This window comes from Bombina bombina, chromosome 2 (genome assembly GCF_027579735.1).
Source record: "Bombina bombina isolate aBomBom1 chromosome 2, aBomBom1.pri, whole genome shotgun sequence".
In the NCBI taxonomy this organism is placed as follows: domain Eukaryota; kingdom Metazoa; phylum Chordata; class Amphibia; order Anura; family Bombinatoridae; genus Bombina; species Bombina bombina.
The window spans coordinates 170,866,929-170,939,017 of NC_069500.1; positions in this window are offsets into that span (position 1 = coordinate 170,866,929).

Genomic DNA, 72,089 nt, shown 5'->3' on the forward strand with positions numbered 1-72,089 from the left:
TTATTATTGAGGGGGGGGGCTTGCTATGGTTCTTGTAATAGTACATTATGCCATGGCAGTATAGAAATTACTCTCCCCATATTAATGTATTCTAGACACTGTTAGCAGTTATTTGTAGTCACCTTAAAATCATTGGTATGCAGATATTGCATATGACTACTCTGTATGAATGATGTTTTTGATGCCATGATAGACTTCATCTCTCTTCTGTATTTAGTGATACAATATGCCAGGGAGATCTCCAGAGGATTAATCAGAACACAGATTTTTATTCCTAGATCAAAGTAATTGTCGTACAGTTTACATATACTACTCACATACATACATTCACAGACTACAAACATGCACACACATGTACAATGTACAGATAGACAGACACACACACATACACCCACTCAAACATGCATACACATATGCACAGTCACACACTACAAACATACACGCATACACTCTCACACACCCTTACACACACTCACACATGCATGTACCCACAAACTTACATTCACACACATACCCATACAGGCATACATGCACACACACACAAATACATACACACACTAATCACACACTGACACACACACAAACACCCAAATGGTGAAGTATTTTCTCTTTAATTATAGATGAAATAGTTATCTGTAGGTTTTGTTAGCACATCTCTGTAATAGTTTGTCAAAGACTAGCAATGGAATGGTATGTAATCTGGAGGGCGGGGCGCGTCAAAATGTATCCTCGCTTGTGTGACCAAAAATCCTAGCACCGGCCCTGATAACAGGCTTGATACGGACCAAAGCCTGAACAAAACAGTGAATATCCGGAAATTTAGCAATCTTTCTATGAAATAAAACAGAAAGACCAGAGATTTGTCCCTTCAAAGTACTTGCAGACAAACCTTTATCCAAACCGTCCTGAAGAAATTGTAAAATTCTAGGAATTCTAAAAGAATGCCAAGAGAATTTATGAAAACATCATAAAATATAGGTTTTCCACACCCAATAACAAATCTTCCTTGAAACAGACTTACTAGCCTCCAACATAGTTTGATCACTGAGTCAGAGAAACCTCTATGACTAAGTACTAAACGTTCAATTTCCATACCTTCAAATTTAGAGATCCTTATGGAAAAATGGCCCTTGAGACAGAAGGTCTGGCCTTAAAGGAAGTGACCAAGGTTGGCAACTGGACATCTGGTCAAGATCTGCATACCAAAACTTGTGAGGCCATGCTGGTGCTATCAGAAACACATGCGATTGTTCCATTATGATCTTGGAGATCACCCTTGAAAGAAGAACTAGAGGCAGAAAAATATAAGAGAGTTGGTAAGACCAAGGAACTGCTAATGCATCCACCATCTCCGCCTGAGGATCCCTGGACCTGGAAAGGTATCTTGGAAGTTTCCTGTTTAGATGGGAAGCCATAAGATCTATTTCTGGAAGACCCCCACATCTGTACAATCTGTAAAAACACATCTGGATGGAGAGACCACTTCCCAGATGCAAAGTCTGACGGCTGAGATAATCCGCTTCCCAATTGTCTACACCTGGGATATGAATCGCAGAAATTAGACAAGAGTTGGATTCCGCCCAAGAAAGTATCCGTGATACCTCTTTCATTGCTAAAGGACTGCGAGTCCCTCCCTGATGATTGACATATGCCACAGTTATGATATTGTCTGTCTGAAAGCGGATGAAAAGCTCTCTCTTTAATAGAGGCCAAGCCTGAAGAGCCCTGAAAATAGCAGGGAGTTCTAAGATATTGATTGGAAACCTCGCCTCTAGAGGATTCCAAACCACCTTGTGCTGTCAGAGACCCCCAGACAGCTCACCAACCTGAAAGACTTGCATCTGTTGAGACTACAGTCCAGGAAGGACGAACAAAAGAGGCCCCTTGAACAATATGATGATGGTCTAACCACCAAGTCAGAGAGAGTAGATTTCTTGGATTTAAGAATATCAATTGTGATATCCGAGTATAATCCCTGCACCATTGATTCAGCATGCAAAGCTGCAGAGGTCTCATATGAAAACAAGCAAAGGGGATCGTGTCTGATGCTGCAGTCATGAGACCTAAAACTTCCATGCACATAGCCACTGAAGGGAATGATTAAGACAGAAGGTTTCGACAGGCGGAAACCAATTTCATTCTTCTCTTGTCTGTTAAAGACAGAGTCATGGACACTGAATCTATCTGGAAACCTAAAAAAGTGACCCTTGTCTGAGGAATCAAGAAACTCTTTGGTAAATTGATGCTCCAACCATGTCTTTGAAGAAACAACACTAGTTGATTTGTGTGAGATTCTGCTAAATAAAGAGATTGAGCCAGTACCAAGATATCGTCCAAATAAAGAAACACCACAATACCCTGCTCTCTGATTACAGATAGAAGGGCACCAAGAACCTTCGAAAAAAATATTGGAGCTGTCGCTAGGCCAAATGGAAGAGTGACAAATTGGTAATGCTTGTCTAGAAAAGAGAATCTAATAAACCTATAGTGATCTGGATGAATCATAATGTGAAGATAAGCGTCCTGTAAGTCTATTGTGGACATGCAATGACCTTGCTGAACAAAAAGCAGAATAGTCCTTATAGTCACCATCTTGAAAGTTGGGACTTTTACAAAATGATTCAAAAATTTCAGATCCAGGACTGGTCTGGATGAATTTTCTTTCTTTGGGACAATGAATAGATTTGAATAAAAACCCAGACCCTGTTTCTGAAGTGGAACTGGTATAATCACCCCTGAAAGCTCCAGATCTGAAACACACTTCAGAAAAGTCTGAGTTTTCACAGGATTTGTTGGAACGTGAGAGAGAGAGAGAGAGAGAGAGAGAGAGAGAGAGAGAGAGAGAGAGAGAGAGAATCTTCTCACAAGAGGTCTTACTCTGAAACCTATTTGATACCCTTGAGAAACAAGAATTTGCCCAAATGTTTTGAAATAATTTCAATCTCCCCCTATCAATTGAACTGGATTGAGGGCCGCTCCTTCATGCAGTCTTGGGGGCTGGTTTTGGTTTCCTATAAGGCTTGGATTTATTCCAAATTGAAGATGGCTTCCATTTGGAACCAGAGTCCTTAGGGGAAGGAGTGGTTTTCTATTCTCTATTCTGACAAAAGAAATGAAAACCGATTAGAAGCATTAGATTTACTTTTTATCTTGGGGCAAAAAATCTCCCTCCCCCCAGTGATAGTGGAAATAATAGTCCAACTGAGAACCAAATAAATTATTACTCTGGAAAAATATAGATAGTAATCTAGAATTTGATACCATGTCAGAATTCCATGATTTAAGCCTTAAGCTCTTCTAGCCAGAAAAGCTAAAGACATAGATTTAACATTAATCTTGATGATATCAAAAATAGCATCACAGATAAAATGATTAGCATGTTTAAGCAAACTAACAATGCTAGACAGATTAGGATCTGTTTTCTGATGTGCTAAGCCATCCAACCAAAAAGTTGATGCAGCCGCAACCTTAACCCTTAGAAATGGCAGGCCTGAGAATATAGCCAGAATTTAAATAAGCTTTTCTTAGATAAGATTCAATCTTCCTATCTAAAGGATCCTTAAAAAAAGTACTATCTTCCATAGGAATAGTAGTACGTTTGGCAAGAGTAGAAATAGCCCCATCAACCTTAGGGACTTTTTCCCAAAACTTCAAATTAGCCACTGGTAAAGGATATAACGTCTTAAACCTAGAATAAGGATTAAAAGAATCTCCAGGCTTAGACCATTCTTTAGCAATTACATCAGAAACCACATCTGGAACAGGGAAAAACCTCAGGAGTAATCACAGAAGGTTTAAAAACCGAATTTAAACGTTTACTGGTTTTGTTATCAAGAGGATCAGACTCCTCAATACCCAAAGTAACCAATACTTCTTTCAACAAAGACAGAATATATGCAATCTCAAAAAGATAAGAAAGTTATCAATTTCAATGTATGAAGTAGGATCTTCTGAAGCAGAGAGATCCTCTTCAGAGGAGGATATTTCAGTATGTTGTCGGTCATCACAAATTTCATCAGTTTTATGAGAAGTTTTAAAAGACCTTTTACTTTTATTAGAAGGAGGAATAGCAGACATAGGCTTCTGTATTGCAATATAATTTTTCATATCAATAGGGATATCATGTGCATTAGATGTTCAGGGAACAACAGGTGCTGAACTAGTGCTAATAGAAACATTATTGGCATGTAAAATCTTATCATGACAACTGTTACAAAATATAGCCGGAGATATAATCTCAGCTTGCTTACAACAGATACACTTAGCTTTGGTAGAACGGTGTTCAGGCAGCATGGTTCCTACAGTAGCTTCTGAGACCAGATCAGACTGAGACATCTTGCAAAATGAAAAAGAAAAAATAACATTTAAACTAAATATCCAATTTCCTCATATAGCAGTTTCAGGAATGGGAAAAAATGCTTATGCTAAATAAGCAGAAAAGCAAACAGCCTAGCCCTCTAGAATATAAAGAAAGCAGGGAGCATAAAGGAAGTGGGGTAATATAAACAAAAAAATATTTGCCGCCAAGTATGACGCACAATGCAAAGTGAAAATTTTTGGCGCCAAACAACATCCGGAAATGACGCAACTTTGCGCCAAACAAACTAACGTCAATAAAGAAGCTGTAAATGATAAAACTTGTGACACTATAGACGCAAATTTGCACCAAAAAATTTTGTGCCAAAAATAACGCAATAAATAACAGCATTTTGCGCCCTCGCGAGCCTAGATTTGCCCGCAGTAAAAAACAAGTCAAATTGGAAAAAAATACTGAACCACAGGTAAGAATTTTTTTTTTTAAATAACTTCCTTAAACATGATTCTCATACTGAAACTGTCAGACTGCAAAGGGAAATACACATAGACCTGACTCATGGCAAATATAAGTAAATACATATATTTAAAATTTTATATTAATTTATAAAGCGCCAAACATAGCTGAGAATGTCTTAAATAATTATACATACTTACCAAAGACACCCATCCACATATAGCAGATAGTATATCGTCAATCTGAAAAGGGAGGTAGGAGATAAATCCCTACGATCGATAACAGAGAACCTTTGAAAAGATTTCCCATGAGTGAAACCATAAAAATCAACAGGCAATACTCTCTTCACGTCCCTCTGACAAACACTGTACTCTGAGAGGAATTGGGCTTCAGAATGCTTAGAAACGCTTATCATAGAAGAAATCATAAAAATCAAGCACAAACTTACTTCACCACCTCTATAGGAGGCAAAGTTTGTAAAAACTGAAGTATATGTGTGGTGGGAATTGTATTTATAGGCATTTGAGGTTTGGGAAACTTTGCCCCCTCCTGGTAGGAATGTATATCCCATACGTCACTAGCTCATGGACTCTTGCCATTTACATGAAAGAAATATCAAGTCTCTGTCCTTGTAATAAAATCATAAACACAGCGGATAGTGTAAAACAATATAAATTGTATTGATGCATCATATAAACAACTAACACGTTTCGGCTAATGTCGTTATCTTAGTGGACATACTTCACCATTACACTGATCTTTTTAAAATGCTAAACTCTTCCTCATTGGGTAAAAACAAAATGATGTTTAGAGTATACTTTGTTTCTCAAAGTGATACATTTACTGCACAGATTAAACCACCTTATCTATTACACTGAGCTAAAAAACAGGGGTGATATATTAGAAGGCAAATAACAAATGCATGTATCCTACAGAATATGCACTCATTATGAGCATAAATGTTATAAATATAAACCTGTAACAATAAATTCCTGTTATTTGTCCTTACTTGAATATAAATACTATAACAATTATGTAGTGCTTGTTCAATTTATATTATGTGTGTTCACACTGTACTGGAATAGTAAATATTGGCCTAAATGGCCTGATACATTTTTCCTTATTAGCTAATGTAAACAAAACCACTTAATTGTGTCCTTTGGCTTTTCTTGTGCCTTAACTGGTCCTAATGCTTTTTTGGACTAATAGTTATGTGAGTGATCTTACGCACCACCTAACTAAGGCCTCTATTTATCAAGCCGCCAACCGCAAATACGCTGGAATTCCGCAGCGTATTTATGGCGAGCCTGATTCTCCTTAGTTATCAAAGCCTACAGACAGGAAAAAGTTGAAATTTGTGACGTAACATACGATCCGCCGGTCTCAGTCCGACACAGATCGTTGCTTATGTCACTACAGATGTTTCAAATGCAAGTTCAGCACTATCTGACTACTTTTGCTAGTTATGAAATTTCTACCAGGTATGCTCGGCACTATTCTGGCCCAGCGTACCTGCTTTTCAATACGCTGCCCTGGAGGCGGCGGATACCACAGGAATCAATGGGAGTCTGAAAGCAGTGAAAGCTCATGTTCGCTGCTGCCCGATATCCCATTGATTCCTATGGTAACGTTTACACCTAACACCCTAACATGTACCCCGAGTCTAAACACCACTGCCGCCACCAACATTATACTTATTAACCCCTAAACCGCCACTCCCGGAGCCCACCGCAACTAAAATTATTAACCCCTAAACTGCCGCTCCCAGAGCCCACCGCCACTCTAATAAACTTATTAACCCCTAAACTGCCGCTCCCGGAGCCCACTGCCACCTACTTTATACTTATTAACCCCTAATCTCCCATCCCCAACGTCGCCTCACTATATTAAATTATTAAATTTATTAACCCCTAAACCTAAGTCTAACCCTAACCATAACAACCTCTAACTTAAATATAATTTAAATAAATCTAAATAAAATTACTACCTAAATAATTCCTATTTAAAACTAAATACTTACCTATAAAATAAACCCAAAGCTAGCTACAATATAACTAATAGTTACATTCTATCTAGCTTAGGTTTTATTTTTATTTTACAGGCAAGTTTGCATTTATTTTAACTAGGGAGAATAGTTACTAAATAGTTATTAAAAGTACCTGTAAAATAAAACCTAACCTAAGTTACAATAACACCTAACACTACACTATAATTAAATAAATTAACTAAATTAAATAAATTAAATTAGCTAAAGTGCAAAAACAAACACTAAATTACAGAAAATAAAAAACAAATTACAGATCTTTAAAGCCCTATAAAAATAAAAAAATGTCCCCCCCAAAATAAAACAAAAACCCTAGCCTAAACTAAACTATCAATAGCCAATAGGATTGAACTTCAATCCTATTGGCTGATCCAATCAGCCAATTGGATTGAGCTGGCATTCTATTGGCTGATTGCATCAGCGAATAGGATTTTTTCTACCTTAATTCCGATTGGCTGATAGAATTCCATCAGCCAATCGGAATCTAAGGGACGCCATCTTGGATGACGTCACTTAAAGGAACCTTCATTCGTCGGATGAAGAGGATGCTCCGCGTCGGATGTCTTGAAGATGGACCCGCTCCGCGTCGGATGGATGAAGATAGAAGATACCGTCTGGATTAAGACTTCTGCCCGTCTGAAGAACCACTTCGCCCGGCTTGGATGAAGACTTCTCCCGGCTTCGTTGAGGACTTCGACCCAGCTTGAATGAAGACTTCTCCTGGTAAGTCGATCTTCAGGGGGTTAGTGTTAGGTTTTTTAAGGGTGTATTGGGTGGGTTTTATTTTTAGGTTAGGGCTTTGGGCCGCAAAAGAGCTAACTGCTTAGTTTTTTTAGTTAGGTTTTTATTTGGGGGGTTGATTACTTTGGGGCAATGCACCGCAAAAGACCCTTTTAAGGGCTATTGATAGTTTAGTTTAGGCTAGGTTTTTTTTATTTTGGGGGGGGGGGCATTTTTTTATTTTGATAAGGCTCTTAGATTAGGTGTAATTAGTTTAAAGATCTGTAATTTGTTTTTTATTTTCTGTAATTTAGTGTTTGTTTGTTATTTAAAGGGATAGTCTAGTCCAAAAAAACCTTTCATGATTCAGATAGGGCATGTAATTTTAAAAAAATTTCCAATTTACTTTTATCACCAATGTTTCTTTGTTCTCTTGGTATTCTTAGTTAAAAGCTTAACCTAGGAGGTTCATATGCTAATTTCTTAGACCTTGAAGGCCGCCTCTTAAGAATGCATTTTAACACGTTTTTCACCACTAGAGGGTGTTAGTTCATGTTTTTCATATAGATAACACTGTGCTCATGCACGTGAAGTTACCTGGGAGCCATCACCAATTGGCTAAACTGCAAGTCTGTCAAAAGAACTGAAATAAAGGGGCAGTTTGCAGAGGCTTAGATACAAGATAATTAAAGAGGTAAAAAATATATAAATATAACTGTGTTGGTTATGCAAAACTGGGGAATGGGTAAAAAAGGGATTATCTATATTTTAAACCAATAACAATTCTAGTGTAGACTGTCCCTTTAATTTAATTAATTTTATTTTATTTCGTTAATTTATTTAATTATAGTGTAGTGTTAGGTGTTAGTGTAACTTAGGTTAGGTTTTATTTTACAGGTACTTTTGTATTTATTTTAGCTAGGTAGTTATTAAATACTTAATAACTATTTAGTAACTATTCTACCTAGTTAAAATAAATACAAACTTGCCTGTGAAATAAAAATAAAACCTAAGCTAGCAATGTAACTATTAGTTATATTGTAGCAAGCTTAGGGTTTATTTTATAGGTAAGTATTTAGTTTTAAATAGGAATTATTTAGTTATTAATAGTAGGTTTTATTTAGATTTATTTAAGTAAGGGGGTGTTAGGGTTAGACTTAGGTTTAGAGGTTAATAAATGTAATATAGTGGCGGCGACATTGGGGATGGCAGATTAGGGGTTAATAAGTATAATGTAGGTGGCGGCAGTGTGGGGGGGCAGATTAGGGGTTAATAAGTATAATGTAGGTGGCGGCGGTGTAGGGGGCAGATTTGGGGTTAATAAGTATAATGTAGGTGGCGGTGGACTCCGGGAGCGGCGGTTTAGGGGTTAATAGGTTTATTAGAGTGGCGGTGGGTTCCGGGAGCAGCAGTTTAGGGGTTAATAACTTTAATTAGTTGCGGTGGGCTCCGGGAGCGGCGGTTTAGGGGTAAACTGTTTAGTATAGTGGCAGTGTTTAGTGACAGTATACCAATAAAGCTGGGAAAAAGCCAAAGAGCAGCGAGATCGATGACTGTTAGTTAACAACAGTCCGCTGTTCATCGCCCCGTACTTGGTGCGCGGCTTTTGACAGCTTTTTTTCGTAACTTTGGAGAGCGTATTCAGGTCTGCGGCAGCGTTGTTAGACTATCTTAGGCGAGCGTATTGGTGCCGGCGAATGCAGCACAGTTGACGGCTTGATAAGTAGGGGCCTAAGCCTCTTCAGGTTTGTAATATATAATTTACCGTTTTTTTGTTTTATTCTGCATCTAAATGCCTGTAAATGCTGTAAGTGTATCTACATTCATATTTTATTTAAGTTAAAGGATACTGAGATTGCCATTCTTCCTGCTCTGCATGGCATGAAACTTATATATGACATGTAGGATGCAGTCAGAACATTGAGGAGCTAAATACACAACTTTTTTTTAGTAAAGAGGAACTTAGTATTATGAGCTGTGGCTATGCAATTTGTAAAACCCTGCAATAACACACTGTACCTGGCGCAGATGGTTCCTGTATAGCAGTAGCAGACCGGCATTGATCACTACTGTGAAGATCATAAAGTACTAGAGACTGTCCCAGCTCTGTTACCCTCCTGGTCAGTAAAAGAAAGGTTCACAGTAAACAGTGGACTAGACTCATTCTATCCCCCTCCACGAGAAGGTACAAAGCAAGTTAACTACCACTTCCTACTTTCACTGGTAATGTAATCTGTGATATGCAACACTGACCCCTGCTAAATTGCAGAAATGACTGCATCTGATTTTGTGACCCCTGCTAAATTGCAGAAATTACTGCATTTGATTTTGTGGAAAGTGACGTTGGTTCTTATCCTTTACACACTTAAACAAGGAACAAAAAACCCATTTGGGCAAATTCACAGCAATCTAGGACATCATGGCTTAGCCCTTTAATAAATTAGGGACAGATTGACCAAATTCAGGACTGTCCCAAACAAACAAGACAAATAGGGACCTCTGGTCACCTTAATAGAAATTAATAATTCTCAGATCCTTTAGACTAAGGCCTACAATCAGTTTTAGTTGGACTGATGAGCAAGAAACTTTGTACAAAAAAACAAAAACATTTAGTTCAGACCTATGAAAAACGTATTTCACTAACATCCTCCTTGGGCCCATCACAATCCACCCTATTCTTTACTCACTGTGACAAACAAACTCTATTGGCCTTGTATTTTCCTACCTCTGCTCTATATCTGCCTTCACATGTCACCCCTTTCCAATTTCAGACCACCACCTGCTCACCTATAACCTTAATGTATCAGCAAAACCCACTTCTCCTTCTCACCCCCGCACCTGTAGAAATCTTAACACTGTTGTTCCGTTTCAATTTTCCAAACATATTCAACATCTCCACCCTCAGACTTCCTTGATCTTGCTACAGTCCACTATAACAGAACTTTCTCCTCTGCACTAGAAACTCTTGTTCCTGCCCAACTGCACAAAATCCCACATGGCAGTTAAAGCCTTGGTACTCTCAGCAAACACGTTATTTGCAAAAATGCTCTTGCACTGCTGAGTGTGTCTGGAAGAAATCTCCCTCTGAACCTGATTTTATCCACTATAAGTTTGTTTCTCATACACTTAGTCAACAAAAATTACTTCACTTCTCTTATATCTACTCTTTCTTCAAACCCTAAACAACTCTTCTCTACTTTCAACTCTCTCCTCTCCCCACCTGCACCACCACCTCCGTCTGTCTTTAATGCTCAAGACCTGTCAGACTACGTTTTAAACAAGACACATACTATACAAAGTACCATTCCGACAATAACCTGCAATCTTTCAAATCCATTCCCTTTAATCCCCTCTGCCACTTTGTGCATCTTCCCTCCAGCCACGAGAATTAAGTTTGTTCCTTACTATCTTCCTCACACCTCACTACCTGCTCATACAACCCTATCACTTCCCAGCTAATATCTTTGTCTGCCACCTTCACTCCTGCTGTTACTCACATCTTCAACCTATCCCTCTCTACTGGTTCATTCCCAACTTCTTTCAAAAATGCAAAGGTCGCACCCATACTCAAAAAACACTCCCTATCACTGCTTTCACTAACAGCAAAACTCCAGATAAACTAGTTTACATCCACATAACCCTCTTCCTATCCTCCAACTCCTTGCTTGACTCCCTGAAATCTGGCTTTCACCCGTAATACTCAACTGAAACTGCCCTCACAAAGGTTACTAACAATCGTCTTTCTGCTAAAATTAACAGTCACCACTTAATATTTATCTTACTTGACCTCCAGCTGCCTTCAACACAGTTCACCACCCCCTCCTCCTACATACTCTCAGCTCTTTTGGTCTCTATGATGCTGCTCACTCTTGGATCCACTTTTTTCTTGCTCACAGGTCCTTTTCTGTGTCATTTGTTGGTGACTCGTCCTCTTCAATGCCTCTTTCTGTTGGAGTACCCCAAGGCTCTGTCATGGGTTTTCTACTCTTCACCATTTATACTCTTCACTGGTTAAACTTATCAACAGCTATGGCTTTAAATACCACCACTATGCTGATGACACCCAGATCTACCTCTCCACCCCTGTTCTCTCTCCCTCTGTCCTTTCGCACGTCCGCAACTGCTTATCTAGCATTCCTGGATGGCCTCTCACCACTTAAAGATTAACATGTCCAAGCCTGAGCTCCTACTTATCCCCCCTCTATCTCTACTCTGATTTCTATCACTGTCAATGGCATCACCCCAAGTCTGCAGCCTCTGTGTTACCATTGATTTCAACCTGTTCTTCATCCCCCACATCCAATCTCTCTATATCCTCCCGCAACCACCTAAGTAATATTTCCAAACTTTGCAAATTTTTGAGCACCGACACTACAAAGCTAATAATACACTTCCTTGTAATTTCCCAACTTGACTACTGCAATAATCTACTCACTGGCTTTCCTCTATCTTGCCTCTCCCCCTTCAATCCATCTTTAATGCCTCTGCCAGGTTAATCCACCTTTCCCGTTGCTCTGTATCTTCTGCATCTCTCTGCGAGTCCCTTCACTGGTTCCCCCTTCACAACAGAATTAAATTCAAAATTCTTACCTTGACCAAACCCGCTGTTCCCCACTACTTATCCACACTAATCAACAAATATACTCCAGCTGGTCCACTAAGATCCAGCAATGTCCTGCTCCTTGCATCTTCGATCATCGTCTCGTCCCATAATAGACTGCAGGACTTCTCTTGTGCGGTACTTACCCTCTGGAATGCTCTCCCTCATGCTGTCAGACTTTCCCCTAATCTGCCATCTTTTAAATCCTCTCTAAATACATTTTTGTTCAGGGAAGCCTACCACCCAACTCAGTAACAAATTAATTCCACTTACCTAATAATTGCCCTAATCTACCTCTGTATTAACATCATTCTCACCCTTGCAGTCCTCACCTCGGCTGTTTCTCACCCTCCTACCCTTTTAGATTGTAAGTTCCCACAGGAATACGGCCCTCAATTAATTCTGTATTTGTTTGTCAAATTTTGTCTGGTCTCTTACAACTTTTGTATCATTGTTTTATTTAAACAAATTGTACCCTTGGAAAGTGCTGTGGAATATGATGGTGCTTTATAAATAGACTATAATAATTATATAATTATAACATGTCAATGAAACCATTTGTTTAGCCCATTCAATGCAACTTGAAAACCTGACATTGCAAAGCATGCAAATTTATATTATAGTCAATTTGTATTCCAACATATACTGCTATACAGAAGCAAACAATATAAAGTTTACAATGAACACAACTCATTTTATCAAATATAATAAAATAGTTCAAGCATTTTTATTTACTTTAAACTTCATATTTAATGTTTTGTATCTCTGTGCTTGCAGGTATAATGTCAATTTGTAACATACAAAATACTAGGTGCAGAATAATGACATTTTGCATTCTTGGAGTAATATATTACACTGTCATTCTTTTGTTTTGTTGTGCAGAAGTGTGTAGAAAACACCCTTAAGCAAGCTACAGAACTTTCACTGTCCCCAATCCAATATATAAAATGTCATATATACAGTATATATATATATATATATATATATATATATATATATATATATATATATATATATATATATATATATATATATATATATATATATATATATATATAGCATTCACTCCTTCCCAAAACATTCACATTAAAGTTTTGCTGTGTGCTCTTCAAAATAGTATAGACAATATTCAAGCAATGGGAAGGCACTCACCGTTTTTTAAAAATATAATTCTCTAATGTAGTTAACATTTTCGGGGTTGCCCCCGTCCTCAGACCAACCTAACAAACAAAAAACTCACCCATTTAAAGAGGACCCATCACCGTTTAATCACCAACAGCTGTGCCCCTGCACGTCCGACAAGCACCTCTGCGCAAGTGCAGACCTACTACGGAACACAGCTGTGGACAAAACAGTGTAGAAAGAAAACAAACATTACAGGATAACAAAACTTTAACAGTGCTAACCATTATGAGAGCAAACAACTAATAATCAAAAATTACACATTACATATGTAGAGGCAAACACAGGAAATGTTCGGGAACACAGTGCATACTTGAATTCATTCATAATCCTAACTAATTATATCTCCGATCGTCTTACAAAATATCAGCTTCTGTGGTTGCCTAGCAACAAAAACACAATAATGCCCAGCCACTTACCGCAGCAGTTAAAAACCGACAAAAGGGAGATCGAAGTCTCAACAATCACACCCACACTCTGCCTCATAAACACCAAACATACACCAAACAGCTAAAATGCAGTAATTCGTCAGACAAACCCATACACACAAAACCACAACACCAAGACTCTCGCCGATGTTGTAAAATACCTATATCTCACTTAACAACTAACACACACCCACTCAGGATTCAGTTAAGAAACACAACACCCAACGATTCGTGCTCATCCCTCCTGGCAGACCTAACTAATTAAAGTCACAGCACAGCGCCATCGGACCTTGAATATATATCTCTAAACACCGCATCTAAAGACCAACACCACCTTTTTGCATAATAGTGAGAAACCCATCATTTCATGCATCACTATATTGTTCGGCAGCAGACCATAAACTCAAACCCTGTATACTTAGGTATGCCTATGCATTGTACGGTCATTTATCAGTGCCATCACTACAGCAGTGATCATCTAACATACACACATACACCTTGGATTATCCACATTGAGATCGAACGATCACAGACATCACGCAGTGAACATAAAACTGGCAAAATCATTCATACACTATGGATAACGACCATAAATGAAGTCAAACAATACCCAAACAGTCCCATCACAATACACGCACCATAAACACACTCCAAACCTATATAGTCATTCAGCCACTCAGGCCACCATTAAACCAGACTAATGGGACTAAAGATATGACCACATCCATATAGGGAGGGTGCCCTGGTACTCCAGGGCACAACTCTCGGATGAGAGCACATACCGGAGATTGCCCAGGGACCCCACAAAAATCTTCAAAGAGGAGATTGACTTGTATGTGAACCAGTTGCTTCAAACAGAGATCATCGACAAGCAGTTGAGAGATTACCTGTGTACTGAGTTTCCGGTTATACCAGTGATTTACACTCTCCCGAAGGTCCATAAAGATCCGTTGCATCCCCCTGGCAGACCTATTGTCTCGGCCAGGAGTTCAGTTTTGCAACCACTGGCCACATATGTGGATTCTCTTTTACAGCCACTGGTCCGCAATGTTGCTTCTTTTTTGTTGGATTCCATTGAATTAATCAAGATTTTGCAGCACTGGAGTTGGTTCAGCTCATCCGATGTGCTGGTCACCCTGGATGTGACCAGCCTTTATACGATCATTCCGCATGAATTAGACATGGCAGCTGTTGGGAAACATTTGCTTCAGAGTCTGTATGTTGGACCTCCTGTGGATGTAATTTTGCAGCTATTAGATTTCTGTTTGAAATATAATTATTTTAAATTTGAAAAGGACTTATTTTTACAAATTTCAGGCACGGCGATGGGGTCAAATGAGGCCCCATTCTTGAATTTGTTCATGGCTGATTTTGAGTTAGAGCAAATGGATCTGTTTACAGACTGTAGGATCAAATTGTTTTATAGGTACATTGATTACCTTTTCATCATCTGGGGTGGCACCAATGATGATCTTCTTCTTTGGTTCAATAACCTCAACAAGGTAAATGCAAATGTCCAATTCAAGTTGACGGCCAGCAAACAAACTGTGGACTTTCTTGATTTGAGAATATCAAAAGGCACTGGGAGATTCTGTACTACCTTGTTTAAAAAGATGACTGATAGAAATTCACTGTTAGAAGTAACGAGTTGTCATCCCCCCAGCCTGAAAATTGCACTTCCTCAGTCCCAGTTTAAACGGGTGGTAAGGAACAACACTGATGATCAACAGAAGCGTGTACAGTTGGAGGAAATGCATCATCGCTTCAAAGAAAGGGGATATGGAAATGCCTATACCCAAAGGGTATACAAGATAAGGGTAAACGGATGGTGTTTAGCACTACCTTAACACCCTAACAACTCCATGTTTCTACTCCATTGAGGGAGCATTGGGACATTGTGGCTAGTGACACAACACTTCCTTTTCGCCGTATGGAAAGCCTAATAGTTGGTTACAGACATGGCCAATCATTGAAAGATCTTTTAATACGACCGGACAACAGGGAAAGCTACAATCAACACACCTGGCTGAATCTGAAAAAGATGGTTTGTTATAGATGCAGTGGTTGCCGTACGTGCAGGGGTCTTATCCAAAGTTCAAACTTTACCCATCCATGGACCAATAAGAAGTTCTACATACGGCACAGGGTAACTTGCACCACCACCCATGTAGTATATCTGCTACATTGTCCTTGTGGCACATTCTATGTGGGTAAAACCCAGGATGATCTTCGCACGAGGATGGCGAACCATCGGTCTTCCATCCGGAATGCCATAAAAAATGGGGACACTGAGCAACCTGTGGCCAGGCATTTTGTACAGAATGGTCATGGTATCCAGGATTTATGATATATCATTATCGATCATGTTCCGATGATTCCGCGAGGGGGGGATAGAGCAAGACGCCTACTCCAAAGAGAGTTGCAATGGATCTACAACTTGGACACGATGCATCCCAAGGGTCTCAATATGGCCATGGACTATCAATGTTTTCTATAGTCTGTTTTGTTTCTATTTATGATGCTATTGTGCTGTTCTTCTTTCTTTCTTTCTCCATAGGTATTGAAGATCCTGACTAGTAATGTTCCAGAGCATGTGTTCCAGACTAGCTGCTTCTATTGGACTATTACTGCTTAGGAATGGGCCCTAATATTGTTATGCTTCTGATATCCTTGGTTTGGTTCAATAGTTGTCCGAGAAACTGATTAATTGTCTATTTTCTTAAGGAGTTGGTTATGCGTTAGTATGGATGTGATTAGCTTAGGGATGTTTGTGTGAGAACAGCTATATTTGGGTTTATGAGTGTTGAGGTATGTATCGGTTTATTTGAGGCTGGTATGGTTGGCGTATGTCTTTTGTTGGTTGTTTGAGGGGCACCTGTGTGGCGTTGGGTCTGTTACGGCAACATTTAATGGCCTTATAACACATGGACATTTTTTAATCTGCATGGGAGTGTTTCATTGCTACCTGGCTTTTGCATTGGTTGATGTATGAAGCCATTTTTGATACCAACATGTGATATCATAGATCTGACATTTTGTTTAGGTTGGAGTCAAGGTAACTTTATGGATGGCTTGCATGGATGGAGGTGTTGATTGTGTTAGTTGGTATGTATGGGTTTATTTGATTTTCACTGATTTTTAGCTGTGTGACGTGTGCTCTGACACAATTTACTATTTTTTTATATGGCATATTGCTTGTGTGGAGTGTTGGGACATTATTTTCCCTATATGGATGTGGTCATATCTTTAGTCCCATTAGTCTGGTTTAATGGTGGCCTGAGTGGCTGAATGACTATATAGGTTTGGAGTGTGTTTATGGTACGTGTATTGTGATGGGACTGTTTGGGTATTGTTTGACTTAATTTATGGTCGTTATCCCTAGTGTATGAATGATTTTGCCGGTTTTATGTTCACTGCGTGATATCTTTGATCGTTCAATCTCAATGTGGATAACCCAAAGTGTATGTGTGTATGTTAGATGATCACTGGTGTAGTGATGGCACTGATAATGGGTAATGACCGTACAATGCATAGGCATACCTAAGTATACATGGGTTTGAGTTTATGGTCTGCTGCTGAACAATATAGTGATGCATGAAATTATGGGTTTCTCACTATTATGCGATACGGTGGTGTTGGTCTTTAGAGGTGGAGTTTAGAGATATATATTCATGAACCGATGGTGCTGTGCTATGACTTTAATTAGTTAGGTCTGCAAGGAGGGATGGTGTGGCTGAGCACGGATCGTTGGGTGTTGTGTTTCTTATCTAAATCCTGAGTGGGTGTGTGTTAGTTGTTAAGTGACACATAGGTATTTTATGACATTGGCGAGAGTCTTGGTGTTCTGGTTTTGTGTGTATGGGTTTGTCTGAAGAATTACTGCATTTCAGCTGTTTGGCGTATGTTTGGTGTTTATGAGGCAGAGTGTGGGTGTGATTGTTGAGACTTCGATCTCCCTTCTGTCGGTTTTTAACTGCTGTGGTAAGTGGCTGGGCATTATTGTGTTTTGGTTGCTAGGCAACCACAGAAGCTGATATTTTGTAAGACGATCGGAGATAAGATTAGTTAGGATTATGAATGAATTCAAGTATGCACTGTGTTCCCGAACATTTCCTGTGTTTGCCTCTACATATGTAATGTGTAATTTTTGATTATTGGTTGTTTGCTCTCATAATGGTTAGCACGGTTAAATTTTTGTTATCCTGTCATGTTTGTTTTCTTTCTACACTGTTTTGTCCACAGCTGTGTTCCGTAGTAGGTCTGCACTTGCGCAGAGGTGCTTGTCGGACGTGCAGGGGCACAGCTGTTGGTGATTAAACGGTGATGGGCTCTCTTTAATTGGGTGAGTTTTTTGTTTGTTAGGTTGGTCTGAGGATGGGGGCAACCCCGAAAATGTTAACTACATTAAAGAATTATATTTTTAAAAAACAGTGAGTGCCTTCCCATTGCTTGAATATTGTATATATATATATATATATATATATATATATATATATATACACAACCAGTTGGAGAACTGAGTCCCCCACTGATAATAGCTGTGCACACACACAATAAAAAGAATAAAATAATTAATAAATTCTTATAAAGTCAATGTGATAAGATAATTAACTTATCTGAAATAATAATCAAATCCAATATCATAGAGTCTTTTCCTCTTGTTTAAAATTGATGGTCCACGAGAAGTGCTGGCTGCTTGACAAAGAACCCCTCAGGTATTAAATCCAAGTCCAGTAGTAATTGTAATCTAAAAAATCAAGCGCACAAAAACACTTCTCATAGTGCAATAAATGTTATTAGAAAAAAATATATATATATACAATAAAATTTAATTTCCCATACAGGTGGGTACTCACAAAGGAACCCTCAATCAAATGAGGTAAGGTGCAGGCATGGTTGTACAAATTAAAGATGCAAATCCCTCAGGCTTGTTGTTGACCACAATTTTTCTCCCTCAGGCTTGCGAGATACTGAAATCACTGCTCTATCGTAATGGCCGTATATTAAGTGGTAGAATACCTAGGCTTTACCAGATTCACCACACTTTCGTTGGTAGTATAGTGGTTCTCCAGTTCCTGCCTAATCTGTATATTTACCCAGTCGCTGTATGCACAGCTGTTTGAGAAAACCGCCAGACAAGCGTCAACGTTACGTGACGTAAGGTGGGCGTGGCCTAACGCATTTCACGGAGGATCCGCTTCGTCAGAGGCTTTTGACAGCCCACCTTACTGCTTATATATATTTACATAGGTCAGATCACGCCCATCCTTACGTCACATTCCAATTAGACCAGTTCAATTTGACCGGTATTTGTTATATACTGCTTACACTATGCTACTACAGGGGAGAGCATACTTTATACGGAAATATTACATCTCTTTCTTCTACTAATGTACTATTAATGTAAAGTTACATCTGCAACATCTATTAAAGCAATATTATACAATTGCTAAACATTCTCATTCCCCAATTATTGCAAATAAAATGTGCAAGTATTGCCTTGATAATTCATTAATACATTAATATACCCCTAATCGACTGGATATAATATGCTGTGTAAATACAAAAAGACACATGGGACAGAATTACTGATGGACTCCCATGTGGCTGCATGTTATAAACAAATGTGTATATATTTACACAATTTAAAAACCAGATCTAAAAGGCTTAAGAATATAAAAGACCAGTGAAACCAATGGCTACACTAATAAATATTATAATGAATATAATTCCAAGTCTCTAAAATTAATTTAAATTAAAAACTTTTTTATATATTATTATTCCAATTGGCCCATATATGATAAATATATATTGAATTGTACTATTAATTTTGTTGATTTATTATTATATAAATGGCCCTGTAATAAAAAGCTCTATGGCTAAGTTGTGTGTAAAAACACTCCAAAATTCATCTTGCTACACATTAGATGGGAAGGATTTTTTTATAAATATGGCTAAAATAATACTACTAATACTTCATTTTATAGACCCCATCCCAAAATTAATTTCTCTATACATTTGATAGGGAGATACCTAATATATTAGTTCATAATTTTATATATATTCCAATATATTCCAATAATGTATTCCCAAAAATCCACAATAGAATGGGAGGCCACACTTTCACACTAAAAAAGCTTGAATGTCTACCTCCCTATTCCTTCCTAGAGATTCTTGGGTTTGTAGCTGGTGGATCCAGAAGGTTTCTCTTTGTCTCAACAAGAGTAAAAAATTTCTTCTTCCCTCATCTAGGACCACCTGCTCTATTGCTACAAACTTCAGGCCAGAATTAGCATTGTTATGAAATTCCCTAAAATGGTCAGTAACGCCATGTACCACATTCCCCTTTTCAATATTTTTAAGATGTTCCATCACGCTACTTTTGATAGTTCTTTTTGTTCTTCCTATATACTGTTTTTTACATGGACATTCTAACAAATATACTACATACTTCATAGTATGTTTGATCTCTATTGTGTGTCCATTGGAACTAGAGGTAATGTGTTTATTATTATGATGGATTATAGGACAAGTATTACACCCTTCCTATTACACTTGAAGAAACCTTTGGTCGATTTGTTTAACCAATTACCCTTTCCATTTTTATCCCTTAATTTGCTACGTGCTAGGATTTCTTTCAGGTTTATGTTCTTTCTGGAAACTACTCTTTTTAGACATTTTATCAAGATACAGAGATATGAAATACACTAAAATTACAGATGAAATAGATAAAATCAGAGAGGGATTAGAGAAACACAAGGGGGATGTCTTAAATGAACAATTAAATGAGGACACAAGACAAAGGGTATCTATATATGAGTAGGAAATTAAGAACAGAAAGAACAGAAAATTAAAAAGAGATTGGCTGGAATATTTGGAAGAAACAAATCAGGAGAACGTTAAAGAGTTAAGTAATGTGATAGACATAGAAATCCCATACAGGGAATCTGTAGATATAGATCAAGTTGTTGAGGCACAAACAGCAAAAGCACCCTTTATTAGAAAAATAGAATATAATTCACAAAATTCAATACTTATGGTCATAACACTTATGGTCACAACACTAGAACATATATCAATGGACAACCAAAAGGAAGACAGACATACAAAGAGAAATTACAACAGAAAAATAAGGGATACACTACGAATCAGAATGAACAAATGGGTCATCAGGGAAAACAAAGCAATGTGTCTCAGTATTTCCAGAATAAAACAAACCGACAACAATATAACAGTAATGGGAGTACACACTTTTTTTTACTAAAAAGGGGAAAGATGTCCCTAATTATGACAAAAGTAGAGATAGAAATTTGGAATGCAATATGACTGTACAATCCTCATCTGCTTCCTCATCTTTTTTAGACAAGCGGGAAAAACCCACCGGACCAACAATAGAAAGAACTTGGGGGGATACACAGTCAATAAACCATTATATGTACAAGAAAGTAGGACAAAAAAGAACTATAGAGTCTAACGAGGACAGCAGGGAGAAAGAATAATACGAAACAAAAAGGAGAAAATAGAATTAAAACAAGAGTGCACAAAAATATTTAATTTATCTAAAAAGGAATTAAATCCCGCAGAATTGAGTCTTCTGAGGAAGGGTCTCAGTTTTGCTCCCACAGGAAAAAATAGAAAACCAAATAAATGAAAATGATATGGACACCCTACAAGGGCTAATCTCCTTAGAAACAGAAAGCATAGGTCAGAATTGTTGGAAAGATGGTCTAGATGATTACACTTTAGACATTTTACAAAGTTTAGAACTTGGGGGAAACAAAGAAGGACAAAATAACTTGTTCAAACCAAAGTCAGTGTTCTTCCCAGTTCAATCACAGGGGAATTGTATCCCTATTTTCTATAAATGTATGGAAAAAGAACTCACCAACATATGTGAATCATTTGAGAGTAAAGAGAAACAACAAAAAAACAATATGAATAAATTTAAAAAACAAGCGCTATTAAACTTAATGAATGACCCCATAGTAGTGATAAGGGAGGCTGACAAGGGGGCAGTATAGTTATACAAGATAAACAGGACTATATTGCAGAAGCAATCAATATCTTAAGTGATAGTAACTTATAAGAAATTGAAACAAGATCCTACAAATTAATTTGTAAAAGAAATGGAATAATTTCTAGATGAATATTTGGCAGGAGGAACAATCACCAAGGATGAGTACAGTTTTCTTCTCCAAGATAAATGCAGGATGGCAATTTTTTACCACCTGCCAAAGATCCATAAGAATCAGGATAAACCGCCAGGAAGACCCATCATATCGGGCATTGATTCTCTAACCTACAATCTGTCACAATTTGTGGACAGTTTTCTCAAACCAATGGTCTTGTCTTTAAAATGTTATTTAAGGGACACACCACACATTTTGAAGGTGGTGGAAAAAATTGTGTGGAAACCAGGTTACAGGTGGATAACTTTAGATGTTACATCTTTATACACCTGCATCCCCCACAATCAAGGAATAGAAAGTATAGCCTTCTTTCTCCAAAAACATGATCATCTACCAAGAGACAAGAGACATTTTTTATTAGACTCTATCAACTTTATTCTAAAGAAAAAAAATTTTTTTATTTGAACATCAATTCTTTTTGCAAATTGGGGGCATGGCGATGGGGACTCGCTTCGCCCCCAATTATGCAAATCTATACATGGGATTTTGGGAAGAACACTTCATTTGGAACAATAATCCCCACCTAAACAATATCATTCTATGGAAACATTTTATAGATGATATAATAATTGTTTGGAATGGGAATGATAACTCGGTAGACATCTTTTTCCAATATGTTAATAATAACGATTATAATTTAAAATTTACTCAAAAACACAATGAGAAACAAATAGAATTTTTAGACATAGTTTTATCTTCAGAACAGGAATGCATTACTACCAATTTGTACAGCAAGGATACGGATTCAAATAGCTATCTGCATGCCTCTATTGGACATCATAAAAAATGGATAAACAACATTCCATTTCGACAGTTCCAGAGAATCAGAAGGAACTGTTCTAGTATGGTTGCTTTCAAGCAAGAGACAAGCAAATTGAAAACCAAATTCAGAGCCAAAGGTTATAAAAATCTGCGGAATCCGTTGACGCTCTACAAATAACCGATAATAATAAAAATGAAATAATTGAAACAGGCTATGAAAAGGCGAGGAATCTAGATAAATCAATACTTCTAGATTACCAAAAAGGAAAAAGTCAAGAAAATATGCAATTAATATTTTCTTAACTAAATAAAATAGAGAATTAAATAAAATTAAGAAACCATCAGGAAACATTGGCATGTTCTTTTACAGGACCCCATCCTCAACAAAACACTGGATCCTATACCAAGAGTAGTTTTCAGAAAGAACAAAAACCTGAAAGAAATCCTAGCACCCAGCAAATTAAGGGATAAAAATGGACAGGGTAATTGGTTAAACAAATCGACTAAAGGTTTCTTCAAGTGTAATACTTGTCCTATAATCCATCATAATAATAAACACATTACCTCTAGTTCCAATGGACACACAATAGAGATCAAACATACTATGAATTGTCATTCTAAGTATGAAGTATATTTGTTAGAATGTCCATGTAAAAAAACAGTATATAGGAATAAGCATGGTTTGGAAATAGCAAAGTGCTACTTGTACTTATTGCCCTATAACTTGCATAAAAAAGCAAAGAACATGTAAACATTGGGTATTTCTAAACTCAGAACATAATTTAAAAAATATTTAGCATGGGTGTTTTATGGTGGTTGTAGATGTGTAACAGATTTTGGGGGTGAAAGTTAGAAAAAGTGTGATTTTTTATATTTTATAAATTTTTTATAGTAAATTATATGATATGATGAAAATAATGGTATAAGTCCATTTAATGGTGAGAGAAATGGTATATAATATATGTGGGTACAGTAAATGAGTAAGAGGAAAATTACAGCTAAAGAGAGAGAGAGAGAATAACTCATTGTGTGTTTTCCCCACAGAAAACTTCTGAAATACATTGAGGATTTCTGTGGGAAAAACAAGCCTTGTGGCCTGTCTAGATTTGTTAATGAACTACACAATGAGTTATTTTCTCTATATTTTGTGCATAGTGGAGAATTTTAAACTCACCTTTTACCTCACCCTAATCTTAAATGTTGTTGTATTTTGCCCGAAATCAACTTCATCCAGCAGTGATTCAAACCTTCTCCTAGCTGATGAGTAGCAATAACTACGAAACAGTCTGTCCTGGGATGGTTATGAATCACTGCACTAACCCTAGCTAACCTTATAAGCTGTGTGAACAGCGATGCTTTGGCGTTAAGGGAATCTGCTGAAAAGCAGACTTGAAGTAAAAAGGTGTGTCATTGTGAACCTAATTTGCATATCTTACCCAGAATCCTTTGCTGCATTGGCAACAATGTATTCCAGAGGTTTTCTATGGGAAAACAAGCCTTCTGGCCTGTTAATGAACTACACAATGAGTTATTTTCTCTATATTTTGTGCGTAGTGGAGGATTTCAAACTCACCTTTTACCCCCCCCCCCCTTATTTTAAATGTTTTTTATATATATATATATATATATATATATATATATATATATATATATATATATATATATATATATATCAGAAATAGAGAGGGAAAGAGCGCTATATGAAGATAGACTAGGAAAGTGTACCAATATGTATATTTCACATACTCTGTGTGGTGATATAGTGTATTATAGGAGTACAAAGAATAGATACTGCAGTATGATAATACAACATATATATCTAGATGTAGTCTGGCAATGGATCTGGATTCTGCCAGATCTCTACACCTCCATTGAATACATATAATATATATATATATATATATATACACACACACACACACAAGCGTGACTGGTATCTGACAGCAGGTGAATATAACTACTTGAATAGGCAGTCCTTAGGAGAGAGTGTCTATTAGGTATTCTTAGGTTCAGTTCCAAACAATCCCCACGAAGTGCAGCTTAGTCCAAGCAACAACAAAAAAAAGATTCACCTCTTCAGGAGAGGATCCTCCCAGGTATTCTATGGAATAGAGAAAAGACAAGCGCACGGGGGGTGCACCTAGTGCAATAAACGACAAACTGGGTGACTTCAAAATAAAAAGATGTACAGCACACTCACGTGACTCACTCAAATGTATGAGGTATGGTAAAGACACTTGTAATATAGTAGCAGATGCTCCTCCTCCGGCAAATTCCCTGCCTGGATCAGACTGCTCCTTAGAATACACTCCGACTGCAGGCAAGTACTCCTACACATGTACAGTTAGTCAGAAGTCCTATATATTTATTAAAAGAGGGTCAAGGCCAGGGACTACTATATACAAAGGAGTTTATTCAGACAGGTATTTATATGCAAGTGTTAGTAAAAAGTTCACAAAGTAGGAGGTCACAAACGGCCATAAAATATAAAACCACATGAAAACGTCAGAAATATATAAAAACAAAAAAATGTTCACATAAACTTGCTAACAGCACGAGTCTGATCAACAGCTGCTGCAGAAGATGAACCACATGCAGCTGATCAGCTATTTTGCCCTTTTGCAAGCAGAGAATGAATGCTGAATGGCGGTGCCGGAGCCTGACTAGTTTCTTGCGCTTTTGGCTACTTATTCAGAGGTCTATTGCGCTTGTCTTTTCTCTATTCCATATATATATATATATATATATATATATATATATATATATATATATATATATATATATATAATGTGATTATGTAAGAACTTACCTGATAAATTCATTTCTTTCATATTGGCAAGAGTCCATGAGCTAGTGACATATGGGATATACATTCCTACCAGAAGGGGGAAAAGTTTCCCAAACCTTAAAATGCCTATAAATACAGCCCTCACCACACCCACAATTCCGTTAAATGAATAGCCAAGTAGTGGGGTGATACAATAAGGAGTAAAAAAGCATACAAAAAGAGGAACTGGAAAAATAATTGTGCTTTTATACAAAAATCATAACCACCATAAAAAGTGTGGGTCTCATAGACTCTTGCCAATATGAAAGAAATTAATTTATCAGGTAAGTTCTTACATAAATTATATTTTCTTTCATGTAATTGACAAGAGTCCATGAGCTAGTGATGTATGGGATATAAATACCCAAGATGTGGAAGTCCACAGAGGAGTCACTAGAGCGGGAGGGATAAAATAACAACAGCTATTTCCACTGAGAAATTAAATCCACACAATAATTAAGTTTTTCTCAAAAAAATTAAATCAAAAGCATTAGAATCAAACTAAAACAGCAGCCTGAAGAACTTTTTCTACCAAAGACTGCTTCAGAAGAAGCAAATACTTTACATAAAAATGGTAAAAACAATAAAAGTATGCAAAGAAGACCAAATAACTGATTTGTAAATTTGACCTAAGCTTCATTCTGAAAAAGCCCAAGAAATTGCGACTGAAATTAATAGAATGAGCTGTAAATCTCTGAGGCGGAGCCTGCCCTGCCTCGAAATAAGCCTTGAAAAACAAAAGCTTTAATCGGGATGGCAAAGAAATGGCAGAGGCTTCCTAACCTTTTCTGGAACCAGAAAAATAGCAAATAGACTAGAAGTCTTCTGAAATCCTAGTAACCTTGATATAGAACTCTCAAATAATTCTTTAGGATTAGGACACAAAGAAGGAACAACAATTTCTCTGCTAATTTTGTTCAAAATCACAACCTTAGGAAAAAAAGAAATCCACAAAACAACTTATCTAGATGAAAAAATCAGATAAGGAGACACACAAGAGAAAGCTGATAATTCAGAAACTCTTGTAGCAGAAGAGATAGTCAAAAGAAACAACACTTTCCAAGAAAGTAGATAATCTTCAAAGAAAATATAGGCTCAAAAGAAAAGAGCCTGCAAAATCTTTAAACCAAATAAGACTCCAAAAAGTCTGAACAAAACAGTGCATCTCAGGAAGTTTAAACAAGCTTTCTAGAAAATAAAACAAAAAGAACAGAGATTTGTCCTTTCAAAAACTTTGCAGAAAAACTTATCCAAACCATCCTAAAAAACTGTAAAATCCTAGGAATTCTAAAAAATTTCCAAGAGAATTTATGGGAAGAACACTATAAAATATAGGTTTTCCAAACCTGATAATACATGTTCCTTGAAACAGACTTATAAGCCTGCAACATAGCGATAAAAACTGAGTCAGATAAACCTCTATGACTAAACACTAATCAATTTCCATACCCCGAAATTAGTAATTTGAGATCCCGATGGAAAAATAGCACCTAAAACAAGAGGGCTGGCCAAAGAGAAAGCAGCCAAGGATGGCAACTGGACATCCGAACAAGATCCATATACCAAACCTGTGAGGCCATGCTGATGCTAACAGAAACACATGCCACTGTTCCAATATGATCTTGGAACTCCCCTTTGGAAGAAAAAAACAGAGGCAGAAAGATGTAGTCAGGTTGTAAAACCAAGACACTGCTAATGCATCCAACATCTCCACCTGAGGATCCCTGAACCTGAAAAGGTACCTGGGAAATTGAAATAATCCACCTCCCAAATGTCTAAAATCGTAGAAAATAGACAGGAGATGAATTTCATCTAAGAAAGTATTCAAGATACTTCTTAATTGCTAAGGAACTACGAGACCCTATAGTTAATTGACATATGCCACAGTTGTGATATTGTCTGTCTGAAATCAAAAAATGAAAAAGTTCTCTCCTAAAAGAGGCCAAGCCTGAAATAGCTCTGAAAAAAATAGCACGGAGTTCTAAAATATCTATTGGAAACCTCGCCTCTTGAAGTTATCCAAACCCCTTGTGCTGTCAAAAAAAAACCAGACAGCTCCCCAACCTGTAAGACTTGCATCCAATAAGAATACAGTCCAGGAAGGACAAACAAAAGGAGGCCCCCTGAATAAAATGATGATAGACTAATCACCAAAACAGAGAGAGTAGAGTGTTAAAATGATCAACTGTGATATCTAAAAACAATCCCTGTATCATTGATTCAGTATGCAAAGCAAAAAGAGATCTCAGATGAAAAATGAGCAAAGGGAACCACGCCCGATGCTGCAGTTATGAGACCTAAAACTTACATGCACATAGCCACTGAAAGAAATGTTCTAGACTGTAAGTTGTACAGGCTAACACCACTTACATTTGACTTTTGTCCGACAAAGACAAAGACATGAACACAAAATCCATCTAGAAACCCAAAAAGAAGTGATCCTTGTCTAAGGAATCACAAAACTCAGAGGATTTAATTTACCTAAAACATGTCTTGAAGAAACAAGTTGATTTATGAGGGATTCCACAAAAAGTCCATATATATGAATACTGCTCTTTCATATGTATGTAGTATTGGATACCAGTAAAGCGCGTCTTATCACCCGTAAGGGACTCAAGACGCTGCTCATTTAATCAATCTCGGAAGGATGAAAGACTGAATGGACCTCGCCGGGAATCGAACCTGCAATCCTCAGGTTGCTACAGTGCTCAGTCACAGTGCATTAGCATGCTGAGCTATCTGTCTGCACACATTTTAGCCAGTCACGCAACGTCAGTACCGCACTTTAAAAAAAAGTCATTTTTCAATGGGACTCCCATAGCGCCGGTATTACAAGTTTGCCTGGGAGGCCAAAAGTGAGTGGTACACCCTATAAGATCCATACCGCCATCTAAAGTCAGTAGTTATGAGTTTTACATTACAAATCTGTAACATAAAACTCATAACTAAAGTGTTAAAAAGTACACTAACACCCATAAACTACCTATTAACTCCTAAACCAAGGCCCTCCCCCTTGCAAACACTATAATAAATGTATTAACCCCCAATCTGCCGCTCCGGACATCACCGCCACTATTAAAATGTATTAACCCCTATTCCACCGCTCCCCGACATTGTTGCCACTATAATAAACCTATTAACCCCTAAACCACCACCCTCCCGCATCTCAAACACTATTTAAATATTATTAACCCCCTAATCTGCCGTGTCCCCACACCACCACTTAAATAAACTATTAACCCCTAAACCGAAAGCCCCAACAACAAAATATACTAAAATAAACTATTAACCCCTAAACCAAATTAAATTAATTTTAAACTAACAATTAAACTAAGATAATTATTAAACTACAATGAAACTAACTACCAATTAAATTAAACTAAACTACACATTAAAAAATCTAAATTACAAAAAAAAACTAAATTACAAAAATAAACCCTAGAAAAGAATTACACCTAATCTAATAGCCCTATCAAAATAAAAAAAACCGCCTACAATAAACCACCAATGGCCCTTAAAATAACCTTTTGTGGGGCATTGCCCCAAATAAATCAGCTTTTTTACCTGTAAAAAAAATACAAACACCACCCCAACAGTAAAACCCACCACCCCCACAACCAATCCCCCCCAAATAAAATAACTATCTAAAAAAACCTAAGACCCCCATTGCCCTGAAAAGGGCATTTGTATGGGCATTGCCCTTAAAAGGGCATTTAGCTCTTTTACATGCCCAGACCCTAATCTAAAAAAACCCCCACCCAAAAAGCCCTTAAAAAAATCTAACAATAACCCCCGGTGATCCACTTACAGTTATTGAAGTCCCGCTTTAAGGATCCAACCAGCCGGCAAGAAGTCTTCATCCAGACGGCCTCTTTGATTCTCATCCAGCCGGCGAAGTCCTCATCCAAGTGGCAAGAAGTCTTCATCGAGACAGCATCTTCTATCTTCATCCATCTGCAGCTGGTCCATCCTGAAGACATCCGGCATGGAGCATCCTCTTCATACAGTCGCCACCGTAAACTGGAACTTTAATGCAAGTGATGTCAACCAATCAGCCAATAGGATGAGAGCTCAATCATATTGGCTGATTAAAACAGCCAATAGGATGAGAGCTGCTCAAATCCTATTGGCTGACTGGAACAACCAATAGGATTTTAGCAGCTCTAATCCTATTGCATTGAAGTTCCAGTTTATGGCAGCGACCGTATGAAGAGGATGCTCCGCGCCGGATGTCTTCAGGATGGACCCGCTCCGAGCCGGATGGATGAAGATAGAAGATGCCGTCTGGATGAAGACTTCTTGCCGCATGGATGAGGACTTTGCCGGCTGGATGGATCCTTCAAGCGGGACTTCAAGAACTGTAAGTGGATCGTCGGGGGTTAGTGTTAGGGTTTTTTAAGGGTTTTTTGGGTGGGTTTTAGTTTTAGTTTAGGGTCTGGGCATGTAAAAGAGCTAAATGCCCTTTTAAGGGCAATGCCCATACAAATGCCCTTTTCAGGGCAATGGGGAGCTTAGGTTTTTTTAGGTAGTTATTTTATTTGAGGGGTTGGTTGTGGGGGTGGTGGGTTTTACTGTTGGGGGGTGTTTGTATTTTTTTTTACAGGTAAACGAGCTGATTTCTTTGGGGCAATGCCCCACAAAAGGCCTTTTTAAGGGCCATTGGTAGTTTATTGTAGGCTAGGGTTTTTTTATTTTGGGGGGCTTTTTTATTTTGATAGGGCTAATAGATTAGTTATAATTATTTTTTATTTTTGATCATTTGTTTCTTAATTTTTGTAATTTAGTGTTTGTTTTTTATGTAATTTAGTTATTTGTATTTTTATTAATTTTAGTGGGGTTTTTTTGTAATGTTAGGTTTTAGTGTACGGCAGGTTAGGCTTTATTTCACAGGTAAGTTTGTATTTATTTTAACTAGGTAGTTAGTAAATAGTTAATAACTATGTATTTAGTTTTACATAGGTATTATTTAGTTAATAATTGTAACTTTAGTTTAGCTCTATTTTAATTATGATAAAGTAAGGGGGGTTAGGGTTAGGTTTAGGGTTAAGTTTAGGGTTAGGTTTAGGGGTTAATATAGTTTAATTTAGCTTGCTGCGACGTGGGGGGGCTGGCGGTTTAGGGGTTAAAAGGTTTATTTAGTTAATAATTGTAAATTTAATTTAGCTATATTATTATTATGTTAAAGTTAGAGGGTGTTAGGGTTAGGCTTACGTTAGGGTTATGGGTTAATGGATTTATTTAGTGGTAGTGATGTGGGAGGCCAGAGGTTTAGGGGTTAAAACTTTAGTATAGTGGCGGCAACATTGGGAGCGGCAGATTAGGGGTTAATTGTTTTATGTAGGTGGCGTCGATGTTGGGGGCGGCAGATTAGGGGTTAATAACATTATGTAGGTGGCGGCAATGTTGGGAGCAGTAGATTAGGGGTTAATAACTGTATGTAGGTGGCAGCGATGTTGGGGGCGGCAGATTAGTGGTGTTTAGACTCAGGGTTTATGCAAGGGTGTTAGGTTTAAACATTATTTTCTTTTTCCCCATAGACATCAATGGGGCTGCATTACAGAGCTTTTGTTTCTGCAATCACAGATGTTAGGCTTTTTTTTACCGGCTCTCCCCATTGATGTCTATGGGGAAATTGTGCACAAGCATGTCAAAGCAGCGCTTGTTTTCGGTGCAGTATGGAGCTCAACGCAACCATATTGCCCGCACAAGTCTGCTTTTTTAAAACTTGTAATAGCAGCACTATAGGGAGGTGAAATAACTCCGCTTTTGTGGCATTCGTTAAAATCCCTATAGCGCTCAAAACTTGTAATCTAGCTGATAGTTAATAGGAGGACTAGACTCCTAAAAGCTATAAATAGAAAAATTTCCTTAACAAAGAACAAAAAATGTTCAAATTAAAAATAAGTAGAATTTTTAACAAACTGTCTGAGACAGGATCTTTTGAGCCAAAGAAACCTTCATCAGTAGAATAAAATTAAATATGCTGTCGGTCTTAACAATTTTGAAAAGACCTTGTAAGTTTACTTAAAGGTATAATAGCAGTCATAATCTTTTATGATATAAGCAACAACATGTGATGTTTGCAGATGAAATCAAGTAGATGAACTGAATATGTAAAAAACAGTAAATGTGGGGGCGGAGCTAGCCATCAAGGGAGCAAGACGTGCCCTGATAGAGCTCCTGATTTTATATCATTTAAAACAACTTTTATGTCTAAAATTCCTCACAAAATGACTTAGGACCTATGTTCCAGAAGGGGATAACACCACTTGGTGAGCTAAGAGATAGCTGGAAACGCAGAAACATATAGGAGATTCAGCTTCTCGATCGTCGGAATACCACGCGGCATTGTAAATTATGCCCTGGGATACTATGAAACAGCGTGGATCTTAAGCAGCACTGATTGTTTTAAGGAGCAGCTCTACCCTTTTCAACTATCATACTACTCAGCGCAAATACCCATCAAGTTACTATTCAGTGGATCTATTACCATCGTGGAGCGAACTTAAACCTAAAATGGCGGAGATCACTTTGTTTCTTCAGCAGCTGGGAGACAAGCTTGACGCCCAACTCTTTTCACTGCGGGCAGAGCTTACTTCTGGCTGGGATCCAGCTGGGGAGGAGAGCGGACTTAGCGTGGGGAGACCACAGGTTAAGAACAGCCCTGATCGCATACCTCCAGCCGGCTCTTCTTCACTAACACCACGGGGACCGCAACGCAGCTGTGACCTGAAATGCCCACACACAGATTACCAGAATCAGCGGGCATTAGCTTCTATACGGAGTAGAGCTGGAGGAAGCGTAGCTGCATATCAGTTGTATCCCGCGGGAGGTACGGCCGACTCCCGTGGTCATATTACTGAGTGTTCTGAGCCTGCATTTGAAAAATGTTTGCCGATGGAGCTGTATACTATTGCACCCGATAGCCCAGCAGAATTCCAAGCAGGAGAGACCTTGCGGGGGTTTACCTCTTTTTCCAAGAGGTTTATGCATGGTGGTTGGGATCCCCAACATAACACACAGGGCTTGCCCCGTTTAGGGGTAGGCTAGGATGGAGGGTTTGGCATATGATCTGGCAGGGTATTAAAGTAAGCTGCAATTGCTTCTCCCTCTGACTCTTAGATACTCCTCTATTGTATAACCCTGGATTCCTACACCGGTGACATTAGAGATATCTCACCAGGACCTCAGCTTGCTTATAAAAGGACAAATACATTTGAGCCACTCTGAAGTTGGATTTAAGTTTATATATTGTATATATTGCCTATAGATGTTATGGTTACTTTTACATGTTATTTGTCTTCTTTACATAATTTTTGCACTCAATGTCCTTGTAATTCAGCAAGATATTAATGACATGCTTTCACTGAAATATTTGCTACTTCACTATACAATCCAGCATTCTCACAAGTTCATTTTTATTCTAGCTTTGCAAGGAAATTCACCCCTATAATTTCAGAGAAACAAACCCGGTTAGGTTTGGGACCAGGGCTGTCCCCTCATGAGGTACTGTTAGTTACATAGGTTACTAATATCGTCAGTGTACGAGACATACATTCTACCTCCAGCTATTGGACCACACTGTATGGTTTCATGTGGTCTATTACACATGGTGTTTCATAGGCTCTCCTTTACACATTTGAGCTCAGCGTGACATACTAGTTCGCCTCTAGGCAGTTCATAATAATGAGGTACTAAATGTTATCTTTCCTCTAATATTGATATATTTTGGGCTCTTCAGAGAATTACTTTACTATAACTATATGAACTCTTGCTTCTGAGGATATGGGGTTCAGTAATATCCAGACTTAGAAAGTTGAATAAGTATACTTTGTTATAATATTTTATGATCCCCCAGTTAATAATCCATAACTTTTCGTTTAGTTGCAAATTAAAAATTCAGCACCTAACTCATGCAAGCAGTGTAGCTAACGCAGTATGTTTTATTGTAAAATTGCTATTTCATTAAAAGGTATGTTAAGTTCTGCTCCATTTTGACCCCCCCCCCCCCCCCCCCATCTAACCTACTTTTTAGGTACTCACCCAATCTGGTGAATTGTTGTTGTGGTATTAATCCACTTTCTTCTACTAATCTTTATAACCATTATATACTTTTGATGCGAAAAATGTGATAGGTAATAAGTTGTCATATGCCGATGAACCGCAGCAAGTTAATGTTTACATAGAGCAAGTGATGTATGGCGCTATATATGAGCCTAGGATTGTCACTAATACAGTTTGCAGACCTCACTTAGCATACTGAAGGGGTATTATTATGGAGTCCCGAGATCACAGAGACAGACTGCAGTTACTAGTCTCTGGCGATACATTTCTAATGGAATATCCCCTTTTTATACGTTATCCTGTCATGGGAATACTAATAGTGTTAACTTTTATCTTACTCCAGTAGGAGCTTGCCTGTCCCCAATTATTCCAATATAAGGTATCCGGTGTGCTCATCTTAAATTTACCAGCTAAACGGGTTACCACCTAGGAATATAGATATTTTGTAAAAATCTCCTACGTCTTCTGTATATTTTTGTGGCACCTCATCACTTCCATATAAAGAAAAGGTTCCAGGCATTTTTCACCTACATGTCGTATCATTAGTTAATTTCAATACTTGTATAAACATTGTCTGGGTCCCAGAGAGACCATATGTGTTAGTCGAGACCCTCTCTAGTTTGAGATTTTTTCTTCAGGGTACAAAAGTGACCCGGCTTAAACTAGGAGGTGTTACATTATATTATACTATAGTTGTCCTTTAACGTTCAAACTTTACCTCTCATTTATGAACATATGGTATTATGCTGAATATCTTAACTGTGCGTATCATGCTAGTTATTAGCTTAATTGCATATAGAGGTATCACAGTAAACTTAATATATAAAATAAAACCTAAGGTACCATGAAAATAGCTTAAATGATGTACTAGATGTGTAATTCTATAGACTTGTTATATTTTTATGTCGATCTATTGGTTGTTATACATTATACTTTGTATCGCCAACTACCTTAATAAAAAACTTTGATTTAAAAAAAACAAAAAAAAACAGTAAATGTTATTGTACATGTAGAAACATTGCTAGCATAAAACATAATAAATAAATTCCACATAATTGAGCTGAAGAAATAACAACAGCTTAAAAAATTAAAAGAACACACTTAGCTTTGTAGAATTGTGTTCCAGGGCAGGGGTCGCCAACCTTTTGGACTTCAGGGACCACTAAACTCACAATTTTGAATCCCGTGAACCACTCCAAGAAAAACCGGCACAGGTATAAAACTTTAGAATGTTCTTTATTGCTCCTTCTTTAAAACACAGCTTATTGTTTAAAATCAAAGCACAGATCAGATAGACATGTCTAACATGTTTCGGCTTTAGTTAGCCTTAATCATAGACTCTACTTGTCATGTTCACTTGGTGACTTTTATTCCACTCCCTCTTCACTGATTGGTTATCTGTGCTAGATATTCCTAATTCTGTTACCCTATTCGTCAGAGGACTCTAATAGCTTACTGGTGCTCACCTGATACCTGAAGATATTTTATTTCCCTATTAAAAAGGACACTTATCTAATAAACTATTTCGTGGCATCATATATACAAAGAGACTTACAAGCTCAATTAGACCAAAAAAGTAGTTTTCAATCAGAAGTGACAGGATGTTAGATTACTTCATAAATCATATATGTGAAACACAAAAGCATAGTTTGTTGGCATTAGACTATTTGCCTTAATCACTTGTTAGAAAAACACTTTTATGCAGTTTTTTGTGTTTGCGTTTAGTGATGCCCATTCTAATCTATGCCTTTACCATGACTGGATGTATATCTATATTATCTTAATATCACTTAACTCAATCTGGTACAAACTTCTGTGTACACGCATATATGTTCCCTATTACTATTAAATGTTCCTGGGGGATGCTATTTTCAGCAATTCATTTTAGTTGTAGAAATGGGAGGGAGAATTGATAAATACGGAGCAAAATAATAAACCTTTCAATCACTCTTGATGGTTAACCCATCATATTTAGTATGATAATATCTTTAGTGTAGTTTTCTTGTATGTTTCATCTCGCTATTGGTGGATAAAGCTAAAACCATAGTTTGGTAATTCAAATTGAACAGCACACCTCCTTTATACATTGGATTCTCTCTTATTCATTGCCAATGATTAATCAGATCGGTCTCAATATTTAAACCTTTCGGCATGCACGTGTTCAATTTGAAAATCCAAAATGCCTCTTTCTTATATAGCTCCTTTACTCTATTACCTCCTCTCGGTTTGTTTCTGATGATATCTATAATCATCCAGGAAAATGTTTTGGCACTACCTCCATGCTCATGGATAAAGTGCTTAGATGCCCCAGTTGCTGTTCTCCCTTTCTCAATGTCGTTAAGATGTTCCCGTATCCGTTCACGTGTCTCTCTTGTCGTGCACCCTATATACTGTTTCTGACAGTGTGTGCACGTAATTGCATAAATCGCAAATTCAGAGCGACAATTCGTACAGTAATTACAGTCAAAGGCTCGTTGTGTATAACATGATTGGAAAACCTTACTGCTTGTGGTATAACCACATGCAGTACAGCCATGTGATCCACATTTATAATGCCCTTTACAGCTAAGCCAGCTGCTTTCCTTCTGTGGTTTTCTTAGTGCACTCGGTGAGACAATGTTGCCAATCGTTAAGTTTCTTTTTTAAACAAATTGGCAACCTTTATCTATCACATCTTTCAATGCTTCATCCGCCCTTAGGATTGTCAAATTCTTCCTAATAATCTCACAAACCTCCCTATATTGATTGGAATAGTTTGTCACAAATGTTATCTCGCTTGACCTTTTTTCAGTACCTGTTGTTTTTGGCTTTAGTAAATCTGCCCTAGAGATTTTTTGTACATCAAAGTAGGCCTTTCGTAGGGGCCCGTTGGGGTAACCCCTCACCTTAAGCTTTTTCCATAGCAACTTGCTTTCTTTTTGATAGTCTGCTTCTCTGGAGCAGTTGCGTTTCAGCCTTATGAACTGTCCCTTTGCCACACCATAATTCATATGGCGTGGATGACAGCTCTTTGCATGGAGAAATGCATTAGCAGTAATCGGCTTTACATATAAAGTTGATATTACTGCTCCTTCTGCTATGTCCCCTTCCAATTCAACATCTAGATATGGTACTTTTTTGGTGTCAAAAGCATAAGTAAACTGTAAGCCAGCTCTATTACAGTTTAGGTATTCCATAAAGGATACACTTTCTGCTTCCGTACCTGACCAAACCATTATCAAATCATCAATGTAGCGTTTGTATGCTACAATTGATTTTCTAAAGGGATTGCCATCTGCATAGACGTGGGACAGCTCCCACCAACCCATATAGATGTTTGCAAAGGCCGGGGCAAATTTTGCCCCCATGGCTGTCCCACGCCTCTGCAGATAAAACAATCCATTGAACTCAAAATAGTTATGAGTTAATAGGAAGAGGAGGGTCCGCAGGATGAAACTTTTGAGGTTGGTGTCACTGAAGCTGTCCAACATATACTTAACAGCTTCTAGGCCTTCCTTGTGGGGGATGGCTGAGTACAGGCCCACCACATCAATGGTGAGCCAATTATAATTAGATTCCCAGACTAAGTCTTCTGTTAAGTTTAACAGGTGCTTAGTGTCCCTTAGAAATGATGGCAGTTTCCAGACGACGGGCTGGAGCAGAGACTCTATCCAATTGGATAGGTTCTCAAATAGAGAACCTATACCAGACACTATTGGACGTCCTTTGACATCCTCCAAGGTCTTATGCACCTTTGGCAAATGGTGGAAGATCGGGGTAACCGTCTCCTCCACCATCAAATACTCAAAGGTATCTGGATCTATTACCCCAAGCTCCAGCCCGTCGTCCAGCAAACTCCTCATTTCTCTTTGGAATGTCAAGACCGGGTTCCCCCGTAACACTATATACACCTCCTCATCATTGAGTTGTCTCAATGCCTCTTGGACATAGGAGCTTCTATCCATAATCACAATGGAGCCTCCCTTGTCCGAATTTTTTATTACCACATCTTCCCTTTGTTTCAAAAGTTTTAAGCCAATTTTCTGTTTAGCTGTTAGATTCTCTCTATGTATTTTTCCTTTTGACTTCAGTGTCACTAAGTCTTCCTCCACTCTCTTGTGAAATTGTTCTAATATGTTCCCTCTGTTTCTAGTGGGGTAAAATGTTGACTTAGGTCTGTAGCCTGTATGTGAACTTTTGGTGTATTGCTATCTTTTTCTAGCTGATACAAAGTTAGGAAATCCACCGCATCTTTTATCTGAAAATAATCATTTTCCACCCTCCTATCAACATTAGTGTTAACCTGTACAGCATCCTTTTCAACCACTTCTGTAGAAAAAAACTTTTTTAATGTTAATTTGCGAACTAACTTGTTCACATCTAATAAAGTCTCGAATACATCAAAATCAACTGAGAGTACAAAGTTAAGACCCAGTCTAAGTACTTCCAACTCTGATTCTTCTAGTGAGGCAGAAGATAAGTTAATTATTTTCAAACTTTGTATTTGTTCCGCCTCCCTCTCCTTAATGTATATCTCTCCCTCTGTATTTGTGGCTGCTCCTCTCCCTGTGTCATTTGAGGTCTGTGTATCACACCTCTCCCCCTCCCACCTCCTCCCTGTCCGGCTTTAGCCTTGTGAAAAACCTGTGGCTGCTCTGTGTTTACCCCTTGTTTAGGGTGTCTATCATTCTCTAGAGCTCTACCATATCTATTTCTACCGGCCTGCTTATTCTTATGTTTAAGTATGCCTTCATTGGTTTTGCCCTGTGGAGGTAGGGACTGGGTGTTGTGGTGTGTTTCTAATGTGTGCATCACATCAACATCATTAGACAGTTCGGCCTCATCTGATGAGGGCCCACTAGTCATAAAGTCCACAAACTCTTGCACTTCAAATTCATCATTAGACTCAGGGTCCGTGTCTGAGAAAGTCACTTGTTTCTTGTTGTATGAAGACTGTTGTTGTTTGTGTGCCTCTTTAGGTTCTGTGTCTTCACCCCTGTACTGCCTGCGTTGTCGTCTATTCCTTTTATTTTGTTGCGTGTTCTTTATGTAAACCCTATTATGGGTATAGTCCTCAGAATCCCTTGTAAATTTTCGAAACTTAAGTTTGTCAATGTCTCTTTTCATATTATCTACAGTTTGTTTGAGTAGATTGTTTAATTTCTCATAGCTATTATGTCCTACAAAATTGTTTAAATCTTTTTGTATATCTTGTATGTATTGTCTTGCCTCAATCAGTTTTTGTTCTTTGTGTTTAATTATCAGGTGCATAAGTCTTATTGAGCACTCTGTGAGTATGTCATTCCACTCATTCAGAAAGGCATCATCCACCTGAAGAAAAGTGGGCCTTTTATTTAGCCTTAGACCCCGGGGTATCATATTTAAGTCTATATATTTTTCCAGTGATTTCTTATCCCGCCATGTTTGGTATTCTCTCATTAGAGCTTTTTCCATTTTAAGAAACACCTCTGAAATTTCTTTGACTTCATTATCTGGATTAAATATGTCCTTTAATGTGGGTCTGCTCTTGTCCAATTCCTCTAGAGGTAATAACGAATAGTAATTGCTGGTAGCCATGTTAATGTGTTACCTTGAAACACTATTACACTATTAACAATTTTGTAGTGTTAAGGTTAAGGTTTGGAGTGAACCACTAACAGGATTTTTTTTTAAAAAAAGGTACAAACCTCTGTAATGTGTGTGTGTAAATATATATATATATATATATATATATATATATATATATATTTCTGGTTCCAATCACTCACTGTATTGGTCAATTGCCTGGGTGCTCTCTATGGTAGATATGTAGAAACTTCAAAGAAAGAAGAGGCACTCACAGGGCTTAATGAACGTTATTTTTATTAGTATTTCATCAATAAGGTTCAGTCAACGTTTTGGTCCTCACAGGGACCTTTGTCAAGACTGTTCCATAGTAAATGTACGTATAGTATGTTCAGCGGTGCATACTATGTGTACATTTACTATGAAACAGTCTTGACAAAGGTCCCTGTGAGAACCGAAACGTTGACTGAACCTTATTGATGAAATACTAATAAAAAAATTTTGCGGCAAGAATGATGCAATAAAAAACAGCATTTTGCGCCCTCGCAAGCCTAGATTTGCCCGCGAAAAAATGAAAGTCAAATTAGAAAAAGACTGAACCCCAGGTAAGAAAAAAGTTTAAGTAAACTTCCCAAACATGATTTCTATACTGAAACTGTTTAGACTGCAAAGGGAAATACACATAGACCTGACTCATGGCAAATATAAGTAAAATACATATATTTAAAACTTTAAATTAATACATAAAGCGCCAAACCATAGCTCAGAGTGTCTTAAATAATGATACATACTTACCGAAAGACACCCAACCACATATAGCAGATAGCCAAACCAGTACTGAAAACTATCAGCAGAGGTAATGGTATATAAGAGTATATCGTCGATCTGAAAAGGGAGGTAGGAGATGAATCCCTACGACCGATAATAGAGAACCCTTGAAAAGATTTCCCTCAAGGAAAACCATAAAAACAATAGGCGATACTCTCTTCACATCCCTCTGACAAACACTGTACTCTGAGAGGAATTGGGCTTCAGAATGTTTAGAAGTGCTTATCATAGAAGAAATCATAAAAAATCAAGCACAAACTTATTTTATTTTTTTATTTTTATTTCCCTTTACCTAAAAGATTTCAGTTTGTTTTTCAATTGAGTTGTACAGTTTTTAGGTCACATTAAAGGTGGAAAAAGTTCTGAAATGATTAATCTTTGTCTCATTTTTTTACATCACAGAAACCTTACATTTTAACAGGGGTGTGCAGACTTTTTATATCCACTGTATGTGTATGTGCGTGTGTTTATATGTATGTAACTTTTAACCCTTATAAAAATGTTTTATTATTATTTATATAGAAAAAATATTTTTTTCAGAAAGTGTATTTATGAGTTTAATAGTTTAATGTATTTATGATTGTTTGGTGCAACTTTTCTTTTAACCTTTAACACTTTACGCTAGGGGGCTGATTTATTAATGTGCGGACGGACGTGATCCACAGTAGACGATCATGTCCGCCGCATATCGATAAATGCCGACAGCATTTCTAGTGACATGCTTGTGCAATGCCGCCCCCTGCAGATACGTGGCCAATCGGCAGCTAGCAGGGGGTTTCTATCAACCTGATCGTATCCGATCGGGCTGATTGCTGTCCGCTGTCTCAGAGGTGGCGGACGAATTAAGGAGCAGTGGTCTTAAGACCGCTGCTTCTTAAATCCTGTTTCAGCTGAGTTTGAAGGCTCACGCAGAAACAGATGCATTGGGGTCAATACAGGGCTTGATAAATCGGCCCCTATATCTTCATGAGCACTAACCAAATAAGCACACATTTTGTTTGTTCTCGAGTGCAACCTTTTACTTTCAACTGTAATATGCACATAAATTAAGCAACATCGTGACCTGCGCTAACTTTAGCGTGCCACATGTAATCTAGCCCAAAGTATTTACAATATTTCTGTTGTCCTCCAATTTCCATCATGTCTAATAAAGGGAATAGTTCCAAGAGCAATGTCTTTGCAGCAGGTGGTCAAGAAGTTCAGATGCCTGACATCTCTACTCCTGAGATCCAAACATCTAACACCACTCAATCGAGCATGACATATGCAATGTTTTTTTTACATGTTTTCAGCTGCTGATAAATAACTGTTTTTAAAATCTGAAAATGCACAATTGACTTGCCAGAAAAGCTCTATATGTAATGCGGAAGAGTCTTGTTCATGGTGATCACAATCCAAATTCTCGATGTTAAACACTTGTGCTGGGCATGAAGAGGTTAATTGTATTATTCTTTTAAATGTCAATGTTTTACATTTTACATTTTCTGAATAGTTCAAATTCAGTGATTGAAGATAATATGCATTCCACTGACTCTCTTCTATGAAAAAAAATAATTTCCCACACTGGTCTTCTTTATTGAATATGAAATCATGCAAAATCAGAACAACCATTTCTTCTCAATCAGTGATTTTAAAAAAGTAATTTTACAGTCATTATAATAATTTTAAAAATCTGTTAAGCAAACATGCCAAGTGTATTTATTATGCCCATATTTATTCATGATGGTTTCAGAACTTATGAGCTTCATTTTAAACATGTTAATTATTATTAACATGATAAACTGTACAAAGAGATCAATCCATACACCTCAGATGTTACGTCCTGAGATGCCAAATAGCCTTTGAACTTGTCTTTTTTGTTTGGATTGTAAATTTGTATCCCTATAAAAACTTTAAAATTTGAAAGATTAATGACCTATGCCTTTTTTCTACTAGATATATTGTTTACTAATTATAGCAATTTTATTATTCAAGTGGCAGCTATTCAAATGTATTGTAGTGGCTTGGAAGAAGAAACAAATATCAGCCTACATTTCATGCAATGCTGTAGCAAGGGCCAGCAGATGTTTGTAACCAAGTATGACTATACTATATTAAAAGTATATATGCAGTGGCAGTTCCAGAATATTTGTCCGATTATGTGGAACAAAAACCCTGCAGAACTCTCAGGGAGGCCCATGGGCAAATTCATTAATGTTCCATGGTGGTGATCAGATCTTCTGTTGACATATCTGAGTGACCTGAGGCATGGTTAAGTGTTCATTGACATGGCTAGATGGTCTGAGGTGTGACTTTCTGTGAATGGACAACAGTGGGAGCACTGGGAGGGTTTTATTTTCACCTTCTTTATCTACCAAACCAGCCAAACTGAGTGCAAAATTAAAGATTGGGGTGCTCCCTAAGTGGATGGTGGCCGCACGTGTTGATAATGATTCTTCCCAGAAATGAGAATCAAATTATCTAGCTGTTTAACAAGCAATATATCTCAGCAGGTTTTACCAGAGGGCAGGAGGTGCTCTTTGCTTATTTTCAACAGAGAGAAAAAAACTCTTCCTTTAAGATAAACAAATGAACTAAAGGTCACAATCTATTCTACTGCAACATTTAGCTCACAGATGACTAGTTTGATGAAAACAATTACTCCTCATATTATAGAATAACTGTTTATATGAGGTTATTGTTATTTCTTTAAAGTACTATCTTTCCTCCCAACGATAAAGGCTTGAAGAAAAATTACCCAAACAGATTTCACTAAAAATAAATCATTAAACTTGTCAAATGGATAAAGAATTTATGCAACACTGTACACTGTACAGCGCAGACCATTCATTTTCTTTAAGATTGGGGAATGTAGAATTATTCCCCTGGATGTGTGAACATGTTTTGCATTCTGAATTTCATCTTAAATTTCTGCCACATTCCTCATTTATATTCTTGTCGATTTTCATGAAGGAAAGACAGTTTTTTTTTCATCAGATGAGTAATTGGGCCCAAACAGTAGCCAGAGCAAGACAATTGGAAGATCTTTGCATTCAGTAATATGAAAAATCTCTCAAGCTGCTTCTACACACAGAGCAGGTGAGTGAATGATCTATGTTTTATACTTGTCTACCTACAATCTGCTGAAGATATGAAAAAAGTGAACTGTTAGTCATTTTTTTAGAAAACTTTCTTGTAGTATATGCACTGCAGGGAACTTTACTTTTGGTACCCTATATACAGCTATATACATCTTCCAATTGTTAAAAAGAACATAAAAGATTATTTGAATGCAAAAAATGCTTACTGTGGGATTAAACCTTTAGAAAAACCTATCAAATGATTTAGCTACAAAATCCACAAATATTAATGGTGATTTTCTGCTGAAAGACATTAGATACATTTTTCTAAAGGATTGTGATAGACCCCTGCAAAAGGCTTAAGCACATAGGTAAGGTCCCTCTTTAGAGCCACAAGTATTGTAGGTCATAAGCAGGTGACTGCTGGTGATTGGCAGCTGTGACGGCTGCTTCTGATTGGATACAAGGGCATGTTTTGATTAGAAACTGCAATACTTGAGGATACTGAGTGAGACATAACCTATGTGTTTAACCCTTAGAAAGAGTTACATTGCTGGTGCATAAACCTAGCCATATAGAGGCCTACTTATCAAGCCGCCAACTATGCTGCATTCGCCGGCACCAATACGCTCGCCTAATATTGCCTAACATTGCGGCCGCGGACCTGAATACGCTCTCCTTATTTATCATCCCTATCTTATAATAAATTTAAACTTACCTTTAGAATTAAAATAAACTATATTAAACTACTAACTACCTACCCTATCTATTATACTAAAATTACATTAAACTATATTAAACTATTAATTAACCTACACTATTATACTAAAATTACATTAAACTATATTAAACTATTAATTAACCTACACTATTATACTAAAATTACATTAAACTACAAATTAAATTAACTATATTACATATTTAAAAACCTAACCCTACTCAAGTTATTTAAATCTACTATAAAGAATTACTAAATTACAAAAAAAATAACAACTAAGTTACAAAAATACAAAACACTGTGACACAAAATAACAAACACTAGCACCTAGATTATGAGTTTGGCGTTAGCCTTAAAAAGCAGCGTTGAGAGGTCCCAACGCTGCTTTTTTCCCAACGCTGGTATTACGAGTCTGACAGGTACAGGCTCACCGCTCACTTTTCTTCCGCGACTCGAGGCTACTGCAAATCTACTTAAGTCAATTGCGTATCCTATCTTTTTAATTGGATTTGCCTAACGCCGGTATTATGAGCTTGAAAGAAGTGAGCGGTAGACCCTCTCCTGTCAAGACTCCTACCGCATTTAAAAGTCAGTAGTTAAGAGTTTTATGGGCTAACGCCGGAACATAAGACTCTTAACTAAAGTGCTAAAAAGTACACTAACACCCACAAACTACCTATTAACCCCTAAACCGAGGCCCCCCCCCACACATCACAAACACTAAAATAAAGGTTTTTAACCCCAAATCTGCCGACCGGACATCGCCGCCACCTACATTATACCTATGAACACCTAATCTGCTGCCCCTAACATCGCCGACACCTACATTATATTTATTAACCCCTATTCTGCTGCCCCCAACGTCGCTGCCACCTACCTACAATTATTAACCCCTAATCTGCCGACCGGACATGGCAGCCACTTTAATAAATGTATTAACCCCTAAACCACCGCACTCCTGCCTCGCAAACACTAGTTCAATTTTAATAACCCCTAATCTGCCCCCTCCCAACGTCGCCGACACCTACCTACATTTAATAACCCCTAATCTTCCAACCCCAACGTCGCCGCTACTATAATAAATTTATTAACCCTAAACCTAAGTTTAACCCCCCTTAACTTAAATATAATTTAAATTAAACTAAATTAATTTAACATAATTAAATAAATTAATCCTATTTAAAACTAAATACTTACCGATAAAATAAACCCTAAGCTAGCTACAATATAACTAATAGTTACATTATAGCTAACGCATGCTTTTTTTCTCCCGCACATTTTAAATACCGTTGGTATTTAGAGTTCACAGAATGGCTGCGTTAGGCTCCAAAAAGGGAGCGTAGAGCATAATTTACTGCCACTGCAACTCTCAATACCAGCGGTGCTTACGGACGCGGCCAGCTTCAAAAACGTGCTCGTGCACGATTCCCCCATAGGAAACAATGGGGCAGTTTGAGCTGAAAAAAACCCAAACACCTGCAAAAAAGCAGCGTTAAGCTCCTAACGCAGCCCCATTGTTTCCTATGGGGAAACACTTCCTATGTCTGCACCTAACACCCTAACATGTACCCCGAGTCTAAACACCCCTAACCTTACACTTATTAACCCCTAATCTGCCGCCCTGCTATCGCTGACCCCTGCATATTATTATTAACCCCTAATCTGCCGCTCTGTACACCGCCGAAACCTACATTATACCTATGTACCCCTAATCTGCTGCCCATAACACCGCCGACTCCTATATTATGTTTATTAACCCCTAATCTGCCCCCCACAACGTCGCCTCCACCTACCTACAATTATTAACCCCTAATCTGCCGACCGGACCTCACCGCTACTATAATAAATGTATTAACCCCTAATCCGCCTCACTAACCCTATAATAAATAGTATTAACCCCTAATCTGCCCTCCCTAACATCGCCGACACCTAACTTCAAGTATTAACCCCTAATCTGTCGACCGGACCTCACCGCTACTCTAATACATTTTTTAACCCCTAAAGCTAAGTCTAACCCTAGCCCTAACACCCCCTTAAGTTAAATATAATTTAAATCTAACGAAATAAATTAACTCTTATTAAATAAATTATTCCTATTTAAAGCTAAATACTTACCTGTAAAATAAACCCTAATATAGCTACAATATAAATTATAATTATATTATAGCTATTTTAGGATTTATATTTATTTTACAGGTAACTTTGTATTTATTTTAACCAGGCACAATAGCTATTAAATAGTTAAGAACTATTTAATAGCTACCTAGTTAAAATAATTACAAAATTACCTGTAAAATAAATCCTAACCTAAGTTACAATTAAAACTAACACTACACTAGCAATAAATTAATTAAATAAAATACCTACAATTATCTACAATTAAACCTAACACTACACTATCAATAAATTAATTAAATAAAATACCTACAATTAGCTACAATTAAACCTAACACTACACTATCAATAAATTAATTAAATACAATACCTACAAATAAATACAATTAAATAAACTAACTAAAGTACAAAAAACATAATTTATGCTTACCTGATAAATTTATTTCTCTTGTAGTGTGTTCAGTCCACGGGTCATCCATTACTTATGGGATATATTCTCCTCCCCAACAGGAAGTTGCAAGAGGATCACCCAAGCAGAGCTGCTATATAGCTCCTCCCCTCACATGTCATATCCAGTCATTCGACCGAAACAAGACGAGAAAGGAAAAACTATAGGGTGCAGTGGTGACTGGAGTTTTAATTAAAATTTAGAACTGCCTAAAAAAAAACAGGGCGGGCCGTGGACTGAACACACTACAAGAGAAATAAATTTATCAGGTAAGCATAAATTATGTTTTCTCTTGTTAAGTGTGTTCAGTCCACGGGTCATCCATTACTTATAGGATACCAATACCAAAGCTAAAGTACACGGATGATGGGAGGGACAAGGCAGGAACATTAAATAGAAGGAACCACTGCCTGTAGAACCTTTCTCCCAAAACCAGCCTCCGAAGAAGCAAAAGTGTCAAATTTGTAAAATTTTGAAAAGGTATGAAGTGAAGACCAAGTTGCAGCCTTGCAAATCTGTTCAACAGAGGCCTCATTCTTAAAGGCCCAGGTGGAAGCCACAGCTCTAGTGGAATGAGCTGTAATTCTTTCAGGAGGCTGCTGTACAGCAGTCTCATAGGCTAAACGTATTATGCTACGAAGCCAAAAAGAGAGAGAGGTGGCCGAAGCCTTTTGACCTCTCCTCTGACCAGAATAAACGACAAACAGAGAAGAAGTTTGCCGAAAATCTTTAGTTGCCTGTAAGTAGAACTTCAGGGCACGGACTACGTCCAGATTATGCAAAAGACGTTCCTTCTTTGCAGAAGGATTAGGACATAATGAAGGAACAACAATCTCTTGATTGATATTCCTGTTAGAAACAACCTTAGGTAAAAATCCAGGTTTAGTACGCAGAACTACCTTGTCTGAATGAAAAATCAGATAAGGAGAATCGCAATGTAAGGCAGATAACTCAGAGACTCTTCGAGCCGAGGAAATAGCCATCAAAAACAGAACTTTCCAAGATAAAAGCTTAATATCAATGGAATGAAGGGGTTCAAACGGAACACCCTGAAGAACTATAAGAACCAAGTTTAAGCTCCACAGAGGAGCAACAGTTTTAAACACAGGCTTAATCCTAGCCAAAGCCTGACAAAAAGCCTGGACATCTGGATTCTCTGCCAGACGTTTGTGTAAAAGAATAGACAGAGCAGAAATCTGTCCCTTTAACGAACTAGCGGATAAACCCTTTTCTAAACCTTCTTGTAGAAAAGCCAATATCCTAGGAATCCTAACCTTACTCCATGAGTAACTCTTGGATTCACACCAATATAAATATTTACGCCATATCTTATGGTAAATTTTTCTGGTAACAGGTTTCCGAGCCTGTATTAACGTATCAATAACCGACTCCGAAAAACCACGCTTTGATAGAATCAAGCGTTCAATCTCCATGCAGTCAGCCTCAGAGAAATTAGGCTTGGATGGTTGAAAGGACACTGAATTAGAAGGTCCTGCCTCAGAGGCAGAGACCATGGTGGACAGGACGACATGTCCACTAGGTCTGCATACCAGGTCCTGCGTGGCCACGCAGGTGTTATCAGAATCACCGATGCTCTCTCCTGTTTGATCCTGGCAATCAGTCGAGGTAGCAACGGAAATGGTGGAAACACATAAGCCATGTTGAAAACCCAAGGGGCTGCTAATGCATCTACCAGCACCGCTCCCGGGTCCCTGGACCTGGATCCGTAACAAGGAAGCTTGGCGTTCCGGCGAGATGCCATGAGATCCAGCTCCGGTTCGCCCCAACGAAGGATCAGTTGAGCAAACACCTCCGGGTGAAGTTCCCACTCCCCCGGATGAAAGGTCTGGCGACTTAGAAAGTCCGCCTCCCAGTTCTCCACGCCTGGGATGTAGATCGCTGACAGGTGACAAGAGTGCAACTCTGCCCAGCGAATTATCTTCGAGACTTCCACCATCGCTAGGGAACTCCTGGTTCCCCCTTGATGATTGATGTAAGCCACAGTCGTGATGTTGTCCGACTGAAATCTTATGAACCTCAGTGTTGCTAACTGAGGCCAAGCTAGAAGAGCATTGAATATTGCTCTTAATTCCAGAATGTTTATTTGGAGTTGTTTCTCCTCCTGAGTCCACGATCCCTGAGCCTTCAGGGAGTTCCAGACTGCACCCCAGCCTAGTAGGCTGGCATCTGTTGTTACAATCGTCCAATTTGGTCTGCGAAAAGTCATTCCTTTGGACAGATGAACCCGCGACAACCACCAGAGAAGAGAATCTCTGGCCTCCTGGTCCAGATTTAGTAAAGGGGACAGATCTGAGTAATCCCCATTCCACTGACTTAGCATGCATAGTTGCAGCGGTCTGAGATGAAGGCGCGCAAATGGCACTATGTCCATTGCCGCGACCATTAAGCCGATTACTTCCATGCACTGAGCTACTGATGGGCTTGGAATGGAATGAAGGACACGGCAAGCATTTAGGATTTTTGATAACCTGGACTCCGTCAGGTAAATCTTCATCTCTACAGAATCTATAAAAGTCCCTAGAAAGGGAACCCTTGTGAGTGGGAACAGAGAACTCTTTTCCATGTTCACTTTCCACCCATGCGACCTTAGAAATGCTAGAACTATTTCTGTATGAGACTTTGCATTTTGAAAAGTTGACGCTTGTATCAGGATGTCATCTAGGTACGGAGCCACCGCTATGCCTCGCGGTCTTAGTACCGCCAGAAGCGAGCCCAGAACCTTTGTAAAAATTCTCGGGGCCGTAGCCAACCCGAAGGGAAGAGCTACAAACTGGTAATGCCTGTCTAGAAAGGCAAACCTTAGGTACCGATAATGATCCTTGTGAATCGGTATGTGAAGGTAGGCATCCTTTAAGTCCACTGTGGTCATATACTGACCCTCTTGGATCATGGGTAGGATGGTTCGAATAGTTTCCATTTTGAACGATGGAACCCTTAGGAATTTGTTTAAGATCTTCAGGTCCAAGATTGGCCTGAAGGTTCCCTCTTTTTTGGGAACCACAAACAGATTTGAGTAAAAACCTTGCCCTTGTTCCGTCCGCGGAACCGGGTGGATCACTCCCATTACTAAGAGGTCTTGTACACATCGTAGAAATGCCTCTTTCTTTATTAGGTTTGTTGATAACCTTGACAGATGAAATCTCCCTTGTGGAGGAGAAGTTTTGAAGTCCAGAAGGTATCCCTGAGATATGATCTCCAACGCCCAGGGATCCTGGACATCTCTTACCCAGGCCTGGGCAAAGAGAGAAAGTCTGCCCCCCACTAGATCCGTTTCCGGATAGGGGGCCCTTTCTTCATGCTGTCTTAGGGGCAGAAGTAGGTTTTCTGGCCTGCTTGCCCTTGTTCCAGGACTGGTTGCCTTTCCAACCCTGTCTGTAAAGAGTAGCAGTCCCTTCCTGTTTTGGAGCGGAGGAAATTGATGCTGCTCCTGCCTTGAAATTACGAAAGGCACGAAAATTAGACTGTTTGGCCTTTGATTTGGCCCTGTCCTGAGGAAGGGTGTGACCCTTACCTCCAGTAATGTCAGCAATAATTTCTTTCAAGCCGGCCCGAATAAGGTTTGCCCTTTGAAAGGAATATTAAGCAATTTAGATTTAGAAGTTACATCTGCTGACCAAGATTTAAGCCATAGCGCTCTGCGCGCCTGGATGGCGAATCTGGAGTTCTTAGCCGTTAGTTTGGTTAAATGCACAACGGCATCCAAAATAAATGCATTAGCTAGCTTAAGGGCTTTAAGCTTGTTCATAATCTCATCCAATGGTGCTGTGCGAATAGCCTCTTCCAGAGACTCAAACCAGAATGCCGCTGCAGCAGTGACGGGCGCAATGCATGCAAGGGGCTGTAATATAAAACCTTGTTGAACAAACATTTTCTTAAGGTAACCTTCTAATTTTTTATCCATTGGATCTGAGAAAGCACAACTATCCTCCACCGGGATTGTGGTACGCTTGGCTAAAGTAGAAACTGCTCCCTCCACCTTAGGGACCGTCTGCCATAAGTCTCGTGTGGTGGCGTCTATTGGGAACATTTTTCTAAATATCGGAGGAGGGGAAAAGGGCACACCGGGTCTATCCCACTCCTTGCTAATAATCTCTGTAAGCCTTTTAGGTATAGGAAAAACGTCAGTACACACCGGTACCACATAGTATTTATCCAGCCTACATAATTTCTCTGGGATTGCAACCGTGTCGCAATCGTTCAGAGCCGCTAACACCTCCCCTAGTAATACACGGAGGTTCTCAAGCTTAAATTTAAAATTTGAAATTTCTGAATCCGGTCTCCCCGGATCAGATCCGTCACCCACAGAATGAAGCTCTCCGTCCTCATGTTCTGCAAATTGTGACGCAGTATCGGACATGGCTCTCGTGTCATCGGCACGCTCTGTCCTAAACCCAGAGCTATCGCGCTTGCCTCTTAACTCAGGCAAATTAGATAATACTTCTTTCATAACATTAGCCATATCATGCAAAGTGATTTGTAAGGGCCTTGATGTACTTGGCGCCACAATCTCACGCACCTCCTGAGCGGGAGGCGAAGGTACTGACACGTGAGGAGAGTTAGGCGGCATAACTTCCCCCTCGTTGTCTGGTGATAATTTCTTTACCGGTAAAGACTGACTTTTATTTAAAGTAACATCAATACAATTGGTACACATATTTCTATTGGGCTCCACATTGGCTTTTAAACATAATGAACAAGTAGATTCATCTGTATCAGACATGTTTAAACAGACTAGCAATGAAGGCTAGCAAGCTTGGAAAAAATCTGTCAATAAATTTACAAGCAATTGAAAAAACGCTGCAGCGCTTTTAAAAACACAAAAAACTGTCACAGTTGAAATAACAATGAACTAATTCAGTTATAGCCAACAATTTTAACAGTAATTGTATGAATTTAGCAGAGGATTGCACCCACTAGAAAACGGATGATTAACCCCTCAATACCCAAAAACGGATAATCAATTTAAGATTTAACGCTTTTATCACAGTCAAACACACTGTCACAGGTCTGCTGTGACTGATTACCTCCCTCAAAAATGAATTTTGAAGACCCCTGAGCTCTCTGTAGACGTCCTGGATCAAGGAGGAAGAAGCAGGAAGACTGTGCAAGAATTTTAACTGCGCAACAAGGCGCTAAAAAAGGCCCCTCCCACTCATATTACAACAGTGGGAGACCTGTTACAACGGTTTCTATGCAGAAATACATGTTAGCCATATGGAAAAAAATCATGCCCAAAAAGATTTATCACCAAAGTACCTCACAAAACGAATAACATGCCAGTAAACGTTTTAAAAACAACTTTCCAGTGTTATGCAAAGTTATCACTAAGCCTGCTACCAGTCGCTTCTACTGCAGTTAAGGCTCATACATTTATTTCAGTATTAACAGTATTTTCTCAGTCAAATTCTAGTCCCTAGAAAATAACTCAACTGCGCATACATTTATCAGCCTGATACCAGTCGCTACTACTGCATGAAAGGCTGTACTTACATCATATGGGTAACAGCAGTGTTTTCTTAGTCAATTCCATTCCTAGAAAATATTACTGCACATACCTCATTTGCGGGGGACCCCGCATGCTATTCCCTTTTCTGAAGTTACCCCACTCCTCAGAATGTGCGAGAACAGCCAGTGGATCTTAGTTACGTCTGCTAAGATCATAGAAAAACGCAGGCAGATTCTTCTTCTAAATACTGCCTGAGAGAAAAAAACAGCACACTGCGGTGCCATTTTAAAATAATAAACTTTTGATTGAAGAATAATTAGGTAAAAAACTCCTATCTCCTCTCGCGACCTCCTTCTTTGTTGAGACTTGCAAGAGAATGACTGGGTATGACATATGAGGGGAGGAGCTATATAGCAGCTCTGCTTGGGTGATCCTCTTGCAACTTCCTGTTGGGGAGGAGAATATATCCCATAAGTAATGGATGACCTGTGGACTGAACACACTTAACAAGAGAAATAAAAAAAGCTAAGTTACAAAAAATAAAAAAATTAATCACAAACATAATAAAAATATTACAAAAATTTTAAGCTAATTACACCTACTCTAAGCCCCCTAATAAAATAACAAAGCCCCCCAAAATAAAAAAATGCCCTACCCTATTCTAAAATTAAAATAGAAAAGCTCTTTTACCTTACCAGCCCTTAAAAGGGCCTTTTGCGGGGCATACCCCAAAGAATTCAGCTCTTTTGCCTGTAAAAAAAAACATACAATGCCCCCCCCCCAACATTACAACCCACCACCCACATACCCCTAATCTAACCCAAACCCCCCTTAAATAAACCTAACACTAAGCCCCTGAAGATCTCCCTACCTTGTCTTCACCACACCGGGTGCCGATCGGTCCAGAAGAGCATCCGAAATCTTCATCCAAGCCCAAGCGGGGGCTGAAGAGTGACGTCCATCCTACGGCTGAAGTCTGGATCCAAGCGGAACAGCCAATAGAATGCGAGCACAATCTGATTGGCTGATCGGATCAGCCAATCGGATTGAACTTGATTCTGATTGGCTGATTCCATCAGCCAATCAGAATTTTCCTACCTTAATTCCGATTGGCTGATAGAATCCTATCAGCCAATCGGAATTCGAGGGACGCCATCTTGGATGACGTCATTTAAAGGAACCTTCATTCGGACTTAGGACGTCGCAAGAAGAGGATGGATCCGCGCCGGAGGTCTTCAAGATGGAGCCGGTCGTCATCGGATGGAAGAACATAGAAGATGCAGGTTGGATGAAGATGTTTGCCGGTCCGGATCGACTCTTCTGCCCGGATAGGATGAAGACTTCTGCCCGAAGATGATATTCTTTAGCCGCCGCTTGGATCCAGACTTCAGCCGGAGGACCCGCTTGGTCTTGGATGAAGATTTCGGAGGCTCTTCTGGACCGATCGGGACCCGGTGTGGTGAAGACAAGGTGAAGACAAGGTAAGGAGATCTTCAGGGGCTTAGTGTTAGGTTTATTTAAGAGGGGCTTGGGTTAGATTAGGGGTATGTGGGTGGTGGGTTGTAATGTTGGGGGGGTATTGTATGTTTTTTTTTAAAGGGAAAAGAGCTGAATTCTTTGGGGCATGCCCCGCAAAGGGCCCTTTTAAGGGCCAGTAAGGTAAAAGAGCTTTTCTATTTTAATTTTAGAATAGGGTAGGGCATTTTTTTTATTTTGGGGGGCTTTGTTATTTTATTAGGGGGCTTAGAGTAGGTGTAATTAGTTTAAAATTGTTCTAATATTTTTCTAATGTTTGTAAAAATAAAATTATTTTTTGTAACTTAGTTCTTTTTTATTTTTTGTACTTTAGTTAGTTTATTTAATTGTATTTATTTGTAGGTATTGTATTTAATTAATTTATTGATAGTGTAGTGTTAGGTTTAATTATAGATAATTGTAGGTATTTTATTTAATTAATTTATTGATAGTGTAGTGCTAGGTTTAATTGTATATAATTGTAGGTATTTTATTTAATTAATTTATTGATAGTATAGTGTTAGGTTTAATTGTAACTTAGGTTAGGATTTATTTTCCAGGTAATTTTGTAATTATTTTAACTAGGTAGCTATTAAATAGTTATTAACTATTTAATAGCTATTGTACCTGGTTAAAATAATTACAAAGTTGCCTGTAAAATAAATATTAATCCTAAAATAGCTACAATATAATTATAATTTATATTGTAGCTATATTAGGGTTTATTTTACAGGTAAGTATTTAGCTTTAAATAGGAATAATCTATTTAATAAGAGTTAATTTATTTTGTTAGATTTAAATTATATTTAACTTAGGGGGGTGTTAGTGTTAGGGTTAGACTTAGCTTTAGGGGTTAATACATTTATTATAGTAGCGGTGAGGTCCGGTCGGCAGATTAGGGGTTAATACTTGAAGTTAAGTGTCGGTGAGGTTAGGGAGGGCAGATTAGGGGTTAATACTATTTATTATAGGGTTATTGAGGCGGGAGTTAGGCGGATTAGGGGTTAATAAGTGTAGGTAGGTGTTGGCGACGTTGAGGGGGCAGATTAGGGGTTAAAAAATATAATATAGGGGTCGGCGGTGTTAGGGGGAGCAGATTAGGGGTACATAAGTATAACGTAGGTGGCGGCGGTGTGCGGTCGGCAGATTAGGGGTTAAAAAAATCTAATCGAGTGGCGGCGATGTGGGGGGGCCTCGGTTTAGGGGTACATAGGTAGTTTATGGGTGTAAGTGTACTTTAGAGCACAGTAGTTAAGAGCTCTATGAACCGGCGTTAGCCCAAAAAGCTCTTAACTCCTGTTTTTTTTCTGCGGCTGGAGTTTTGTCGTTAGATTTCTAACGCTCACTTCAGCCAAGATTCTAAATACCGACATTAGAAAGATCCCATTGAAAAGATAGGATACGCAATTGGCGTAGGGGGATCTGCGGTATGGAAAAGTCGCGGCTGCAAAGTGAGCGTTAGACCCTTTAATGACTAACTCCAAATACCAGCGGGCGGTAAAAACCAGCGTTAGGAGCCTCTAACGCTGGTTTTGAAGGCTACCGCCAAACTCTAAATCTAGGCGTTTGTATTTATTTTAACTAGGTACAATAGTTACTAAATAGTTATTAACTATTTAATAACTACCTAGCTAAAATAAGTACAAAATTACCTGTAAAATAAATCCTAACCTAAATTACAATTACACCTAACAATACACTATCATTAAACTAATTACCTAAACCACCGACAATTAAATTAAATAAACTAAATTACGAAAAAAACCACACTAAATTACAGAAAATAAAAAAAAATACAAGAATTTTAAACTAATTACACCTAATATAATCCCTCTAATAAAATAAAAAAGCCCTCCAAAATAAAAAAATTTCCCTACCCTATACTAAATGACAAAGGGCCTTTTGCGGGGCATTACCCCAAAGTAATCAGCTCTTTCACCTGAAAAAAAAAATACAATACCCCCCAGCATTAAAACTCACCACCCACACACCCAACCCTACTCTAAAACCCACCCAATCCCCCCTTAAAAAAAAAAAACACTAGCCCCTGAAGATCACCCTACCTTGAGCCGTCTTCACCCAGCCGGGCACAAGTGGTCCTCCATACGGCAGAAGTTTTCATCCGATCGGGGCAGAAGATGTCCTCCAGACGGCAGAAGGCTTCATCCAGGCGGCATCTTCTATCTTCATCTTTCCAGAGCAGAGCGGGTCCATCTTCAATCCAGCCGACGTGGAGCATCCTCTTCAAACGAAGTCCTAACGAAGAATGAAGGTTCCTTTAAATGACGTCATCCAAGATGGCCTCCCTTGAATTCCGATTGGCTGATAGAATCCTATCAGCCAATCGGAATTAAGGTAGGAAAAATCCTATTGGCTGATGTAATCAGCCAATCGGATTGAAGTTCAATCCGATTGCCTGATCCAATCAGCCAATATGATTGACCTCGCATTCTATTGGCTGTTCCAACCAGCCAATAGAATGCAAGCTCAATTCTATTGGCTGATTGCATCAGCCAATAGGTTTTTTTCTACCTTAATTCCGATTGGCTGATAGGATTCTATCAGCCAATCGGAATTCAAGGGACGTCATCTTGGATGATGTCATTCAAAGGAACCTTCATTCTTCGTTAGGACTTCGTTTGAAGAGGATGCTCCGCGTTGGCTGGATTGAAGATGGACCCACTCCGGAAGGATGAAGATAGAAGATGCCGCCTGGATGAAGCCTTCTGCCGCCTGGAGGACCTCTTCTGCCCCGATCGGATGAAGACTTCTGCCGTATGGAGGACCACTTGTGCCCGGCTGTGTGAGGATGGCTCAAGGTGGGGAGATCTTCAGGGGGGTAGTGTTAGGTTTTTTTAAGGGGGGATTGGGTGGGTTTTAGAGTAGGGTTGGATGTGTGGGTGGTGGGTTTTAATGTTGGGGGGTATTGTATTTTTTTTCAGGTGAAAGAGCTGATTACTTTGGGGTAATGCCCCGCAAAAGGCCCTTTGCAATTTAGTATAGGGTAGGGCATTTTATTATTTTGGGGGGCTTTTTTATTTTATTAGGGGGATTAGATTAGGTGTAATTAGTATAAAATTCTTGTAATTCTTTTTTTTTCTGTAATTTAGTGTTTTTTTTTTTTCGTAATTTAGTTTATTTAATTAAATTGTATTTAATTGTAGGTAGTTGAGGTAATTTATTTAATGATAGTGTAGTGTTAGGTGTAATTTAGGTTAGGATTTATTTTACAGGTAATTTTGTACTTATTTTAGCTAGGTAGTTATTAAATAGTTAATAACTATTTAGTAACTATTGTACCTAGTTAAAATAAATACAAAGTTGGCTGTAAAATAAATATAAATCCTAAGCTAGCTACAATGTAACTATTAGTTATATTGTAGCTAGCTTAGGGTTTATTTTATCGGTAAGTATTTAGTTTTAAATAGGATTAATTTATTTAATTATGTAAAATTTATTTTGTTTAATTTAAATTATATTTGAGGGGGGTAAGACTTAGGGTAGACTTAGGTTTAGACTTAGGTTTAGGGGTTAATAAATTTAATATAGTAGCGGCGACGTTGGGGGGGGCAGATTAGGGGTTAATAAATATAATTTAGGGTTCGGCGATGTTGGGGGCAGCAGATTAGGGTTAGGGGTTCATAAGTATAATGTAGGTGGCGGCGGTGTCCGGAGCGGCAGATTAGGGGTTAATAATATAATGTAGGTGTCAGCGATAGCGGGGGCGGCAGATTAGGGGTTAATAAGTGTAAGATTAGGCTTGTTTAGACTCGGGTTCATGTTAGGGTGTTAGGTCTAGACATAGATTTATTTTCCCCATAGGAATCAATGGGGCTGCGTTAGAAGCTGGACGCTGCTTTTTTGCAGGTGTTAGGTTTTTTTTCAGCCAGCTGAGCTCCATTGTTTCCTATGGGGAAATCGTGCACGAGCACGTTTAGCCAGCTTACCGCTACCGTAAGCAACGCTGGTATTGAGGTGAGATGTGGAGCAAAATTTTGCTCTACGCTCACCTTTTTGTGGCTAACGCCGGGTTTAAAAAAACCTGTAATACCAGTGTTGTCTTAAGGGAGCGGTGGGGAAAAAAGCTTTGTTAGCAACGCACCCCTGTTACCGCAAAACTCGTAATCTCGGTGTAAATTACAAAAAAACAAAACACTAAATTACACAAAATAAAAAATAAATTATCAAATATTTAAACTAATTACACCTAATCTAATAGCCCTATGAAAATAAAAAAGTCCCCCTAATAAAAAAAAAAACCTACAACTTAGAAAAAAGACCCAGACCGGCTCCAGGACAATGATAAAAGGAGAATATTTATTGAAAAACTTTTAAAAGCGTGAAACATACCAGATATAAACAAATAAACCAGACAGCTACTGCCGAGTTAAAAAGTGTGTAAAGGCTACAACCTGGGCCCGATGACGTCACTGACGCGTTTCAGGTGTTACCCGTAGTCATAGTTACTACGACTACGGGTAACACCTGAAACGCGTCAGTGACATCATCGGGCCCAGGTTGTAGCCTTTACACACTTTTTAACTCGGCAGTAGCTGTTTGGTTTATTTGTTTATATCTGGTGTGTTTCACGCTTTTAAACGTTTTTCAATAAATATTCTCCTTTTATCATTGTCCTGGAGCCGGTCTGGGTCTTTTTTCTAAGTTGTATTGTGGCGTTCATTAAGGATACCCATAGGGCACCTTTGGAGCAAAAGATTGAAAAGAGATCACGGAGAAGGTATACTCAGCAGTGGGACTGTTGTTTGGCTCAGTGGACAGGATCCTGGGTGAGCCGACATTTAATTATACACAGAGGTAAGACGGAGAAGACTGACTGTATCCAACAGTAAGTGGTTACTACACATATTTATTATCAACATATGGCTGTTTGGATATTAATGCTATATATAAGGACATTATTATGCTGATATATATACTAAAGCTGATGACCGCCATAAGTTTTAAACGATATATCTGATAACTACTATTTTGTCCAGCGTGTCCGGATTACGCTGCTTCTTGCGTAGCAAATTGTGTGTGTGTGAGGAGAAAAAAAAAACCTAGCCTACAATAAACTTCCAATGGCCCTTAAAAGGGCCTTTTGCGGGGCATTGCACCAAAGAAATCAGCTCTTTTAACTGTAAATAAAAATACAAACACCCCCTCCCAACAGTAAAACCCACCACCCACACAACACTAACCCCCGAAGATCCACTTACAGTTTTTGAAGACCCGACATCCATCCTCAACGAATCGGCAGAAGTCCTCAGCAAAGCCGGCAGAAGTCCTTAGCGAAGCCGGCAGAAGTCTTCATCCAAGCAGGCCGAAGTCTTCATCCAACCGGGCCAAAGTCTTCATCCAGACGGCATCTTCTATCTTCATCCATCCGCCGTGGAGCGGCTTCATCTTCAAGACATCTGGCACAGAGCATCCTCTTCTGACGACGTCTTCTGAACAATGAAGTTTCCCTTTAAATTACGTCATCCAAGATGACGGTTTCTTACATTCCAATTGGCTGATAGAATTCTATCAGCCAATAGGAATTAAGGTGGAAAAAATCCAATCAGCCAATAGGATTGAGCTTGCATTCTAGTGGCTATATTGCAACAGCCAATAGGATGAAAGCTCAATCCTATTGGCTGATTGCAACAGCCAATAGGATTTTTTCCACCTTAATTCCGATTGGCTGATAGAGCTGATTGCAACAGCCAAAAGTTGTCAGATAGATTTTTTGTATTCGGAACACCTGTAATGATGTAAGTATCGATCTGTGTCGGACTGAGACTGGCGGATCATATGTTACGTCACAGATTTCAACTTTGCCGGTCTGTAGGCTTTGATAAATAGGGCGAATCAGGCTAGCCACAATTACACTGCGGAATTCCAACATATTTGCGGTTGACGGCTTGATAAATAGGCCTCATAGTGTTAAACAATCTAGCTGTTTTTTAAAGTGTTATCAGCTTTCAAAAGGTTTATATATTTGCTTAAAGATTTTGTGACATTTTCAAATCGGCAGTTACTCATTGTTTATTGCTTAGCAACTCCAACCCGGTGGTATAACAGAATAATGTATGTGGTATTAAATAACTAATTAAAAAATACATGATACCCAAATTTTGAACCACTGAAAATGATGCAGCATATCTTTAAAATTCTGACTAGAAAATGTCACCTGAATAGCTCTGTGTAAAAAGGAAATTTTTTCAGATCAAATTTCCTCAGTATACACATCCCATTGTAAAGAGACTTACAGCAGCAAATCAGGATACTAATCCTGGGACATGCAAGGGAGTGTGTATCTGGCATGTGCAGGCACAGTTAGTTTAAGGAAGCTTACTGTAAAATCCCACACAGTAAAGCAAAGTGTGAACTTTTTTAACCTGATTGGAAGTTCTTTTCACCATGCAGCTGACAGTAACAAGAGACGCTCTGGATTGCAGAACACGAGTACTGAACTAACAATGCAGCTCTATACTTGAAATTTATATGTAAGAGTTAATAAGGGAGAACCAATAATTTCTTAGTACTATAAGTGCAATAATTATTTGTAGTCACTTTATGCACTTATAGAGGGGTGATTGCACTAATGAGACTTTATGAGTTGCAAAAGTAGGCAACAGAAAAGAGTGCTAACCCCTCATTGAATTAGAAGATAGTTACATAGTAATAAATGTGTTAAAACAGGGTAAATTGGGGGGCAGGGCCAGCTTCAGATGCGGCAAGACATGTTTTTATGGAGCTCCTCTCTTCAACTTAGCCTTTTAAGCTTTCTTTTTGAACTTTAAGTCATGGATAGGATTATTTTTATATATTCGGAAGTGAAAAAAACACTATATGTGCTTAACAAATTGCAGGAGCGGATAAATTAACTTCAGCCTGATCCAGATCTGTTTCAAACTCTTCGAAGAGACCAGGCAAAGCTGATACTATTGCTAAGATGGCGGCCATATCTACATGGGATAAAATAGTGATACATAGACTAGAAATATGTCTGCAAAAAGTTGAACTGACCCTAATGGCTGAGATAACTTCTCTGTTTGTGGTGCCTGATCGAAGTGAGACTTCCCCAGTAATGCTGTGCTCGGACCGCTGGATACCTAGCACTGCTGTGACAGCTCTTGAGCAGCAGCCAGCCTGGTATGTCAGAATCGACCCACTTGTAGCAGAAGCCCCTGCCTATGTTGGAGTTCACACACGCCGATGGGCACATTCCCCCTGGAGCGGTGTACACGTCTCATGGGAGACAAGTAGAGGGAAGCTCCCAAGTCATGCCCGTGAAGCTGCAGTACAGACACGGAGGAGAGACACAAACACCTTGGAGCGCAGCTAACTCAACTTTCCAAGCCGGTGAGATGTTTGATACCTCCCCATGCTGACACGTTGTTGCCGAGTCTCATCTGGCATATAATGTGGAGCGTTGATAGAGGGAATCAGGCTGTGGCGGAGAATTCAGAAGCTAAACTCATTCCTGGACATATATTACATCATTTGGACTGGCGATTTGGAGTAGGATAAACTTTCAAAAATAAAACTGGTCTCTATGCAATAGAACTTGGTTTTCTAGCTTATTGGACAAACTGCGCCATTTGAACTGATCTTTCAGTTCTCTGCATCCGCCATTTATGGAAGAAGTGTTTTAGTCATAGCATTCTAAGGCCTAGATTTAGAGTTTAGCGGTAGCCGTCAAAACCAGCGTTAGAGGCTCCTAACGCTGGTTTTTACCGCCCGCTGTTATTTGGAGTCAGTCAGGAAAGGGTCTAACGCTCACTTTGCAGCTGCGACTTTTCCATACCGCAGATCCCCCTACGCCATTTGCGTATCCTATCTTTTCAATGGGATCTTTCTAACGCCGGTATTTAGAGTCGTGGCTGAAGTGAGCGTTAGAAATCTAACGACAAAACTCCAGCCGCAGAAAAAAAGTCAGTAGTTAAGAGCTTTCTGGGCTAACGCTGGTTTATAAAGCTCTTAACTACTGTGCTCTAAAGTACACAAACACCAATAAACTACTTATGTACCCCTAAACCGAGGCCCCCCCACATCGCCGCCACAATTTTTAACCCCTAATCTGCCGCTCCGTACACCGCCGCCACCTACTTTATCCCTATGTACCCCTAATCTGACACCTACATAATATTTATTAACCCCTAATCTGCCGCCCCCAACGTCGCAGCCACCTACCTACACTTATTAACCCCTAATCTGGCGACCGGACCGCACCGCTACTATAATAAATGTATTAACCCCTAATCCGCCTCACTCCCGCCTCAATAACCCTATAATAAATAGTATTAACCCCTAATCTGCCCTCCCTAACATCGCCGACACCTAACTTCAAGCATTAACCCCTAATCTGCTGACCGGACCACACCGCTACTATAATAAATGTATTAACCCCTAAAGCTAAGTCTAACCCTAACACTAACACCCCCCTAAGTTAAATATAATTTAAATCTAACGAAATTAATTAACTCTTATTAAATAAATTAATCCTATTTAAAGCTAAATACTTACCTGTAAAATAAACCCTAATATAGCTACAATATAAATTATAATTATATTGTAGCTATTTTAGGATTAATATTTATTTTACAGGCAACTTTGTAATTATTTTAACCAGGTACAATAGCTATTAAATAGTTAATAACTATTTAATAGCTACCTAGTTAAAATAATTACAAAATTACCTGTAAAATAAATCCTAACCTAAGTTACAATTAAACCTAACACTATACTATCAATAAATTAATTAAATAAAATACCTACAATTATCTACAATTAAACCTAGCACTACACTATCAATAAATTAATTAAATACAATACCTACAAATAAATACAATGAAATAAACTAACTAAAGTACAAAAAATAAAAAAGAACTAAGTTACAAAAAATAAAAAAATATTTACAAACATTAGAAAAAATATTACAACAATTTTAAACTAATTACACCTACTCTAAGCCCCCTAATAAAATAACAAAGACCCCCAAAATAAAAAAATGCCCTACCCTATTCTAAAATTAAAATAGAAAAGCTCTTTTACCTTACCAGCCCTTAAAAGGGCCCTTTGCGGGGCATGCTCCAAAGAATTCAGCTCTTTTGCCTGTAAAAAAAACATACAATACCCCCCCTGTAAAAAAAACATACAATACCGTCCCCCAACATTACAACCCACCACCCACATACCCCTAATCTAACCCAAACCCCCCTTAAATAAACCTAACACTAAGCCCCTGAAGATCTCCCTACCTTGTCTTCACCTCGCCGGGTTCACCAATCCGTCCACCGAAGTCTTGATCCAAGCCTCTGAAGTCTTGATCCAAGCCCAAGCGGGGGCTGAAGAGTGACGTCCATCCTCCGACTGAAGTCTTGATCCAAGCGGGCAGAAGAGGACATCCGGACCGGCAAACATCTTCATCCAAGCCGCATCTTCTATGTTCTTCAATCCGATGACGACCGGCTGATCTTCAAGACCTCCAACGCGGATCCATCCATTCTTCACCGACGACTTCCCGACGAATGACGGTTCCTTTAAAGGACGTCATCCAAGATGGCGTCCCTCGAATTCCGATTGGCTGATAGGATTCTATCAGCCAATCGGAATTAAGGTAGGAAAATTCTGATTGGCTGATGGAATCAGCCAATCAGATTCAAGTTCAATCCGATTGGCTGATCCGATCAGCCAATCAGATTGAGCTCGCATTCTATTGGCTGATCGGAACAGCCAAAAGAATGCGATCTCAATCTGATTGGCTGATTCCATCAGCCAATCGGATTGAACTTGAATCTGATTGTCTGATTCCATCAGCCAATCAGAATTTTCCTACCTTAATTCCGATTGGCTGATAGAATCCTATCAGCCAATCGGAATTCGAGGGACGCCATCTTGGATGACGTCCCTTAAAGGAACCGTCATTCGTCGGGAAGTCGTCGGTGAAGATGGATGGATCCGCGATGGAGGTCTTGAAGATCAGCCGGTCGTCATCGGATTGAAGAACATAGAAGATGCGGCTTGGATGAAGATGTTTGCCGGTCCGGATGTCCTCTTCTGCCCGCTTGGATCAAGACTTCAGCCGGAGGATGGACGTCACTCTTCAGTCCCCGCTTGGGCTTGGATCAAGACTTCGGAGGCTTGGATCAAGACTTCGGTGGACGGATCCGTGAACCCGGTGAGGTGAAGACAAGGTAGGGAGATCTTCAGGGGCTTAGTGTTAGGTTTATTTAAGGGGGGTTTGGGTTAGATTAGGGGTATGTGGGTGGTGGGTTGTAATGTTGGGGGGGGTATTGTATGTTTTTTTTACAGGCAAAAGAGCTGAATTCTTTGGGGCATGCCCGCAAAGGGCCCTTTTAAGGGCTGGTAAGGTAAAAGAGCTTTTCTATTTTAATTTAGAATAGAGTAGGGCATTTTTTTATTTTGGGGGTCTTTGTTATTTTATTAGGGGGCTTAGAGTAGGTGTAATTAGTTTAAAATTGTAATATTTTTCTAATGTTTGTAAATATTACTTTTTTATTTTTTGTACTTTAGTTAGTTTAATTGTATTTAATTGTAGGTATTTTATTTAATGAATTTATTGATAGTGTAGTGTTAGGTTTAATTGTAGATAATTGTAGGTATTTTATTTAATTTATTTATATATAGTGTAGTGTTAGGTTTAATTGTAACTTAGGTTAGGATTTATTTTATAGGTAATTTTGACTAGGTAGCTATTAAATAGTTATTAACTATTTAATAGCTATTGTACCTGGTTAAAATAATTACAAAGTTACCTGTAAAATAAATATTAATCCTAAAATAGCTACAATATAATTATAATTTATATTGTAGCTATATTAGGGTTTATTTTACAGGTAAGTATTTAGCTTTAAATAGGATTAATTTATTTAATAAGAGTTAATTTATTTCGTTAAATTTAAATTATATTTAACTTAGGGGGTGTTAGTGTTAGACTTAGCTTTAGGGGTTAATACATTTATTATAGTAGCGGTGAGATCCGTCGGCAGATTAGGGGTTAATTATTGTAGGTAGGTGGAGGCGACGTTGGGGGCGGCAGATTAGGGGTTAATAAATATAATATAGGGGTCGACGGTGTTAGGGGCAGCAGATTAGGGGTACATAGGTATAATGTAGGTTGCGGCGGTGTATGGAGCGGCAGATTAGGGGTTAATAATAATATGCAGGTGTCAGCGATAGCGGGAGTGGCAGATTAGGGGTTAATAAATATAATATAGGGGTCGGCGGTGTTAGGGGAAGCAGATTAGGGGTACATAGGTATAATGTAGGTTGCGGTGGTGTACGGAGCGGCAGATTAGGGGTTAATAATAATATGCAGGGGTCAGCGATAGCGGGGGCGGCAGATTAGGGGTTAATAAGTGTAAGGTTAGGGGTGTTTAGACTCGGGGTACATGTTAGGGTGTTAGGTGCAGACTTAGGAAGTGTTTCCCCATAGGAAACAATGGGGCTGCGTTAGGAGCTGAACGCTGCTTTTTTGCAGGTGTTAGGTTTTTTTTCAGCTCAAACTGCCCCATTGTTTTCTATGGGGAAATCGTGCACGAGCACGTTTTTTAAGCTGGCCGCGTCCGTAAGCAACGCTGGTATTTAGAGTTGCAGTGGCGGTAAATATGCTCTACGCTCCCTTTTTTGGAGCCTAACGCAGCCATTCTGTGAACTCTAAATACCAGCGGTATTTAAAAGGTGCGGGGGAAAAAAAGCACGCGTAGCTAACGCACCCCTTTGGCCGCAGAACTCTAAATCTAGCCGTAAGTTCTTGATACCTGTTTAGATAACTACCTTAATATTTATAGTTTTATATGACATATTCAGTTAATGCTTTGTTTGTTTTTATTGCTAAGGGAAGACCACTTGTATGAATATGGGGTGGCATCAATATTATATCAATCTGCGTACTGCTTGGGTTTATGAGAGTGATAAGAGGATGTTGGTGGAGCCTCACATGACTGTATGTTGTCCTGCACTCCTCCTTGCCTTGGTAATGTGCTCACTTTAGTGGGACGGGTGGACATCCTACATAATTAAGTTTTTTGGGGGATGGACATTTGCCTTTTACTCATTATAAACATTTATTGCCTGAGCAACTATATACAACTTCACTATGTCTATTATTTATACTGAGTAGTCATGTTTTTAAATGTTGTACTTTTTTTTTTTTTTACTTAAAATAATCCAGCCACATTCTGCAAACATTTTGCAAACCATGTTGTTTTACTCTATCCAATGTAATCTATTTCCCGCAGGGATCTAAGGGTTAACTATGGGAGATCCCTTAACCTCTTAGTGTGACCAATATGGGTGCCCCATAGGCTTAACGCTGCTAGGCCACTATCTCATTTGAGGGATTGAACACTAATTTCTATAGGCTCTTTAGACTAGTATGAGTTAAACCTATATAATTGTGAGAATTTTTACTAAGCTTAGTCGAGAGCGACAGGGCCATATGATGTGGGAACCAGTCACAATTATACCTATAGTTTATGGAGCATCTGTGGGGATACTCTGTATTGATGGGGACGTGTTGTCAGCGGCCGAGACGGCATGTTCTCGAATATGGATTCCTCTATACTTATACCATTTACATCCTACCGCTTTTAGCTCCTAACAAAAGTCAAAGCGGTAATACACTCTCCTCTATATCGAAAGAGAAAGATAAATAACTCACAGAATAATACATAAAATATAGCCTGAAGGCAGTACAAAAACAAAATTTATGCTTACCTGATAAATTTATTTCTCTTGTGGTGTATCCAGTCCACGGATTCATCCATTACTTGAGGGATATTCTCCTTACCAACAGGAAGCTGCAAGAGGATCACCCACAGCAGAGCTGTCTATATAGCTCCTCCCCCAACTGCCACCTCCAGTCATTCGACCGAAGACAAGCAAGAGAAAGGAGAAACTATAGGGTGCAGTGGTGACTGTAGTTTAAAATAAAAACACCTGCCTTAAAATGACAGGGCGGGCCGTGGACTGGATACACCACAAGAGAAATAAATTTATCAGGTAAGCATAAATTTTGTTTTCTCTTGTAAGGTGTATCCAGTCCACGGATTCATCCATTACTTGTGGGATACCAATACCAAAGCTATAGGACACGGATGAAGGGAGGGGCAAGGCAGGCGCTTAAACGGAAGGCACCACTGCCTGTAAGACCTTTCTCCCAAAAATAGCCTCCGAAGAAGCAAAAGTATCAAATTTGTAGAATTTAGAAAAAGTATGAAGCGAAGACCAAGTCGCCACCTTACAAATCTGTTCAACAGAAGCCTCATTTTTAAAAGCCCATGTGGAAGCCACCGCTCTAGTGGAATGAGCTGTAATTCTTTCAGGAGGCTGCTGGCCAGCAGTCTCATAAGCTAAACGGATTATACTTAAAGAGAAGTTGCTGAAGCCTTTTGGCCTCTCCTCTGTCCAGAGTAGACAACAAACAATGCAGATGTTTGACAAAAATCCTTAGTAGCTTGTAAATAAAACTTTAATGCACGAACCACATCAAGATTGTGTAATAGACGTTCCTTCTTTGAAGAAGGATTAGGACACAGTGACGGAACAACAATCTCCTGATTGATATTCTTATTCAGATAACTCTGAAACTCTTCGAGCCGAAGAGATAGCTACCAAAAACAGAACTTTCCAAGATAAAAGCTTGATATCTATGGAATGCAGAGGTTCAAACGGAACCCCTTGAAGAACTTTAAGAACTAAATTTAAACTCCATGGCGGAGCAACAGGTTTAAATACAGGCTTGATTCTAACTAAAGCCTGACAAAACGCCTGAACGTCTGGAACATCCGCCAGACGCTTGTGCAAAAGAATAGACAGAGCAGAAATCTGTCCCTTTAAGGAACTAGCTGACAATCCCTTCTCCAATCCCTCTTGGAGAAAAGATAATTTCCTAGGAATCCTGACTTTACTCCATGAGTAACCCTTGGATTCACACCAATGAAGATATTTACACCATATCTTATGATAGATTTTCCTGGTGACAGGCTTTTGAGCCTGAATTAAGGTATCAATGACCGACTCGGAGAAACCCCGTTTTGATAAAATCAAACGTTCAATCTCCAAGCAGTCAGACGCAGAGAAATTAGATTTGGATGGTTGAAAGGACCCTGAAGTAGAAGGTCCTGCCTCAGCGGCAGAGCCCATGGTGGAAGAGATCACATGTCCACCAGATCTGCATACCAAGTCCTGCGTGGCCACGCAGGTGCTATCAAAATCACTGAAGCTCTCTCCTGCTTGATCTTGGCAATCAGACGAGGGAGGAGAGGAAACGGTGGAAACACATAAGCAAGGTTGAAGGACCAAGGAGCTGCTAGAGCATCTATCAGCGCTGCCTTGGGATCCCTGGACCTGGATCCGTAACAAGGAAGCTTGGCGCCATGAGATTCAGTTCTGGTTTGCCCCAAAGTTGAATCAACTGTGCAAACACCTCCAGATGGAGTTACCACTCCCCCGGATGAAAAGTCTGCCGACTTAGAAAATCCGCCTCCAAGTTCTCTACTCCTGGGATATGGATAGCTGATAGATGGCAAGAGTGAACCTCTGCCCATAGAATTATTTTTGAAACCTCCAACATTGCTGGGGAACTCCTTGTTCCCCCTTGATGGTTGATGTAGGCTACAGTCGTGATATTGTCCGACTGAAATCTGATGAACCTGACCGCAGCAAGCTGAGGCCAAGCCTGAAGAGCATTGAATATCGCTCTTAGTTCCAGAATGTTTATCGGAAGGAGTGCCTCCTCCTGAGTCCATGAGCCCTGAGCCTTCAGGGAGTTCCAGACTGCACCCCAGCCTAAAAGGCTGGCATCTGTCGTTACTATTGTCCAATCTGGCCTGCGGAAGGTCATACCCTTGGACAGATGGACCCGAGATAGCCACCAGAGAAGAGAATCCCTGGTCTCTTGATCCAGATTTAGTAGAGGGGACAAATCTGTGTAATCCCCATTCCACTGACTGAGCATGCAGAGTTGCAGTGGTCTTAGATGTAGGCAGGCAAACGGCACTATGTCCATTGCCGCTACCATTAAGCCGATTACTTCCATACACTGAGCCACTGAAGGGCGAGAAGTAGAATAAAGAACACGGCAGGAATTTAGAAGTTTTGACAACCTGGCCTCTGTCAGGTAAATCTTCATTTCTACAGAATCTATCAGAGTTCCTAGGAAGGAAACTCTTGTGAGAGGGAATAGAGAACTCTTTTCTTCGTTCCCTTTCCACCCATGAGACCTCAGGAATGCCAGAACAATGTCCGTATGGGACCTGGCGATTTGAAAATTCGATGCCTGTATCAGAATGTCGTCTAGGTAAGGGGCTACTGCTATACCCCGCGGCCTTAGGACCGCTAGGAGTGACCCTAGAACCTTCGTAAAGATTCTTGGTGCCGTAGCTAACCCAAAGGGAAGAGCCACAAACTGGTAATGCCTGTCTAGGAAGGTGAACCTTAGAAACCTATGATGATCTCTGTGTATCGGAATGTGAAGATAAGCATCCTTTAAGTCCACTGCAGTCATATATTGACCCTCCTGGATCATAGGTAGGATGGTTCGAATAGTCTCCATCTTGAAGAATGGGACCCTGAGAAATTTGTTTAGGATCTTGAGATCTAAGATTGGTCTGAAGGTTCCCTCTTTCTTGGGAACTACAAACAGATTTGAATAGAAGCCTTGCACTGTTCCTCCTTTGGAACTGGGTGGATCACTCCCATAACTAGGAGGTCTTGAACACAATGTAAGAATGCCTCTCTCTTTATCTGGTTTGCAGATAATTGTGAGAGATGAAATCTCCCTTTTGGGGAAGAAGCTTTGAAGTCCAGAAGATATCCCTGGGACACAATTTCCAACGCCCAAGGATCCTGGACATCTCTTGCCCAAGCCTGGGCGAAGAGAGAAAGTCTGGCCCCTACTAGATCCGTTTCCGGATCGGGGGCTGATCTTTCATGCTGTCTTAGAGACAGCAGCAGGTTTTTTGGCCTGCTTTCCTTTGTTCCAAGGCTTGGACTGGGCAAAATTTCCCTCTTGTTTTGTATTAGAGGCAGTTGAAGCTGCGCCACTCTTGAAGTTTCAAAAGGAATGAAAATTAATCTGTTTGGTCCTTAATTTGTTGGACCTATCCTGAGGAAGGGTGTGACTTTTTCTTCCAGTAATATCAGAAATGATCTCCTTCAGTCCAGGCCCGAATAGGGTCTGCCCCTTGAAGGGAATGTTGAGAAGCTTAGACTTTGAAGTAACGTCAGCTGACCAGGATTTAAGCCATAGCGCCCTACGCACCTGAATAGCAAAACCTGAGTTCTTAGCCGTTAGCTTGGTTAAATGAACAACAGCGTCAGAAACAAATGAATTGGCTAGCTTAAGAGCTTTAAGCTTGTCAAGGATATCATCCAATGGGGTTTCTACCTGTAGAGCCTCTTCTAGAGACTCAAACCAGAAGGCCGCAGCAGCAGTGACAGGGGCAATGCATGCAAGGGGCTGGAGAATAAAACCTTGTTGAATAAAAATTTTCTTAAGGTAACCCTCTAATTTTTTGTCCATTGGATCTAGAAAAGCACAACTGTCCTCGACAGGGATAGTTGTACGCTTCACTAGGGTAGAGACTGCTCCCTCCACCTTAGGGACCGTTTGCCACAAGTCCTGTGTAGCGGCATCTATAGGAAACATCTTTTTAAAAACAGGAGGGGGAGAGAACAGTACACCTGGTATATCCCATTCCTTAGTAATAATTTCTGAAAACCTCTTAGGTATTGGAAAAACATCAGTGTAAACAGGCACTGCATAGTATTTATCCAATTTACACAAATTCTCTGGGACTACAATGGCGTCACAGTCATCCAGAGTTGCTAAAACCTCCCTGAGCAACACGCGGAGGTGTTCAAGCTTAAATTTAAATGTAGACATATCAGAATCAGGTTGAAGTGTCTTCCCTGAGTCAGAAAAATCACCCACAGATAGAAGCTCTCCTGCTTCGGCTTCTGCACATTATGAGGGTATATCAGACATAGCTACTAAAGCGTCAGAGAGCTCTGTATTTGTTCTATCCCAAGAACTATCCCTGGCAGTTTGGACAATACCTCTGTAAGGGTATAATTCATAACTGCGCAATGGGTGCGCTAGATGTACTTGGCATCCCTTGAGTGGGAGTTATAGGCTCTGACACGTGGGGAGAGTTAGTCGGCATAACTTCCCCCTTGTCAATTTCCTCTGGTGATAAATCTTTTAAAGCCAGAATATGGTCTTTATAACTTATAGTAAGATCAGTGCATTTGGTACACATTCTAAGAGGGGGTTCCACAATGGCTTCTAAACATAATGAACAAGGAGTTTCCTTTATGTCAGACATGTTTAACAGACTAGTAATGAGACCAGCAAGCTTGGAAAACACTTTAATTAATGTGAAAAAGCAGAATATAAAAAACGGTACTGTGCCTTTAAGGGAAAAAAAACAAACACAAAAACTGCAAAACAGTGAAAAAAAGCAGTTAACTACGAAATTTTTACAGTGTGTATAATAGACTAAAATAGCATTGCACCCACGCAGAAAAACGGTAAAACCGTTATAACAGTCACAAGCAAACTGCCACAGCTCTACCGTGGCTCCTACCTTCCCATAAAACGACTTTTGTAGGCACAAAAACCCTTTACAGAGGTCCAATATGTCAGGAGACTCCTTCAGGGAAGCTGGATGTCTCAGAATGTAAAAAGTACTGCGCAATTTGAGTGCATGGTGGGAGGGGCCTATTTTTGCGCTCTAAGTGAAAGGGCCATAAATAACTACTCCTAGGAGAAATCTAGTCAGCCATGTGGAAAACTAGGCCCCAAATAAAGATTTAGCACCCTTAGTAAAAAACGTTCTTTACATAACATGCAAACGTTTTACATACAAAGCCATAAGAGCAAGTAACATGAATATTACCCTTTACTGCAAGCATGATCCCAGTCGTTTGTTAAATCACTGCAATCAGGCTTACCTTAAATATATCAGGCACTGGCAGCATTTTCTAGACCTTATCATCTCTCTAGAAAAAAATATACTGAACATACCTCAGAGCAGTTAATTCTGCAGGCCGTTCCCCCAGCTGAAGTTTTCCCATACTCTTCAGTTATGTGTGAGAACAGCAGTGGACCTTAGTTACAACCTGCTAAGATCATCCAAAACCTCAGGCAAAACTCTTCTTCTAATTTCTGCCTGAGGTAAAAACAGTACAACGCCGGTACCGTTTAAAAATAACAAACTTTTGATTGAAGATAAACTACACTAATTCACCACATCTCTCTTGATACTTCCTTTCTTGTCGAGAGCTGAAAGAGAATGACTGGGGGTGGCAGTTGGGGGAGGAGCTATATAGACAGCTCTGCTGTGGGTGATCCTCTTGCAGCTTCCTGTTGGAAAGGAGAATATCCCACAAGTAATGGATGAATCCGTGGACTGGATACACCTTACAAGAGAAATGGTTTTTTAACTGGTCAATAGGTTTATATCCTATAATCTGTTCTACTGACTACTGGTGGCTATGTTTTGACTATTTTACCCTTGCATTAGATAAGTATAACAGACTAATCCATCTACATCTTGTGTTAATGTATATGCCTGGTAGTAGGTTGCTGGTTGATGTTTTCTCTTTGATATACCATCTCCTATGCTGAGACCGCAGAATTGTTACCAAGCACTATTTACTCTCCCTTATTCTAACGTTAGAGGTGGTCTTAACAGTCAGTAGGGAATATATAAACAAATTTGGTTACTGAGTTCACCCCATTCTGGAATATTCTGAGCATTATGACGACTATTAGCTGGATCTAATGGTT